Below are 60,138 nucleotides of genomic sequence, written 5' to 3' on the forward strand. Positions count from 1 at the left end.
GTTCAGGGCGCTCTTGGCTCTTAAGCCCTTGGCTTTATGCCCAATTAAAGATGAAAATGGGTTGGACACAGTGCTGGCTACATTAAGAGATAATGTACAGGAATATTCAGACATTTCCACGATATTGACTAGAGTAGCGGTGATTTTGCCCATAACAAAGATGGCGTGGAAACAAATTAACCGGATACCGTCACGTGCTCAAAGACCAGGATACAGGAACAGTATGGCTTCAGATGACAAGCGGATGTTATTATTATTCACTTCCGGGTGAACCCATTTGGACGCCATCTTGTCTTGTTCGTGAAGAAGTAGAAGCATCGAAAGGGTTGAGGTATTACAGGAACGGTGGCGACAACAGTGTTCCGGAACCGGAGTGGGTAAGTGGTCGAGAATAATTACGCGTGGGGAATTGCCGGGCCATTACAATCTTGTTTTTTGTGGCGAAGGTACCATAACTTAAACACGTAGACTACGTAAGCTGCTTGACTCGACCGCAGGAACCTCATCCCCTTAAAGCGGCGGCTTCCGCCTGACTTGGTAAATCAGATCGGTCCTCTCGGTGAAAAGGAAATGTTCCCATTAAAGAGAGTGCTCACGACCCCTTTTCTTCTAACTACGAGAGTTTCTTCTCGGATGAGAAGGGACTGATTGTTGGGCTCCTGACCGGCCGTTAAGCACTACGCGTGCGCAGTAGGAACCCCCTTATGGGGCGAGGGGTGCAGCGGGGCGTAGGAGGCGGAGGGCCGGGACCTGAACCTTAGGTGTTGTGCAGCTCCGACTACGCAGGCGCAGCCAAGGGCAAATGCGTCCTGTTAACTACAATTAGGATCCTTAGTTTGTATTTTTCTTGTGTTTATCCAGTGATGGAAATTGTGTTAAGCTTCGCGAGGGAAAAAGGTAGTATGCAATATTTCAGTTGTATTATCCTGTGGTGGATATTATTGTCATCTGAACATCATGGGCTCTCCACAAATTTTGATTGTCAGTGGTTAATTCATAGAAAAGCAGAATAAACTTGGAATTTCTGATCTGAGTGCACGGCAAAAGCAATAAAAAAAATTAAAAATAAAAAACCAGAGTACTATAAAGATTCACTTGGGGGGCTGTTTTGTAAAGTGTCCTGGGGCTACAGGGAAAGGAACAGTAAATCAATTCTTCTAAGATGTTCTTGAGACTATATTAAAATTTTTTTTTTTTTACTAATAGACTTTAGAACAGTTTTTTTCTTTTAAGATTTTGTTTTAATTGGGGAAGGGGAATAGGACTTTATTGGGGAACAGTGTGTACTTCCAGGACTTTTTTCCAAGTTGTTGTCCTTTCAATCTTAGTTGTGGAGGGTGCAGCTCAGCTCCAGGTCCCGTTGCAGGGGCGCAGCCCGCCATCCCTTTCGGGAGTTGAACCGGCAACCTTGTGGTTGAGAGGACACGCTCCAACCAACTGAGCCATCTGGGAGGCAGCTCAGCTCAAGGTGCCGTGTTCAATCTTAGTTGCAGGGGGAGGGGCCCACCATCCTTTGCAGGACTCAAGGAATTGAACTGGCAACCTTGTGGTTGAGAGCCCACTAGCCCATGTGGGAATCGAACCGGCAGCCTTCGGAGTTAGGAGCATGGAGCTTTAACCGCCTGAGCCATCAGGCCAGCCCCTAGAACAGTTTTTGATTTACTTAAAAATTGAGCAGATGGTGCATAATTTCCATATAAACACCCCAAACCCCCATTACACATGCACACAATTTCTCCTGTTATTAACATACATTAGTATGGTACATTTGTTACACAATTTGTGGACCAATATTGACACATTATTAACAAAAGTTCATGTGTATTTTTAACCCAATATACTTTTTATGTCCAAGGATTCCCATTTAGGATACCATATAACATTTAGTTGTCATGTGTCTTTAGTCTTCTCTTGGTTGTGACAGTTTCCCAGGTTTCCTTGTTTTCGTGACCCTCCAATATTCATATCTTGAAGTCCTAACCTCAGTATGTGACTGTATTTGGAGACAGGGTCTTTAAAGAAGTGAAATGAGGTCACTAGGTTGGGCCCTAATCCATTATGACTGGTGTCCTCATCAGAAACGAAGATTAGGACACTGGGAAGACCATGTAAAGACATAGGGAGGAGATAGCCATCTACCAACCAAGGAGAGAGGCTTCAAATGAAACTAACCCTACTGACATTTTGATCTTGAATTTCTAGCTTCTAGGACAGTGAGGAAATAAAGTTCTGTTATTTAAACTACCCAATCTGTGGCACTTTGTTACAGCAGACCTAGCAAACTAATACAGTGACCTTGACAAACTAATACAGTACTTTTCAGGTATATTGTAGGATGTGTTTTGGGGAGGAAGATCACAGGCATCATATCAAGGGTACATACTATAAAAGTGACTTACATTGATATTGACCTTGATCACCTGCTTGAGGTAGTGTTTGTCAGTTTTCTCCACTGTAAAGTTACTCTCCCATATCCACCCCTCCGTTCCATACTGTACTCACTGGGAGGAAGTCCCTTTGCATAGTTCATATTCAAGGAATGGAGAGTTACACTCTTCCAAATAAATAGTGTAGATATTCCAGCCTAAAGTAGGGATTCTTCTACTGGGAGATTTCTCTCTTCCCTCCCATTTATTTATATCAGTATGGACTCAGATTTTTATATCATGATTTGTGTTACAATCCGAGTATTACTTTGTCCTTCAAAATTTTTCAGTTTTGGACTTTAGGAGCTCTTTTCAATTGTGTACTGTGCCCCTTTGGCATGTCCTCTTTTTTTTTTTTTTTTTTTAACACTTTCTTCCTGGTATTACAAGATGCTCCAGGCCCCAATCCTAAGAATTTGCCGTTTCTCTAAGGATCCCTCATTCCTTTTATCACAGAATGGTATTAGAACCAAGATACATGTACTTGTTGCTCCTAGGGTGTTTTTTCCTTTAGGTTCTCTATCATTTATTTTTCAATCACTTTTTTGGTATTTATAACCAACTCTAATTTTCCAGTATTTTTTGAATACCTCTGTTGAGCTGCAAGCTGCAAAGTAGTTCAACATACTGTACTGAAATGCATGTCATATAAAGTAGCAAAAACATTTTTTTTTACCACATTTCAAATAATTACAAGATTAACCTTTACTGATGTCATTTCTATCTAACCTGAATTGAACAGATGATTTTTTTTTTTTTTTTTAACTTTGAGGTCAGTCATCTGGTGTGTGTGTAGGGCTGAAATGGCAGAAAAAGTTTATTGCATTTTGTGGTTTCTAAAGTTTGTGTTTGATGTGAGAAACATTTGACTATATGCATCAGGATAGGTGTGCTTCTGTATCTCTTTGATTTGCAATTAATGCTGAAAGGGCTTTAAAACACACTACATTTTCATTCTCACTCATCTTGTCACAGTCTAAGATGACTTTTGCAAATATTAGTGATTGTCATTTAAACAAGCATTTTTAAAAACCTCAAAGTAGTGTTCTAATAGAGTCATCTAAAGAATGGTAAGATGAATGATGGTCATTTCTGGCTGTATTAGTTTCTTAGGGATGCTGTAACATACTACCACAAATAGAGTGGCCTAAAACAACAGAAATTTATTATTTTACAGTTCTCCAGGCTAGAAGTCTGAAAGGTTTCAGCAGGGCCATGCTGGTTTGCACACACTTGCCACGCTCCCCTTCTTTTCTTTCACACTCATTCTCTCTGGTCTAGGGGAGAATCCTTCCTTGCTGGTGGTTTCCAGCAGTCCTTGATTTTCCTCGGCTATAGACACATCTGTTTAGTCTCTGCTTCTGTGGTGACATGGCATTCTTCCTGTGTTTATCTGTGTCTTTTTATAAGGACACCAATCATATTGGATTAGGACCCATCTTAATCTAGTATGACCTCATTTTGGCTTGCTTACATCTGCAAGGACCCTATTTCCAAATGAGGTCACTTTCATAATTTATGGGGGTAGAGGTAGGACTTCAGCATGTTTTCTAGGGGGACATAATACAATCCGTGACAGTGGCCATAATCATAACTTACATTTTTACGGCCATGTGTGATAACTTGATGATCTGATGCAAATCATGGTTATTGATCTTTCTGTTCTTCCCAAATGCCAGTTGTTTCCAAGAAAGTAGCAGTTAAACTGCATAAAGGGGAAATCTTGCAGCCTGGATCGTCACTAAATCCTTTCAAACTTGAGAAGTTGAGCCTAAAGATGTTTAAACTTAAGGCTAAAGGAAGAACAAATAAATTGGAATTGATTTTTGATGTTATAAAATCAGAGTAGCAGTATTAGAGTGTTTTCATCGTTGACTATTAATGTATTGATAACAAATTTCAATGAATGAGTAAAATATTTCATCACTTTATATAGGCAAAGCACAATAGAGAATTTAAATAATTATAAGACATTTCCTCTGACCTCAAGGAGATTCTTGTTTGAGGCACAAAAACTCATGAAAATTCAATATAAGTCCCTCTGTAACAAGTGTTCTTCATAATCTTTAACTTATCATTGTGGAAATTTTCAAGCAGTACAAAAGTACAGTGTAGTGAATCCTGATGTACTTGTCACCCATCTTTGACTGTTATCATTGTTTTCCAAATCATTATTAAAGCAATGTGTAAATGTCATTTTTAGTTGTACAAGACTATGTTATTTCATTAAACCATAATGAAATTAAAAGATACTTTTTATTATTGCCAGGTGTGCCTTCATATTCCTTTTGTTTCCAGATTTTGCATTTGTTATGTTTGTTAGTAAAGAAGATTTTATAATGAAGATGAAGGAAGAAAGAGTGGGGCTTCTAAATCCTTGCCATTAAATCACTTATGATTTTGTTCTTGAATTAAGAAATAATTTCCAAGAAACTCTTTATCAAGCATTGTGCTAGCTGCTGAAACATAAATGTTTATATTAAATATTTGAGTATACCAAATCTTTCCTTAAAATCTTTCCCTTTACAAAATTCAGCATAACTTTAAATTTTGTTCTCATGACAAGTTACCTGTTTTGTACTAGATAACAGAAATTTACTCCAAATCCTTTATTAAAAAAATGAGACAGAGGTCATGTAATTTGCCCAAAGTCTCACAATTATGATCTGTGTAATTTTTATTGCCTATACCAGTCATTATGGACTATGCTGGTCAGCTTCCTTTGATTCTTCATATCTTAAAAAAAAAAAAAAAATCTATAGATTTATTTCTAAAAATACTCATAATAACTCAAAGAATACAGGAAAAATAAAAAATAAGAATTTCCTGATCTCTGTTTTCACTCCCAAGAGCTTAGTAGTTTTAACAATTTTGGGTAATTTAGGAGTTTTCTCTATGAAATTGCATTCTTAAAAGAGAAAACATGAAGTGGCATCATTATTCATGTGCAACATAAATTTTTTTCCTTTAATAAAATTTGAGCGTCAGTATATGTCAGCATATAAAAGTCGACCTTATTCTTTTATATGGCTGAATAGGAGTCCATTGTATGGTTCAGTCATCTCACCGATTGCCCTTTAATTGAATATCACTAAAAGATGTTCACTGTTACAAACGTGATGCAGGTTTTTGAATTACATGGTGAGTATCCTCATCCATGGTTTAAGTCCTTGAAGTGGAATTGCTGGGGGACAATTTTGATAGAATACTGTAATGCTAAATTAAATTGTCTTCCCAAAGGACATTAACCATTTGGTGTTTTACCAACATACGTCATACGTATTCAGTACTCATCCTCTATAGCCATTTGTAAATCTTCAATTGCAGATTTACTTGAAACATTTTATTAAATAACTTCTAACTTACTTCCTTGACTTTTACTGTCATCTTTGCTGCGTTTTTATTCTGCTCTGCTTCTCAGTTTCACATCTCTTTTCATATTTTTCTCAGCCTAAGTATATCAAACACTTTATTTGAATAGTAGCTTCCATAAAAACTTAGGGGAAAAGCTTTGGAAAACATAGTAAAAGTAGAAGTGGTTGGTTTTAACAAACAAAAATGGCTACAAGTAATGCAAATCAAACTTGAAAATATGTAAATAAAACCTTTGTGCATAAGAAAACATTTAAGTTTTTTTCTTTTTTAAATAATAAAAGCTTCAACCTATGATACTGTGACGAGTAGGGACAGAAGGATTTTTTCCAAAGGTAAAATGAAATCTGGTTAAGTCTTCCTTAGCTCTTAGAGAAGGAAATGCAATTGAGTCGATAGGGTTTGGCTTGCTCAGCCTTTCCCCCACTCACTTGTAAACATAAGGAGTGCTATCAAAAATGATACTGCAAGTCTTGGTGGGGATATTAACCACTACTTATGGAAACTTTCTGTGCTGAGTTTTCGTGTTTCTCATTTAATCCTCACAATAACCCTATGAGATAGACACTTAGTCCTCCATTGTACAGATGAGAAAAACAGGGATTAGAGAATAGTTTTATTTGCCCACATTCACACAGCTAGTGAGTGGTGTAGGTAGGCATCATGAACCAGAGCTTGTGCTGATCAGAAAACTCAAAAGGAGACAAGTAATGATCAGAAAACTCAAAAGGAGAACTGAAAAAATTTTCCATAACAACCGTTAAACATGAGTAAGTGAAAGAAACTTTGTTCAGAGCAATTTCTAGAAAAGTAAATAAATCCATGTATTATAAATGATGGTAGGGAGTCAGTACACATCATTTTCATCATTAAAATCATTTTACTAAGTGCACATCTGCTTGCAACTCCAGTAGGTATTGCACAGTGCTAGTTATAATGCCTCCATTGTATGAGTTTACAACCTATGATAGAAAAATCGATACACTGAACTCTGATATGCCATTAGAGCTTTGGAAAACACACCAAGTTGTGCTTACGCCAACTTTTTGGTTCTCAAATATAGGCCAACAGCTTCCTTATCATTAACCTTTAAAAGTTAAAAGAAGGAGTGACACCATTTTTTTGTTTGGTGTTTAGTGACTGCTATGTGCAGGAAGCTGTCCTATACCTTATGAAGGATAAGGTTAATAGATTTCTCTTCTGGCAACTTTAGAAAGCTGTTGATCTAATAGAAAGAAAATAAAACCGTTTGAGGCACAGCCTGTTCTTACCTTGCTGATGTTACTGAATTAATGCATTTTATTATCTTATTTGTACCATTAAAATTAATACTAGGTTGATGAGATCTTTTCAAGTGTCTGTTCCTTTTTTCCCTCAGCATATATGACAATCCCTAAATTGTTTGACATTGTTTTGTGTTGTTAATTAATTTTTCAAGTAAATACATTTTGAAAGAAAAAAAGTTAAAAAGCTTTACTGTCTCTTTTCTGATATACCTGTTGCCCTTCACTTTATAATGGTAAATACTTCGTTATGAAAATGGAAGAAATTCCAAATTAATTTAGAGATGGTCACACTTTCATATTACATCTCTAGAATTTATTTTTATTCTAATAATTCTTCATAATCTAAGAGGAAATTTAAAACTCTTCCCCTCCCCCACCAGGGTTTAAGTAATCTTGCTGCTATGCTTCCAAGCTGTAGTCTAAATCAACCTAAATTTTAAACAGAAAGTGAACTTCTGAGGTCAGTGAAAATAACAGTTGTTATTTCTCCTGGGTATTTTTCTTTCTATCTGTCTTTATTATTTTTTAATTAAAGTTATAAGTGAAGTTACTTTTCAAGGGCTATAATGAGTCATTTCGCTTTTAAAGGGCTTTAAAGGTATTGTTGGAAAAGAGGAGAGAGAGAAAAAAGAGGGAGAGGAGAGAAAATCTGAAGAGAGATTAGAAAAAAGTATATTTAGTTTGGAATTGATACCCAGGGCAGTTGGCCTCAACTGTTACACTATTTAGGGTCTATTTTTCTATATTCTGATCCACAATAATAGACTATACTAGTGCAATTAGAAGATAAGTGCACTTGACTCATAAGTCAAGGTAACAAAGTAATGCGTCTTCCCTAATTCACAGTGTTCTTCAATTTGAGAGGTCAAGATCTGCCATTGATAGAATTATATAACCTTTTTAAACGCTGCAAAGAGTAGAGTTGCAAACTTTTAAGAGCCTGATTGTAATAGACAATTGTCCCATTTGAGTTGGTATCTTTTAACTTCCTTGTTATCTGGCTTTCCTTTTGCAGGATCACAAGCTTCGTGTGATCTTGCAATACTAAGGCTTTTGTCTTGTTTTTAGAGGGTCAGTCTAGAGGGATTCATTTAGTAAACATTTAATGCCTGCTCTATGCTAATCTCGGGGGTACAAAAATGAAGAAACATACACCATGTCCTTACCATGTGCATCATTAGTTCTTGAACACGGTTGGTATATCTGTTGGATAAAATACAAATTATTAGACATGAAGGAATTTTAAACTTTTTATTAAAGTTCTCAAACTAGTTTATAGAAAAGGAGACTAGTGTGATGACCACTCCGCATACCCATCAACTAGAGTTAATAGCTATTAACATATGTTATCAACCCCCTTCTTTTCCATGCTATTTGCATGTTAAAAATCTTGGTGTTGTAGACTGTCTCACCTTCTGATTTATCTGATTGTTTCTTTTGATACTGTTTACCTCATTCCTTTGTCCTCTATCATTTCTTCACAGTAGAAGTGAGATCCAAAAGCTCAGTTGCATTCAGTTAAACATTATTTGGTGAAAATATTCATAGTGATTCTGGGGACATAATAATTGTAACTCATGAGGAGAAACCTAATAATCTGTAGAGGTGATATTTCGATATTGTGACTTCCCATTAATTTTTCTTCAAATATCGTGTGAATCAATTGTTTTATTAGGTTTGGCAATAATGCAGTTTTCCAGATCTACCTTCTGCATTCATTAGCTGTAATTATTTATAAGGAAGAGTTTTCCTTCATTATCTAGAGCTATTTGACTACCCTCTTCAAGGAGTCTTGGTTGTGGGAGATTAAATCACTTTTTTCTTACAATTTTCAAAATGTATTTCCAGGGATTTATACTTGGAAAAACTAAATTTCCCCCTCTTTTTGAGCTAAACTGGTTTGAGCAATGCTGACCACCAAACTCTGACACCAGCCCGGACATGAAATTTTCTACACTTGCTTGCCAACCTAAAAATTCCAGTTGCCTCTGGCAACCTATTGAACAAGAATTTTAGATCTCTGATCACGTAAATGTATCATCATGTAATTTCTATGTGAGCTTTTAAAATTAAATAACTCTTCTCATTTTTAAACTATGTTTATTTTGTTGAAGATAGAAAATCAAATATATTTTTAAAGTCAGGATGTGGGATCAAGGAGGACAGCCTTGGCAACAATGGCCCTTGAACCAACAACAGTGGATGCAGTCATTCCAGCACCAGCAGGATCCAAGTAAGGAAACAAATTGAATTTGGAAGGTGGGGGGGGAAGATATCTAGAGATAAGTGGGAGATATTTGATGGGATTAAGGGAGATGGAATTGGGATTGGTTTATTGGATCATTTTATGGTTACAGTTTAATCTTTTCTCATAAATAATCTTGCTATAGCACACATAGTAGGAAATGGATTTTCCTTTGGAAGACTTCCTCGAATGGTGGAAAGCTTTGTGAAGATTTTACATTTTAAAACTGATTTAGTTCCTGTTTTTCTAAAAATGGAAAGTCTTTCTCAAATGTGTTATTTAAATAAAGCCTATATCTGTTACTAATTCTGAATCTTAACAGTTCTGTGTAGATCGTAGTAAACTGACTATATGCTATTAATGAATCATTTCTCTTTTATATGGAATATTTCAAGCATATGCAGACATAGAAGAATATAGGGAGCTCATTTATTACTTAGCTTTAACAATTATTAACTCATGACCAATTTCATTGATATGACCCCTTCCACTGCCCTGCCTTTATTGGATTAATCTCATCCTATTTCTTTTTTTTAATAGCTACATAGTATTCTGTTAGACTGTACTGTAATTTAATCGATCCACTTTGGGATGATTGATTGTAGCTTTTAGTTTTTAAAATAAATACCATAATTTTGTATACAAAATTATTCACATGTCCAATTATTTTCTTAGGAGAAAAATCAAGAAGAAGGTTTGTTAGATTACAGTTGCCCATTTGAAGTTTTAGATATACATTGTCAACTTTAACTCCATGCCAATTTATTACATTTCCACCAAAATGTATGAGAATACCTTTTTAATCTTTACTAAAATGAGATGTGAAAAACTGTATGTTATTTTACTTTGTTTCCTTTATTAATAATATTGATCTTAAAATGTTAAGTATAGATATTTGAGAAGGGAAGGAAGACCTTTAAGTTAGTGGGGACAGTGAATTTTGAGTAAAGAATGGCTAATCAGGTGTTAGATGTATTTTGACTAGAGAAGGGCACCTTAGCTAAAAAAGAGGGGGTTATGAGGAGGAACAGGGACAGATAGCGCTACTCATCTGACGGCGATAGGAGCCATTGTAGGCCTAGGTAGGACCTGTTTGAGGAAGAAATGAGAGTTTGATTATTTGTTAAAAAACAAAAAAGGAATAGACTTTTTAAAAATTCAAACTAAGATGCAGGGGATAAATTTCTTATGAGTTCCTTTTCTGAACCTCTTAAGTAGTTTAGTTTATTTTGTAGTCTGAATATGGGTTATTTCCAAGCGTCCTTTTTCAGCCATGACATTCTGTAATATTTAAAATCTTTAGTAAGGAATAACTGAGATGCTTGTTTTTCATAGAAACACTATTCTTTTAGCTCCTACATTCTGATGCTAAATTCTGCTGTGTTAAATTATGTTAGGCCAGATTGACTGGGCTGCATTGGCTCAAGCTTGGATTGCCCAAAGAGAAGCTTCGGGACAGCAGAGCATGGTAGAACAACCACCGGGAATGATGCCGAATGGACAAGATATGTCTACAATGGAATCTGGTCCAAATAATCATGGGAATTTTCAAGGGGATTCAAACTTTAACAGAATGTGGCAACCAGGTTTGTTTATGTTTTCCAAATTATAGGCCTGTTTTTAAAATAAAAAGATTAAAATTAAATTGCTTAATTTGCTTAGTCTTATGACTTCTTGAAATTAATGCTTAAAGAATAGGCAGTTCCAGTTAGATTTGACCTTGAAATTTTGTGGTTAAAATTATTCTTTGCTCAGTCTGCTAGCATTGTGGCACTCAGTTTGATTCTTTTCTTGGTTCTTCATTCCTAGGCTGACAGGGGCTGGGAACACTGGAAACCTCACTTGGCATCTAGGGAAGAGAGCATCCTATGGTCTCTCTGTTGCAACCTCTGGCCTTTTCAGAAGCACCACTGGCAGAGCAAAACATGTCTAGTCTCTAAAGAAAAATTGTGTCACTATGTGACAAATTAGTCTGTGAAATATACTCTGCCCCATATTTACTTCCCTTTTTTTCAGATAGTGAAGATCTTCCATCAGTTTTTTATCTTGTTTGTTTGTTTTTTTACTTCACAATATGATTTAGACTCCTTGATATTAGTGCAGTTTTCCATGGTTAATGCTATTATTTTAAATTAGTAGTCACTTCAATTTATTTATAGAGGAATTTGCATGTGCTGATGGTGAAGTTATATCTCCTTTTTCCTATTAATACTTAACTTTTGTTTCTCAATGTAAGAATGGAAAACTTAGAAAGTAATCCTCTAACATCACTTTTAAAAGGATAACGGATGTTCTAATATTTGATATTGTGAGGTAGTTCATTTCTAGTTTTCTTGAACCTATGCCAAATTTCCCTAAGTGAAAATATTTTGGTTCCCAAGTTCAAGTTTATAAATAACTCACCTTAGCATCCCCACTCCCCCAACTTTACTCTGCTGGTTTTCTTTGTGACTCGGGCAAGTGATTTTTCTCTCTCTGTGCTTCAGTATCCCTCCCTGAAATTGGCAAAAATAATACCTGATTTCCCCTACCTCACAGAGATAAATGTGTTCATGGAAGAAAGAAATTATATAAAATCCCGAGGTATTATTTTTATGGTATTATTGAACAGAAATAGAAAAATTCAGCAAAAAAATTGCTTTGGATTTTGTTACATTTATTAAAAATAATTTGGGCATTTGGTTTCCATTTATTTAGGATATGAAGTGAGTGGAGTTAGATCATTTGAATTGTTTATTAGACTAATTCATTGCTTATTTTTAAGATGTGCAAAAGGAATTTGCCCAAGAAGTCGTACATTTTTAAATTTATTTCTTTACTGAAAAATCTAGCTTTCTTGAAAGCTTTAAAATTTGTGTTGATTTTGTCATAACCCCCTGTTGAATGTTTTTATGCCTAAATCCTAAATAGAATGGGGAATGCATCAGCAACCCCCACACCCCCCTCCAGAGCAGCCATGGATGCCACCAACACCAGGCCCAATGGACATTGTTCCTCCTTCCGAAGACAGCAACAGTCAGGACAGTGGGGAATTTGCCCCTGACAACAGGCATATATTTAACCAGAACAATCACAACTTTGGTGGACCACCCGATAATTTTGCAGTGGGCCCGGTGAACCAGTTTGACTATCAGGTGAAAGATATTTTGTTGCTTTAATATTGTAGATGTGCACGTAATCCGTTCTTTGGAAGTTTGTTTCATCAAGAGTACCTGAGATATGTGTTTCACTTTTCAGTCTTGTACAGATAAGTGCATATTATGTCTCAGAAAAGTTATCAATTTTTTTGAGTATTAAAAATCATTAGATTTCCATTTTCTGGTTTTTGATTTGCTTAAAATGGTATAAAGGATCATTAGGGAAAAATTTGGATAAAATGAAAAATGTATAAGTGCAATAGTTATGTGATGTTTTGTTTTCTAATTTATAATTTCAAAATGGTATATTTAAATGTTAAATAAAGCTTAGAAAATGCACAGTAGTTGAATACATTATTTCTCAATAATAGATTATGGTTAAGACATGAAGAGCATACATAGATCTTCATAAATGTAATGCCTTCTGCTATGTAAAGTTACGGCTTTTTCTAGTGTTACCATTTTTTTTCCATTCTAACATGACATGTTTGTTAGTGGAATTGTATATTATTTCCTCTGTAGCATCTAATTCATTCCTAGGGACATAGAACTCTATGGGGAATAGTGTCATTATGTGGGGCTTTATTTTCTCTAACCAGTCTGCCAGGGTCCACCCTTAAATTATAGTGCTAGGTGTCATTTTGAAATAACTGATCTCAATTGTTATCAAATGAGCTATCATAATTTAAAATTTCGATAAAACCCATACATTATTTCACTAATTATATGCATAATGCACTGGACATAAATGTAAACAATATTCACCTTGAGACAGTAATCCTCTTATCCATACATATTCGGATACTTGTATACTCGTACTTGGTGTACAGATGTGAGTGTTTGTTTGGTTTTCAATTTGAAGAAATGTGGCAGGGAGCTTCTACTTAATACCACATTTTCTTGGTAGATCCCCTTGCTAACATGACAAAGACCTCTGTTGGCAACTGGCTTAGAAAGCCTCTGAAAATCGTGAAATTGCAAAAAATATTTAATGTAATGACTCAGTAACTTATCTTTGCTTAAAATAGATATTTCTTGCAAGATTATATGGAAACAAATGTACAAGAAGTAGGAAGGTGGAATTGATTAAAAATTTTCCTGTATTTCCTAGTTACAGAAAAATTGACATGTATTTGATTTTTTGGTAGTGGAAGGATAAATGGATTCACAATGAAAAAGTTCATATATATAATTTTCTGTACTTGAAAATAGTAAATCAGCTGGATTTTAGATGGCTCTTTGCATTTATATAGGCAGAAGAATCTTTTTCTTAATAAAAGTAAACTTAGGTTCTTGGGGCTACAGAAATATCGGTGGATATTAGAACCATGGAATTCTTGGATTTGCTGCACACATGGATTTCTACTGTCCCAGTTCATAACACACGTGTGTCCCAGAGTGTTTTTGTATTAATGTGAAGAAAAATAAACTGCAATACTCTTTCAGCATGGGGCTGCTTTTGGTCCACCGCAAGGTGGATTTCATCCTCCTTATTGGCAACCAGGACCTCCAGGGCCTCCGGCACCTCCCCAAAATCGAAGAGAAAGACCATCATCATTCAGGGATCGGCAGCGTTCACCTATTGCACTTCCTGTGAAGCAGGATCCTCCACAAATTGGTAGCTATTAAAGTTGGCATGATTTCTTGATCATGAAAAGGATGTCTTATTTAATTCTAGTTCTAATACTGCTGATATGTTAGGAATTGATACTTTAAAACCCTATTATTTTATAATCAAACAAAAATTCCAAGAAGTACTTGTCTAAACTATTAAAAGTTTTGTATAATTTTCTTTAAAATAAATCTTTACCTTAAACACAGATTTTATGATGAAATGTAAATTTATCATGGCCGTAGCACCTTGATATTTTCTTCAGTGTTGACAACTTGATACGTTATGCCAATATATGAGCATTTCCCCCCCTTGAAAACCTCCTAGTTGTTCTTTGTCTCTGGTCTCTTTACTCTCAGTTCATCCAGTGCACTGCTGCCAGATTAAGTTTCCTTTTATTATTTCACTTTCTATAAGTGTTTTGGCAGAAAATTTCTATTTTTAATTTACATATTAGTACTAACTTATTTCCAGTGACAGGTTACATGTTCATACTACTTTATATCTGGAAACCAAATCAGGCACTTAATGGGCTGGAACATATAAGTCTTTTCCTTTTTATCGCAAAGTAGACATTTTAGGAAGATCGTAACTTTTATAACTTGTGGAATGATACTTGTTCAAATGAATTCTCCGTGTGAAAATGGACTTGCTCTTTTGTTTTGGCTCTCTTCTGTCTTCACATTTTAGGAAGCAGTGTAGTATAGGTTTGGCTCTGAAGTAGCCCACATCACTAATTACTGGCTTTGTAACCTTGAGCACATTTTTAAATCTCTTTGAGCCTCAATTTCCTCACGTGCAAAAAAGATCAAGTAATATTAGTGATCTTTTAGGGCTTTTTTAGGATTGAGTGACATGGCGGTTTAATGTGTTTTTATAGTACCTTGACACATTGTAAGCATTAATACAATGTTTGCTGCTATTAAAAGTGATGATTTTAAAGAAAAGCATGATGTTTGATGGGTTGTTTTTATTACCTGTCTTGTTAGAGACTAATAGTATTTGTTACAAGCACTCAAATGGCACCAGCATTTTTTGTTTTAATTTACTTACAAAATTTGTAGAAACTCAGGGATAAGGAACTTGCGCATTTATGACTTTTGCTTAACTGACCTACAAATATTTTTTTCCCCCCATGTGAAACAGATGCAGTAAAACGCAGGACTCTTCCAGCTTGGATTCGGGAGGGTCTTGAAAAAATGGAACGTGAAAAGCAAAAGAAGTTGGAGAAAGAAAGAATGGAACAACAACGTTCACAATTGTCCAAAAAAGAAAAGAAGACAACAGAAGATGCCGAAGGAGGCGATGGTCCTCGTTTACCTCAGAGAAGTAAATTTGTAAGTAGAATTCCCCTGATGTGAAACTCCAGTTGATACCAGTGTGAAAAGGTTATTGAAATAAGTAGGTATTTTAGCCTGTAGGAAAGCATTAATGTTCCTGAGATTACTTTCAGTAAGTATATTTGGGATTATGTTTTTATGCATGTATTATTGAGGGTAGAATAAGGAGAAAGTGGGCAGTGAGTTTATGAAACATTTCATTCTGGAAAAAAATTATTTAGGGATGCTGAATAGGTTACCTTGACAAACATCTGTATTTTGTGTGGTACAGCTAGCTCCCTAGTGGTGGATTATAAAACAAAACTAAGTTAAAATGGCAATAGAGAAATAAATCAGCCCTTTTTGAACATTTAAATGTATACTTATGCCAGAGGATATAATAACCTTCATAGTTTTTGACTTGAGCACTGAAAGTAAAGTTTTAAATATTTAAATCTTCATCAGATAGATGGCATAAGCAGCTTAGGAACTTTTTTTACTTAGCAAAAATGTACTCAACTAATATAACAGACAAAGCACTGGCCAGTATGCAACTCAGGAAATGGGTCTTTCTCCCAAGGCCATTTTCTGCTTCATAAATAAGTCACAAGGATGGCAAGGTAACTAGATTTGAACAGACATTGGTTTTGCTTAAATTCGGTAAATGCCATAAATGACTTTTTATAAAAGAACCATGCTAAAGATGGGTTTTTGTTCTGGGTGTTATGAAGGTAAACTACAGACTACCACGATTAAAGTTTACTTTAAGAATATATTTTTAAATCTTTACATGAAATAGTGGTTTCTAAATCTGATAGTTTTTTTAAGTGTTCAAAAAAAAATGTTGGGGGGTTCTCCTCCTCCTCCCAAATACCTTTGGGCTTTTGTTACACAAATTCTTCTGGTTTAAGTGGTCTTTCCCTAGTAATAGTATTTAGGTAATCACCTTGTCTTTTACTTGCTAGGATTGCTAAGACTGTGGAACGTAGAATCCCCTTTTTAAGGTACACTATCTGCATACTGAAAGCGTAACACCCAGACAGAGACAGAGACAAACTGCTGGCATTTCCTCCATCTGCAATAGACCTCATTTCTTATCTGTCTGTTTACTATGTAGCTAAAAAGAAGCAAACTTCATTAAGTTTCAGGGCCAGCTGAGATCTAGGAACTACAGATTTTTCATTTTAAGTCACACAATTTTAGGTAAATAGCTTAAATTTATAGCTGTAAAAGCAGCACTGAATAATATGACTGGTCCTTTTATCCAAAGTTCTACAAGCCGCTCATTTCAACCATCATATATAATAGATATTATTATAATAAAATCAGTTTCTGGGCATCATACGTTTCTGGATATTTATAAAATAAAGTCAAGATTGACCAAGGGAAAAAAGGAAGTAGAAAAATGATTAAAATAATTGATTCTCATAAGCCATCTTGTAATCTTATATTTCCTGTCAGGTAATACGTTAAATTACCAAATGAAATCTGTAGTACAAAAATATAATTTAGGGAGAAATTTCATTTTTATACATCTGTTTCATAGACTTTAATTTGGGGATTTAAATAGAATATGTAAGATAATGAGGTTACATTATAAGCATGAATTTGGGCTATCCATACAATTACTTTTTTTAGGATAGTGATGAGGAAGATGAAGATACTGAAAATGCTGAGGCGGCAAGCAGTGGGAAAGTCACCAGAAGTCCATCTCCAGCTCCTCAAGAAGAGCAAAGTGAACCAGAGATGACTGAAGAAGAGAAAGATTATCAAATGGTAAAACGTTAAATTCCTTTTTTTTAATTGAAAAAAATTTTGAGGTATAATTGACAAACAGCATTATATTGCAGGATTTATTTTGTTTATAATTTTTTGAACTATCAGTTGGCTATCTTAAATATTTAAACTGAGATCTCATGAAACAGTTTTAAAATATATGTTAATATATAGTTTGCTGGGCAATAATGTCGACAAAATCCAGGTAACACTTGTAATGTGAAACCAGAGCTTATAAAGCAGTTATTAAGCAAATTTTCTAATACGAATATTGTAATTATTAAATAATGTTTTACTATTTGAGACCCCAGACAACATGTCTTGATCTGTTATTTTCTAAAGTGTGTTTTTTGAATACTGAGAAAGATTAAAAGACTTCATAGAAAATAAGTTTAGGAAGCATTGGATGGAGCACAGGTAAATATTTCTTCATTGTGAGACTTCAGAGCCTTTACTATCTGTAATGTGTATTGTTATTTTCTGAGATCGAGACTATGATATGCTACATTTCTCATCTTGAAAGATCAATGATCTTTGGAATGTGTTTAGAAGATGCTGATTCACTACACTCTCTTTTTAATAGATGAATACGGTAATCTGGAGCCCATAGAGGCTAAGGGACTAACTAATATTAATAGTCGACATTTGAAACAGTTGTTGGTAGCCAAACCAGTGCAAGAATCCAGTTCTATTTCAAGTCTCTTGTAGTCTATATTACAGCAATCAAGAAGAGAAAAAGGGCTCCATCTGACAGAATGGAATAACTGCCATTTCTTTATTGTCCTTGGTTTTTTCCCCTTCAAATTTTACCTTGAGCTGAGCACGTTCCCTAAGTGACTTAAATTAGTGTTGTGCTGCTTACTATTAATATTATTAAATAAAGGGATACTTTGTTCAACTTAAAACACCCATGGAAATTTTTAGTAATAGAGACTTTCTTTTCATGTTTTGTCTCTAGAGTTAGAGTTCAGTGTCTTTACAGGTAAACATTTTTTTCCTTTAATCCATATGATTTTGAAATTTTTTAAAGTTTCGATATTTTAGAATAATTTTCAAGATATTCTATTCCTTGGAATGGCTGATCTGGTTGCACCTCTAAAAATGTTTTATAAAATTGCTTTGCCTTTTAATTTTTTTGTAAATGTCAAACTGTTTGTAACAATAATAATTAGAAACAATATATATTCCTTAGATGTTGCTGACAAAAATGCTTCTGACTGAAATTCTGTTGGATGTCACAGATGAAGAAATTTATTATGTAGCTAAAGATGCACACCGGAAAGCAACGAAAGGTATATTGTGGGTGTTCTTGGTTTTATTTTTCTGGGGATATTTTGGTTTTGGTGGCTATTTTGGACTTTTTTTTGTTGACCTTGTTGAATTACTAGCAGATATTTTGAATATTCTCTTCTTGCATGTTTTAACTCTTTGGGAAAGATTAGATCTGGAGACGCCATGTTACAACTATACAAATATTTTTGTTTTATCCAACCAACCTGAGCACAAATTGGCAATTATGCTGCTGTTCTATAACATGTATTGTGGAAAATTCTTGATGTTCAATTTATTTCACCTGATTTTTTAAATAGATATTATGGTATTGGTTTATGACTTCTAATGCAATTTAGTTTGACTAATGAATTGAATTATGAAACCAGAGTTTTCAGTTTACCACTTATAATTCTTACAGAAACAAGTGATCCTCCCATCCCGCCCCATATTTTTAGTAACACTTAAAAAAATGTATTGAAAGCAAAATTTAAATTATGGGCCATACTTCAAAAATAAAAATACTGACATACTGTAAACATTTTTCCTCATTATAAACCAATTTCAACTCCCATCAGAATTATGCTTTCAAGGCCAGACAGGTTACTGGTTTAAAGTGAATGTTATGTTTTTAATGTTTCTTCTCTCCCCAAAAAGCAGCAATAGTAGTAGATTTAACAATACCATAGACTCTCATGACTATGAAATCGTGGCTATTTGTGTTAACATGTTGTTCCTGTTGTTGATGTGATACAAAGCTCCTGCAAAACAGCTGGCACAGTCCAGTGCACTGGCTTCCCTCACTGGACTCGGTAAGTGTTCTCCTTATTTGTGAGAGGGCCTTAAAGGGAAAATCACACTTGCCTTGTCTCTCTACATGTTCTGTTTTGAAACTGTACAATTCCTTCTCAGTTATAAATCCTAGGTCTTAGGGGTATATCAGTTTCTAAAAGGTTTGCCTATTTTTTTTATTAAAGCATTCACAGTGGCATTATTGTAAATGTGGTAACTAATTCATAGTTTATTGGGGCAAGTTATAATAGTTATAATTTAGTCATGATAGTATTTAAGCTCACTTTCAAAATTATTGCAGACATGCCTTAGAGCAGAACCTATCCACTAATGCTTTTAAGGGCTTTTATTTAGATTGTGTTGCGGCAAGTCAAGTTTACCATAGAGGAAAGGGTTTATTTTATCATATTATAGTCGTAGTGATGTGTTCATAATTTGCTATTTGCATGATATATTACCAAGTATATAAAAGCTTGAATTTGCCTTTTCCACATCTTCATTTCAAATTAATCTTTGTGAGGATCAATAGAAATGGGTAGAACCAAATGCCCATATGATTTTGTTATGATTACTGTTTAGATGACTTCAGGGTGGGGAGTAGTTTTAGCGTCATACTATTTCTATATCAGTCAGAATATAGTATTCTCATTATTTTAGGGAAAAATACTTAGCCTTCTATCTGGGATTTCTAAGCTTTGAACAACAAAAAAGTTAATTTTAGAAATATTTTCAGGATCATCATAAATTTTAAGGTAGAATTTATTATGCTTTAGTGAGGCTTTATTACTGCCCTGATCAATGGTTTTATTGGTTAACATGGACAGTAAAACAAAACCATTATCATGATTCCTTTATGGTGAGAAATATATCAAATACTCCAGAAAGAATAAGATACTAAGTATCAATTATCTGAGGGTTCTATGAACTCCTTAAACATTGGAATTTGTACTTCTCCCCACCCCGAATAAGCATATTCTTCCAAGAAAATGCAGTGGAAAAAGAAATGAGCTTTCTTCTCGGACCTTAAAAAGTTTTTAGTGCATATAATAATTTTTCCATATGATAGACTGGGCTTTATGCACACAGGTGGACTGGGTGGTTATGGATCAGGAGATAGTGAAGATGAGAGGAGCGACAGAGGCTCTGAGTCATCTGACACTGATGATGAGGAATTACGACACCGAATCCGGCAAAAACAGGAAGCTTTTTGGAGAAAAGAAAAAGAACAGCAGCTGTTACATGATAAACAGATGGAAGGTATATATTTTAGACTCACTTAAGTTTTGTCCAGTTTTGTTTGTGTTTCTTTTCATTTTTCAACCAACCTGAAATACCAAAGGGTGGAATCGAGGCTAGATTGTAAATAACATGTGGTATATCTGAAACTAAGGTTTTTGGCTCATTTGCAATTTTTATGAAATGTGAAATCAGAATTAACTGTTGTATTCAAAACACATAATTTATAAAAGGTAAACTTTTGTTTTGGGAGACATTAATTCCAGTGGCTATAAGTTAAGCTATTTCAATGTATTTATATTTCTTGTTAAAGTTCTTAAAATGAAAGGATTTTTGAAATGGGAGAAATGTATTTGTAAAATTATTGAAAAGTAATTTGTAGCTAGGATATTTAAGGATAATAGAGGAGTTTTTTGGAAGTTTTATTTATATATAAAATACTGTACATGAATGAGTATACTACTTCACAGTTTACACAATAATACTAGGAATAATAGAAATATTTATTTAGAATTTCTTTGAAAAATCTTATTTGGATAATATGAAAGGTAATTATTAAGAGTTAGCAGCCAAAAATTCCCTATAAATTACATATTTACTTTGAAATTGCCTTATTGGATAAAAGTGAAATTTTTCTTACTTGCCTTACATGTACCTCTACACTTCAATACTGTATGGCTGTACTGTCCAGGAGGGTAGTACTACATGTAGCTATTGAGCATTTGAAATATAGCTGGCCCAAATTGGGATGTGCTGTAGATACAAAATATACACTAGGTTTCAAAGACTTTATGTTGAAAAAAAAAAAAAAGAGAGACTATTTCAGTATTCTTTTAAATTGATTACATGTTAAAATAATATTTTTCATACATTGGGTTAATAAAATACTAAAATTAATTCTACCAGTTTCTTTTTACTTTTTTAATGTAGCCACTAGAAAATTTGGCATTGATTATGTGGCTTGCTCTATTGTTGTAGTCCAGTAGCTTGAAATTTGGTAGTATGGGGAGTTTTTCATTGTACATTTGACTTAACATTTTTGTCTTTTTTTATTTCAGAAGAAAAGCAACAAACTGAAAGGGTTACAAAAGAGATGAATGAATTTATCCATAAAGAGCAAAATAGTTTATCACTACTAGAAGCAAGAGAAGCAGACGGTGATGTGGTTAATGAAAAGAAAAGAACTCCAAATGAAACTACATCAGTTTTAGAACCAAAAAAAGACCATAAAGAAAAAGAGAAACAAGGAAGGAGTAGATCAGGAAGTTCTAGTAGTGGTAGTTCCAGTAGCAATAGCAGAACTAGTAGTACTAGTAGTACTGTCTCTAGCTCTTCATACAGTTCTAGCTCAGGTAGTAGTCGCACATCTTCGCGATCTTCTTCTCCTAAAAGGAAAAAGAGACACAGTAGGAGCAGATCTCTAACAATTAAAGCCAGACGTAGTAGAAGTAGAAGTTATTCTCGCAGAATTAAAATAGATAGCAGTAGGGCTAGAGTAAAGATTAGAGATAGGAGGAGATCTAATAGAAATAGCATTGAAAGAGAAAGACGAAGAAATCGGAGTCCTTCCCGAGAGAGACGTAGAAGTAGAAGTCGCTCAAGGGATAGGAGAACCAATCGGTCCAGTCGCAGTAGGAGTCGAGATAGGCGTAAAATTGATGATCAACGTGGAAATCTTAGTGGGAGCAGTCATAAACATAAAGGTGAGGCTAAAGAACAAGAAAGGAAAAAAGAGAGGAGTCGAAGTATAGATAAAGATAGGAAAAAGAAAGACAAAGAAAGGGAGCGTGAACAGGATAAAAGAAAGGAGAAACAAAAAAGGGAAGAAAAAGACTTTAAGTTCAGTGGTCAGGATGATAGGTTAAAAAGGAAACGAGAAAGTGAAAGAACATTCTCTAGGAGTGGTTCTATATCTGTTAAAATCATCAGACATGATTCTAGACAGGATAGTAAAAAAAGTACTACCAAAGATAGTAAAAAACATTCAGGCTCTGATTCTAGTGGAAGGAGCAGTTCTGAATCTCCAGGAAGTAGCAAAGAAAAGAAGGCTAAGAAGCCTAAACATAGTCGATCGCGATCCATGGAGAAATCTCAAAGGTCTGGTAAGAAGGCAAGCCGCAAACACAAGTCTAAGTCCCGATCAAGGTAGTATACTTTTTAAAGTATTTTGTCTGATTTTTAAAAAAAATTTGAATTTATTCAAAGTTGAAAGTGTCCTGTCTCTCTCTCTCTTTAATAAACTCAATTTGGTACTTGATAAATGATCATAGTCTTAAGTAATTTTAGATATCCTATCTAATATTATTTATTTAAAAATTGCAGATTCTGTAGTTTAAAATACATTTTTATTTTTAAATTTTGTCTTTTCCCTTTTTTTTTTTTTCAGATCAACAACCCCTCCCCGTCGTAAACGCTGAGGAATGATGTGGCAAGAATGCCATGATGTTTAAAAAATTCCATGAGTTTTAAGGGCTTGTCTCATTATAGAGGCACATTGTGGCTGTGTAGGTGAAACCAGAAACTTTTTTTTAAATCTGTAAATAGGTGTACTTTTTCCAAATGCTGCTCCGAGTTACTTAATAGGTTTTCTTTGTATTGCTTTTTTTTTTTTTTTCCAAGTAATAGTGCATAATAAGACTATAAACATGCCATTCTCTTTCAGCTGTAATGTTCTTAACATTATTCTTGAATGTACTGTGATGTCAATAAAGCTCTTTAGTTCATTTTTGTTAACCTCTTGCACCTTAATTTTATGATTTTAATTTAAGGAACGTACTTTTATAAAAAGGCAGCTGGAATTTTGTATAACAAGTTTTAAAGGTACTTCCTCTCATCTCCCCCAAAGAAAATGGTTTTATTTCAATAGTTTGTCAAAGTTTGTAAATTGTACCCATGGATTTTTGTCAAATTCCAATTTTAAGGGTGTGGAAGAGGGCCAGAAACAGACCTTTACTTTTCATTTGGAAGCATTTGACATCTTTCTAAACTTTTCCTAATTTGGGAATTTTCAAGTAATATATTTTCTGTGTGTATAAAGTATGGTTCACTCCTGTAAAATGGAATTGCTGGAATCAATCAAGCCACGCAACTAAATAGAGTTATTTATAAGGAATGATTGTGTTTGACTCTAATACTCAAGTCTGGAGCTATATTCTGCAGTTACCTACTTCTGTTTTAGGAGCATATTTTAAACACTTTGGGGTTATTATAGAAATAAAACACACAATTCAGTATATTTATTTATATTTTTAAATTATAATAGGACCTCAGCTCAGTGGAGGTATGCTGTATTATGCAGGTTTGTGTCAGTTTCATAACACTGAAATGGTCTGGTTTTGTCAGTTTCTGAAAATTATGCTCAGTGAATGGTCCAACAGTTTAAGAGTCATAACTTAATAGTAAAATGAGGCTCTATAGGCAGTTAAGTGCTCAATTGCTTTCAGGATCCATTTTTATGTGATTATTCACTTATGCCACAATAGATAAATCTCTGAAAACAAATGCTTTTAAATTTTAATTTAAAAATAAATGAGCAGGTGCAGATCGCAGAAACGTTTTAAAGTATGTCTTTTTATCAGCAATAGTTCATTTTAAAATAAGCCAGATCTGGGAGCATTTGAAATCTTGCTCTTGGCTTATGTCCTCAGTTTGGCTCAAATAAATCTTTAAAAAATTAAAAAAAAATAATAAGCCAGATCTTTGCCAAGGTCAGTGTTTCCTCAAAGTGAAGATAGAAATAGAATTGTATAGTGTGTTCTTGTATCTCTACATAGGTTCTTAAATAATTTCGAGCAGTTTTGCATTTATCTAGAGGAAATAAATCAACTGTGAATAAATGCATGTTTACCAAAACGGTTGTTTTACAGTGCATTTAGTTCTGATATTTATAAAGTTGATATTTCACAGAATAACTTTTAAATAGTTTGGAATTCTATATAGTTTAGACCTCAGTCACATCTGGAGACAATAAAGGAAAGTGCAATATTTTTTATGTAGGTGAGGTAACACGGTATACCTAATTGCAGAATTCATTATCCAATTAATTTGTAATAGATAAGTTGTATAACATTTTCATATCTTAAAATGTTTTTTAGATCAATCTTCAAGTGAAATAATATTTTCAAAATAAAAATCTACAGAAAAGTTCTGGCTATGATATGCACATTTTTGGGCAAGATATGAACTAGAGCCAAAAATAGTATTTGACAGTTTTATTTATGCTGCCATAATATGCAAGCTTCTTATCATTTAAATCTGTAGATATTTTTAAAAACACAGTCATGTATGTGATTATCAGTAGATACATTAGTGTTATAATTAGGTATTCGGGTTTTTCAGATTTATGATAATTTAGAGAATTCATCATTTCATTGACATGTTATGAAGTATATTTACCTTGAGTGGTAAGATTTTATAAAATAGGGCTTCCTTCCATGATTTGGGATGTGAATGCTGAAACACATAAATTAATTAAATGTATAATTTGGTTATAAAGTCTTTTCTAAAATGACACCGCCAGAAAATTAATAGATTCAGTTTTTGAGACAATCATTGGTCTGGATTGGTTAATAAAAACTGTCTTAAGAGGTTCTTTTAAAAAAATATTTCTAGTGTATTAATCATACTTGTTTTTGTGGAATGGGGGTAAACCACACCATTAAGAGAATAAAATGTAATTTGGAAGAGGTAATTATAAAATTTGTTTCAGGCCCCAAAATAAAAATAAAGATTGGTGTGGAATCTCAGTGTATATGTTTTCTGCCATTGTAAAATGTCTTTTTAGCATCTGTTTCTAATGGTATAAATACACAATAGGTGAATTTCCCAAACATAGTCTATTTTTTAGTGTCTGAGTTATTCTGTTTCTTCAAAGAAGTACATGATGTGTAATTAATCAGTAAGTGAGATTTTTTTTATATATATGAGAATTTTACATAGGAATTATATGATGTCCAAAGTCCCTGTAATGTGTTAGGAAACCTTTTCATTCAAACTGAGTTTTTCTTTCATACATTAAAACCTATTTTAATTAGTGAAATTTCTAAAATGGTACTTAATGGATATAGCATTGGATTTGTTGGATTGTCCTGGCTCTGCTTCTTGTATTTTGGGCAAATCACTTAATCATTATGGGCCTTACTTTCTTCAGCTGTATAAGAGTGGAATTAGATGATCTCCAGTTTTGAACACTTCAAGCCCTTAAGTTCTTCAATTTTATGTAGAACTTGGTTTTCCAGTCTTAACCTAAATGAGAAGATAGGCTTTTTATTAGCTCTAAAATAGGCATGATGAGTTACATTTGTACCATAAGGGTTTATCAGGTATAGAGGTTAAATCTGCCACATTCTGATATGGTAAGTTAACATTCTAATAATTCTGTTAACAATTTATGGGAAATTTTATAAATATGAAAATTTATCAGTTAAACTGAATGGATGTAGTACTGTATCATTTCAAAGGAATAAAGCTGTTAGCTGCAAAGGAGCACTTTAACTTGAATGAAAAAAGTTTATATATAAAAATTATAAAATTGAATTTCAAAATATTAAAGACTTAGTTTTTTATAGCAAAATGTAGGCTATAGTTTACAACACATTTATGGGTGAGACCATAGTGATGGTCTGGGAAATCAACAATGGTCACATACCACATTCCCATTGCTAGTCCTTCCAACACAACTCAGATTTAAGTGTCATTGGAAAAGCCTTTTGTATTTGTAGAGGAAAAATACTGTGATGCTTATCCAAACTAGTGGGTATTCAAGAGGCCTTTGTTTCCTGTTGGTATTAATATTAAAACAAATTACTGATTGCTTTTGTTAGATTGAAATGTAGTGGGAAGGCCCTAAAACCCAGGGAGGTGGTACATTCAAAGAAAGTACGTTTAAATAAAACTCTTAGAAATTCACTTAATCATACTTGCACTTTGCTTTTTCCTTGAGTCGCTCCAACAAATATTTATAACACATGTTAAATGTACTTTTGTGCAGAGGTTTCTGCCATCTTGACAGGAGCTCTGAAGAGATGACTGTAAAGTCTGCAACAGCTCTTAGGAGGGGGTCCATGTTTTACTAAGCTGTAAATGAAAGACCATTACTGAGCAGTAAATTCAAAGAACGGTTTACCAATTTGATCCTGCCTGCTGAAAATACACAGTGATTGTTGGACATTTATTCTTACCCAAGGAAAAGCTTTTTACACATTTAGAAGTAAAATGTTACTGATCACCTTTCTAGCGGTATTAATGAAATTTGCCTAGTCTGAGTAATTAACAGTGTTCTATGTAATGTATGCTCAGTCCAGAACATCAGGTTGCAGAAAATAAATTTTCAATTTAGACTTGAAATGGCCCTCTGACATTTGCGTCCCTTGAAATGGGATACAATTCTACCTTTAGAGAAGTGCTTCCATGCTTTTGAGATCTAAATTAGGATTAGTGTTACAGGAGTATAAATGCCCTTAGAAGACACCTGTCAAATATGAAATCGAGCTACAGGGAATAAAAGCTAGATTACATAGCATGAAGTAGAAGCATGATAGATGGCTACTTTGGTCATGAGGTTTGAGGTGGTGGTCATAGGGGTAGGCATAATAGAGGATCTTAAAAGTATGATAATGGAAGCATTCTATAGTTTAATTGCATACACAATTTGACAAGTGTGGAGCGTGAAGAATAACTATAGTCACAAATTTTAACACCGATTAATACAACCGTGCTTAGGTTGGCTCCTGACGGTGCGAGAGTAGATCTCGGAACCTTTCTGTTGGGGATCTTTTACGGGAGGGACCGGAAAAGAGGCGGGTCCTCTCTGTCGCGATGTGGGGAGCCCGCAAGCTCAGCTCCTCCGGGAGTGGTTTTTTAGGAGTACTTAGGTCTGGGTGCTGGGGCTCACAGGCTCGCTGTCCTCGCTTAACTTCGTCGGCGGGTGAGTGTGTGAGTGGTGATCCCTCGCTCGCAGCCCACCGTGCGGACCAGCTGTTGTGCGCACGCGCGGGAGAGGGTGTTGGGCTGTCGCTGGGCTCCCCGCGGGGTCAGGGCAAGACCCTTCTCTTCGTTCCCTGCCCTCACTGTCCGATAGACGGCCAGCCTGGGTCCTCGTCCTCCCCTTCCCAGAGGCTGGGAAAAATAGCTGGGGCTGTGGTCCTGGCCCAGGAGAGCGCTGCCCGTGCACTCCCGCCATGGATCCAGCAACCTTTGTCTCATTTTGATTGAGTTCCTTCCTCGAGCTGGCGACCACTCTGTGCCTGCCAGAATCTCAAGGTCGTGTGCCTTCCTTTGCTGCGGCATAAGGCACACTAGCTGTTGTTCATAGTTATTAATAGCATTGTATTTGTGTTTTGTTTGCACTTATCTTGCCTTTTATCAGAAAGAATTTAAGGCAGCTATACTGCTTTTTGATTAGTAGGTTAATTCAACAACAGCCTGTGTTAGCAAAGATCAAGAAAATAACACACTGAACCTGATGCTTGTAGAAGACAGTTTATCTAACTCACAATGTTAACCAGAAACTTAAGTTTATCCTTTACATGAAACTCTAATAAATCCTGTATGCCAGGCATTGGGAATTTTAAAATGAATGATACCTCAAATGTCTCTTTAAAAATGTTAGAATACAACTAAGATAAGGATAGAATGAGCAAAAAAATGGGAAACTTAAAGGCACACCAATAGAGTTAAGTTGGTACTCATGTGGTGGAAAATAGTGTAGCCAATAAAAAGGGTGGTTTAAATCAGTGTGTATCCACATGTAAAGATGATTAGGATATAGTGTTAAAGTAAGTTACAAATCAGTATTGTGAACATAGAGCTACAAATATAGATGGAGATATAGAGAGAATAGAGACAAATTTTAGCATTGATTATCAGCTGTGGAGTTGGTGATCTATTTTATCATTATATACTTTTTGGAACTTTTTTTTCTTTTTTTAGTAAATATGTCTTTTATAATCAGGAATTTAGAAAAACACACACAATATATTTCCAGATTTTAGGAGTGGACGTAGAAGGAGCATATGATCCATGTTAGGGAAGGGAAACTTTTTTTTATTTTTTATTGGGGAATGTTAGGAAGCAGTATGTTTCTCCAGGGCCCATCAGCTCCAAGTCGTCCTTCAATCTAGTTGTGGAGGGCACAGCTCACCTCCAAGTCCAGTCGCCATTTTCAATCTTTAGTTGCAGGGGCACAGCCCACCATCCCATGTGGGAATTGAACCGGCAACCTTGTTGTTGAGAGCTCGCTCTCTAACCAACTGAGCAGATGGCTGCCTCTCTGGAAGCTCAGTGGCAGCTCGTTGTCTTCACTCTAGTTGTGGAGGGTGCTGCACACTGGACCATGTGGGAATCAAACCGGTGACCCTCTTGTTCAGAACTTGCGCTCTAACCAACTGAGACATCTGGCCGCCACAGGAAACTTCTTTAACAAGTATTTGGGGAGCTGTCTTTAAAGAGTTGCCAGAAGCAGTTGGCGTAGCCAAAGCACCAGCTTGAATGTCTGTGAGGAGGTTTCTGGGAAACTGCAAAGTGTTCCTTGAAAAGTAGAGTGAATGGAGGGCTACAGATGAGGGCGGAGAGTGGGAAAGGATGAGAGCAGACCTTTTAGGCCAGGATAAATCCATGAAACGCCATGTATACCTCCTGTGATTGACTTTATTGTAAGGACAGTGGGAAATTACAGAAGGAGCAACATAATTAGACTTGTGTTTAAGAAATATTTGGCAGCTGTGTAGAAAGTGGGATGGAGGCAGGCAAAACTCGGCTCAGGAAGGCCTTAGAGTAATCGAGATAATAAATGATCCTGGAACTAAGATATTGGCAGGGTAGGGGTCTTGGTCACTATCAACGTGGTACCTAATAGGTGCTGGATAAAGGACTTTTCAACGAGATGAAATTTCCCCATTCCTTTAAAGTCTCAAATACTATAATTATCACAGATTCAAGGTACAGAAGGAATTGGTAGCATTGTATTTATTAATACAAACTGAATTAGTTTCTCTCAGTTATGGTCAAGTGGTTTGTAAAGCTCTTAAGAATTCTGGCAATACTGATGACTGAGGGACTAATTTGACAGAGATAGGGGAGGTGAGGGAGATAGGGGTCATCACTGAGTAGAGAGCAGGCACAGTGTTAAAATCTCCGAGTCTTTCTTATTAATACCTTATATATTCTTATCTATGTATCACAATTTATGTAATTCTCCAGTAATATCTCACTTACCTGCCTAGTTATAAAGGAGTAAGACCCAGTGTTTGAACTGGGTATTAAAAGGTAGTACAGATAGGTAGGTAGCAGAGATGGAAGTGGTAGAAGAGAGAATAACATAAGCAAAAGCCTAGAAGCACATTTTTTTTTCTTTTGAAAACACTGAAATGGATTTGGGCCAGAGTGTGAAGGGCCTATTAAAAAAACAACACAAAAAATTTAAAAACACATTAAAATATCAGGAGAAAAATATTTAGAGACTACGGAAAGACAGGACACAAAATATAAATATAAATACTCATTGTCTTTGTCCATTCGAACTACTGTAATGAAATACCACAGACTGGATGGCTTATAAATTACAGAAATTTATTTCTTCCAGTTCTTTAGGCTGGGAAGCCCAAGATTCTATGTCTGCTGAGAGCCAACTTCCTGGTCATAGATGGAGCCTTTTTGCTGTGTTCTCTGGGATCTTTTTTATAAGGGCACTAAACCAATCACCAGGACTTCCCCCTCATGACCCAATCACCTCCCAAAGGCCCCATCTCTTAATACCATCACCTTGGACATTTAACCTCACTCATGATAAATTATAACTGCACAGAGATAGCATTTTCCCCTATTAGATTAGCAAAGATAAAAACATTTGATAATACATTGCAAGGGTGACTATCAATGTATTATCAGTGTGGGGAAACCAGTACTAGAAATTATCATAGGGATTGCAAATAGGTTCAACATCTGTGACTGGCAATTACAAATTTATAAATACACATGCTATTTGACACAATTCTTAGGATTTTGTCTACAGTTACTCTCAAAAATATATGAAATTACCTATGTAATTGAGTCTTATGTTTTTGGAGTAGCAAGAAATTAGAAATAACCTAAGTAAATGTCCATTAATAGGGCACTGCTTAAATAAATGAGATAGCCATGCAATGGATACATGCAGCCCTAAACAAAAGTTCTTTATGCTCTGTTAAGAAAAAATCTCTGATACATTGACAAGTGAAAGAAAGCAAGTTGCAGAAGAATGTGTATATTGTGCTGCATTTTTATAAAACAAGAGAGATTGATAAAAGAAATTGATATACAAAAATGATATATATATATATAACATATCTCTGGAAGCTTACTTACAAATCTAGTAGTAACATTGGTTACCTCCAGAGAGGAAAACTGGATAACTATAGTCAAGGGTTAGGAGAGGTGCTTTGTGGAGTTCCCTTTTATACTTTGTAATTTTTAAATTTTTTATTTTGAAATAATTTAAGACAAGAAGTTGCAAAAATAGTACAGAGAATTTCCATATGACCTTCACCCAATTCCTCAGTGATAACATCTTACCTAACCACTGTACATCGTCAATGCCAGAAATAGCCATTAGTATGATACTGTTACCTAAATTACAGACCTTCTTTGGATTTCACCACCTTTACATACACTCATTGTGTGTGTGTTAGCACACATAGAGATTTGTGTAATAACTATCACAATCGGGATATGGAACTGTTTCATAGTCAGACCCTGGCCCCAACCTGAACCCTTGGCAATCACTGAGCTGTTCTCCATTATTATAATTTTGCCATTTGAAGAGTGTTATGTAAATGGAATTGTACAGTATGTACCTTTAGAAATTGTCTTTTGTTTCCCCACTCAATGTAAAATCCATCCAAGTTATTCTGTGTATCAAATAGTTCATTCCTTTTGATTTCTGAGTATTTCATGATACAGATATACCACAGGTTGTTTAACCATTCACCTATTGTAGGATATTTGGTGGTTTCCAGTTTCTGACTATGATGAAAAACTTGCTATGAATATTTGTGTACAGATTTTTGTGTGGATAGAAGTTTTCACTTTTCTGGGATAAATTTTGCCCAGAAATGCAAATCCTGTGTTGTATGATAAGTGTATATTTACCTTCATTAGAAATGGCTAAACTGCTCTCCATCGTTTCTGTACCATTTTACATTCCCACCACCAATACGTAAAAGATCTAGTTGTTTCATATCCTGGTCCACACTTGGTAATATCAGGATGGTTAAATTTTAGCCAATATGATAGACATGTAGTGGCTTTTATTTGTATTCCTCTAATGGCTATTGATATTTACATCTTCTTGTGCTTATTTGCATTTGTATTATATATCCTCTTTGATGAGATGTATGTTCCTGTCTGTTTATACCCATTTTATAATGTCCACATCCATTTTGTAATTGCGTTACTTGTTGTTGTTTTTTTTTTTTTTTTTTTTATGGGAGTTTTTTGTTTTTTACTGTTGAGTTTAAAGAACATCCTCATATATTCCAGAGATAAGTCCTTTGTGGGGTATATTTGCAAATATTTCCTCTCATTCTATGACTTGTCTTTTCTTCTTCTTAACAGGGTCTTTTGCAGAGCAAAAGTTTTCAATTTTGATTAAGTCCATTTTAATCACTTTTTTTTAAGGATTGTGTTTTTGTTGTCAGAACTCTATGCCTAATCCTAAATCATAAAGAGCTTCTCCTATATTTTCTTCTAAAAGTTTCATAGGTTTGTATTCAGGTCAATAATCCATTTTGAGTTCATTTTTGTATAAGATTTGAGATTAAAGTTGAAGTTTTCTTTTTTGTTTATAATGTCTGATTGTGTCAATACCATTTATTGAAAAGACTATTCTTCCATTGAACTGCTTTTGCACCATTGTCAAAAAACCAGCTGGGTAAACTTTTTTGGTCTATCTCTGGATTCTCTTCTGTTGCATTGATATTTGTGTTTGTCCCCTCTCCAATACCACAGTCTTGATTACTGTAGTTCTCTGGTAAGCCTTAAAATTGGTTATTGTGATTCCTGTAATTTTATTCTTCAGTATTGTTTTAACTATTCTATTTCTTTTGTCTTTTCATATCAATTTTACGATCAGCTTATCTGTATTTACAAAAGAATACGATTGGGATTTTGATAAGAATTGTGTTAAACAAATAGATAAATTTGGGGAGAATTGATGTTGAGTCTTCCAATCCATGTTGAGTCTCACCGATTATTAGGTTGCCTTTAATTTCTTTTTATCAGTATTTTATATAAATTTTCAGCATACAGACCCTTTTTACATTTATATTAGGTTGGTACAAAAGTAATTGCGGTTTTTGCAATTTCTAGCCTTTTAAACCGCAGTTACTTTTGCACCAACCTAACACAACAATGGAAGTAATTTATTCTGTTTTGGACTGATTTTAAATGATACAGCATTTGGATTTTCCTTTCCAATTGTTTATTGTTAGTATTAATATACAGAAACAGTTGACTTTTTGTGTGTTGACCTTGTAATCTGTGACCTTGCTGAACTCATATATTAGTTCCAAGAGCTTTTTTTTTTTTTCAACTAAGGACAATTTAATTTCTTCCTTTTCATTCTGTATGTCTTTATTTCCTTGGTTTATGTGTTGTTTTTGCCTAGTTCACTGGCTAAAATTTTTAGTACTGTTTTGAAAAGGAGTCCTGAGAATGGGCATTCTTGCCTTGCTCCTGATTTTAGGGGTAAAGCACTTAGTCTTTCACCATTAAGCACTGTGCATGCGAGGGTTTTTATGGATGCTCTATAGATTGAAGAATTTCCCTTCCATTCTTAGTTTGCTGAGAATTTTTAATCATAAGTGGGTGTGGTTTTGTCAAATGTTTTGTCCATATCAATTAATAAGAATATGTGGTTTTTCTTCTTTTGATTATTAATATGGTAGATTACATTGATTTTTTAAAAAAATATGAACTAGTGTTGCATAGCTGAAAAAATCCCACTTGGTTGTGCTTTAGTATTCTTTTTATATGTTGCTGAATTCCATTTACTAATTGTTGAGAATTTTTGTGTCTGTTCCTGAGCGAAATTGGTCTGTGGTTTCTTTGGTGTACCATCTTTGTCCGGTTTTTGTATTAGAGTAATTCTAATTTTATAAAATGGATTGAGAGATGTTCCTCACTCTTCTGTTTTTGGAAGAGATTGGGTAGAGCTGGTTGTTTTTTCTCTTTTAAGTATTTGGTAGAATTCACCAGTGAAGCTATCTGAGCCTGGAGATTTATTTTTCAGAAGGTTTTAACTATGAATTCAGTATCTTTAGTAGTTACAGGATTATTCAGGCCACCTGTTTCATTTTGCATGGGTTTTGGTGATTTTCATGGAATTAGTCCATTTCGTCTAAATTTGTAGAATTTCACTGTGTAGAGTTGTTCCTTACCATCATTTTTATGTCTGTTGGCTTCATAAGTGATATCCCCTCTTTCATTCCTGATGTTAGTAATTTAGGCCTTCTCTTTCTTTGTCAGCCTTGCTAGAAGTTTATCAGTTTTATTGATCTTTGCAAGGAATTAACGTTTTTGTTTGTTTGTTTTTTAACTTTATTTAAGTGTATTTTTCCAAGATCCATCAGCTCCAAGCCAAGTAGTTGTTTTCAATCTAGTTGTAGAGGGCAGGAGTTAGCTTTTTACTTGATTTATCTATTTCGTTTTGTTTTAAAATGCCATTGATTTCTACTTTTATCAGTATTATTTCCTTCTTTCTGCTTGCTTTGGGTTTATTTTACTCTCTTTTCTTATTTGTTGAAGAAACTTAGATTATTAATTTGAGATCTCTTGCCTTTTCTAAAATGAGTATTTAGTGCTATGAATTTCTCCCTAATTACTGCTTTAGCTATGCCCACGGATTTTTATATGTTATATATTTTAATTTATTTCAGTTTTATTTCCCTGAGACTTTGTCTTTGACTCATGGATTGTTTAGAATTGTGTTGTTTAATTTCTAAGTGTTTTGTTCTTTTCATGTTATCTTTCTGTTATTTATTTCTAGTTTGAGTCCATTATACTTAGAGAACATACTTCATATGATTTCACTTCTCTTAAAGTTGTGAGGGTTTGTTTTATATCCCAGGACATGGTCTATCATGAGTGCTCCATGCATGCTTGAAAGAATGTATATTCTGTTTTTGTTTGGGTGAAATGTTTTATAAATTTTAATTAGATCTTATTGGTTGATGGTCTTGTTCAGTTCTTTTGTATCCTTGCCCATTTTTTTGTCTAGTGGTTCTATTAATTACTGAAAAAGGTGTGTTGAAGTCTCCAACTATAGTTGTAGATATCCTTATTTCTCCTCTCAATTCTACTTTTGCTTCATGTGTTTTGGAAGTCTATTGTTTGGCACATACACATTTAGGATTGCACTGTCTTCTTGATGGGTCACCCTTTATATCATAATAATTTTCCATAGTGATTTTCTTTGCTCTAAGGTCTACTTTGTCTAAATGTTAAACATTCAGTTAAACAATTGAATGTTCTGCAGTAGAGTATTAGTTCATAATGTAAGTTTGAATATATAGACTGGATGAGTATTTATTAATGAGATATTTTTTGTTCTGTAAAGGATGTTGAGCATATGTATAAATCCATTTCATATAGCTAACATGAAAGTGACAGAATTTGAACTGGTTTTCACAAATAATCTCAGAATCAGTATTACCTTAATTTAAAAGGTAATGTAGGGCCGGCCAGGTGGCTCAGGCAGTTGGAGCTCCGTGCTCCTAACTCCGAAGGCTGCCGGTTCGATTCCCACATGGGCCAGTGGACTCTCAACCACAAGGTTGCTGGTTCGACTTCTGCAAGGGATGGTGGGCTGCACCCCTTGCAACTAGCAACAGCAACTGGACCTGGAGCTGAACTGCGCCCTCCACAACTAAGACTGAAAGGACAACAACTTGACTTGGAAAAACATCCTGGAAGTACACACTGTTCCCCAATAAAGTCCTGTTCCCCTAAAAAAAAAAAAAAAAAAAAGAGGTAATGTAGTTTTAATTTAAATATCATTTTTTATAATTTCGTGCAGCATAATGTGGATGTAAAAATTAATGGCATGGAAAACTTAAATATGCATTACTTAATTTTGCTAATTATAATTTCAGAAGTGTCTGATTAGAGTTAGATGGCAGAATGCAAGATCTTTATTGTATATTTTAGAATAAAATCCAAAATTAAGAAAATAATCCTTTAGTTTGTCAGTTGTAATATAAAATTGCCATATAAAATAGTTTCTTCAAGTACATGCATAGTAAGGATTCTTACTGTGCAATGCTTTCTCTAGACATTTAATTTTTTTTTCAGTTTATTCGGAGAATCAGCTCAGTTGGACTCTAAAAATTAAACCATGGGTTTTCCAAGAATACAGAATCATGTGGTCCAGATCCTATAGAATGACTTTTGCCTGCTTGAATACAATGAAAACTTACAGGTAAGTTTATTCATTACTGTGGCAAATATTTTCATAATTATGTGCAATAATAGTTTTGTATTGGTTGTGTTTAATAAACCCTGTCAGTACATAATAGCTCCTGTGGTTTGATTAAGTTGCTTTTATTTATTTAACTATTCTTATTTTTCCAGCAACTTTAAAATGTGGAATATTTCAAACCCACAGAAAAATTGTAGTATAGTATATGGTGTGTACCCTTCATCCATATTCAGAGATAACTTGTATTTTTAATATAAGATTATATTACTTGAAGACGTACTCTTTGCTTCCTCAATATTTTTATGACAGGACACAAATAATGCCGTGCTTAAAATTATAAATCATTTGGGTGTAGCATAAAATAGTATGATAAGGGGAATAAGTATGTTTTCGGTAGTAAGATTGAATCAACATAATGTCCTTCTGTATTCTTATTTTATAAACCAATTTCTAACCTTGTAAATGCATAGAGTTAAGGCATGAGTGCATGCTTCTACTTGTAAATGAGGTAGCTCTTAAGATTTGATGTCTGCAAAATCATTCTTCAGTCAACTGAGCACCCACTGACAGTTATCTGTTGTAAGTTCTTTATTTTTCAAGAAGCATTGAAAAGGAGGGTAATATTCATAATATAATATTAAAGAAAAGTGACATTTAACTCTTAAAATGTTAATAACTAATCAATATAGAATGTATTCTATGAAGCTAAGAAAAAATAGAGAAAATTTGAATGGCGTTACCTATTCTTACCTAACAGCCTTATTCTCTTTTACCCAAAAACCTTTGGACAATTTTCTTATCATGTACGTTGATCTGGAATTCGGTGTAGTTGTCTGTCTGATGCCTATTTAGTTGCCTGTTTGAGCCCATCTAATTAAAAACCTTTTTTTTAAGGTTAATTATACTTTTCTGGGCCTCCTCCCTCAGCCTATTCATTTGACAAGTGTTTCCTGAGCACCAACTGTGTTCCAGGAACTATGCTAGTCACTCACTAGGAATAAAATGGTAAGCTAGACAGTCCATGCCTTGCCCTCATAGAGCTTATGTTTTAATGGGAGACATGATCAAATAATCTCATAGCCCTATGAAGAAGTATAAAGTTTTATAGGACTTAAAATAGGTAATATAACCCAGTTTTGAGACTCAGGGAAGACTTCTTAGATGACATCCATTCAAAGCTGAAAGATGGGAAGGAATTAATTAGGTGTGTAGAGGAGGGAAGGGGGAATGTGAGAATAATGGTCTAGTTGGAGGGAACAATATATACAAAGTACTCGAGGAAGGAGCAGGCATGGTCAGTTCATAGCACTGAAACAAGACCCATTTGGCTGAAGTGGGGAGGATGAGGAGAGTAGTGACTGCGTTGTGGAGAACAGATTAGAGGGGGATGAGGTAGGGAGCAGGCTGTCAAACTCAAAGGCTAGGACAAAACGTAAGCTAGAGATGACGGGAGCTTGGTTTGGATGATGGCAGTAGAAATGGAGAAGATGGAGGCGTCTGCTGCAAATCCTGGCTGCACCACTTACTTAATCTCCCTGAGCCTCCCTTTTCTTATCTGCGTAATGGGGATAACAGTACCTTAGAAAGTTTCTGGGAGGATTACATGAGATGACATATGACGTGTGGAGTTCTTAAATAGTATTGGCGTTTAGTCAGTGCTCAGTAAATGGTTACTTCTACAGCTGCTATTATTATTATTATTATTGTTGTTGTTGTTGTTGTTGTTATCAGATGTGACCCAGAAGGCCAAGTTTTATAGTTTCATTTTCATTGTAACTTACTTTGAAAGCAAATTAATTTTGTTTCATCTGTGATATATATGTGTATACCATATTTATAAGTAATGTGATAAGAAAACTTCATTTTGAAACATCAAGAATGAGTATTTAGACTCTAATACATTGTAAATTAGAGTATCTTTATACATAATATATCCATGTTACATGTTTTAAAACAGCATTTTTTTCCTGGCTCTTCATTTTGACCTCTTAGGTACCCTTGGACAAGACGGTACAGTACTTCTCAAACCACTGTAGACAGCAGTGAGGTGAAAACCTTCCTGGCCCTGGCTCACAGGTGGTGGGATGAGCAAGGAGTATATGCACCTCTTCATTCTATGAACGACCTTAGGGTGCCATTTATTAGGTAACGTGCCAGAAAGTCTGTCTTTTAAAATGCAACTCTTTTTAATAATTCTTTTGAGTTCATTTTTCTCTTGATTTATACTTAGGTTCAAAATGCTGTGTTTTAAGTTTGCTTTAGAAATTAGGAATATTCTCTTCAATATCCATTGTTTGAAACCATTAATATTTTTAAATAACATCCAAGTTCTGGGCTGCTTTCATAAATTAATTTGAAGCATTTTTGGACATTATCAGGTTAATTAGAACTAAATCCTTATGAAAAGGAACTAGGGTCCTATGGTATCAAGGTCATTTTATAACAACTTTGACCTTCAGGCAGTCCTAATAAAGTGACTACTGAGACGGTTCAATTCAGCAAGTATTTATGGAGCACTTATGTTGTATAGAGCTTGGGGGCCAGATACCATAGAAGCTACAAAGATATTCATCATTTGAAATATAGTCCCTGTACTACAGGGACATATAGTTTGCCATGGGACGTAAAGGCAAAGGCTCATCAGACTCCCTTTATCAAGAAATTGTTCATTCATTCTTATGTCCATTTATTTATTTATTCATTAAACATTTTTGAGCAGATGGCATGGGCAAGGCTCTGTAATAGACACAGACTATCAGACTCAGACTGCCCTCAAGGAACTTCCCAATGGTTTTTTGGTGGTTCATCCAGAACCAGTACATCAAAAAGAGAAATACTGTTACCTTTTTATTACCACCGAGTTGATGATCACTGAAAAACTAAGGCAGAGAAAAGCGAAATGTCGTTCTGTTAGGCTAGATCAGTGAAAGGTGTAGGCCCTGCGCTAGCAACATCGGTTTTACCTGAGAAGTTGTTAGAATTGCAAAATGCTCAGGTCTTGCCCTGAACCTACTGCTTTGGGGGTCAGCAGACTATGTTTTAGCAACCCTTCCAGAGAGTTTTGATATATTCTCAGCTTGAGAATTACTCTATTCAAACTGCTGTGATACCATCACTTAGACATCACACTAAAACATATCACCCAGTACACGTTATGGTTAGAAGTTTAGATATTATTGTGAGCATAATTGGAAGCCATTGAAGGGAAGTGATGTGATCTAAATTATGACATAAAGGAGTCATTTTGGCCAATGTGTGAAGAATGGATTGGACTTCATTTGAAATGGGTCCTTTCTGTATATTACAACCTTCTGAAATGATCTACTGAACCACCATCTAGGTTATTCTTAGATGTCAATTAATTTTAGTAGCAATAAAAGATATCCTAAGATATCCTTATTATGTACAGAGGGTGCCAATAAAATGTATACACATTTTAAGGAAGGAAAAACTATTAAAATTGTAATACTCAATATATACCAACAGCAAAAGATGAATACAACTCATGTTTGACGTCTGCAATTACTAGAGGTGCTCAAAGTGGTTACCATCAGTGTCCAGACACTTCTGATTATGGCAAACTACTGCTTGAGCAACTGTAATGACGAGCAGGGAAAAGAAAAAGGGGGGGGGGGGGCGGGACACACGCTAGAGTGGAGCTAATTAATTTATTTATCAATATCGAATCAATTTATTTAGCAATATGCAATAGCAAAAGACAAAGGCAATGAATAGAATGTGCTAATGACAGAAAGTAAAGGTGGTTAAGACTAAACTATACACATTGAGACCAATATCATGTCAAAGGAGTACACGTACATATAAGTTTAAGAGATCCCAACATATGTTTACTATTGATCAAAAGTTGCATGGCTAAATACACAAATAACATCAGTAAGGAGTATTCAAAAGCAGTAATAAGCTTTATAGGATAGTAACTATTACAGTAGATGCCCAAAGCTCACCAAACGGGGAGAACAGCACTGGAAAAGTCAGGAATCAAAATCTTGCCAGGTCTGTAGCTGAGAGAACCTCAGGCGTCTCCCACACCGCTGTTTGCTAGTTCCCAAGAATGCTGCTGCTGTTAGCATTGTTGTTGTTGTTGTTGTTGTTGTTGTAAGTTATGAAGTCTTCTGATACTGCAAGCTGCAAGTTATATACAAGTTCCCAAAGATGCTAGAATGATAACAATTCACCAACAAAAAAGTCTCTACTGTCCATTGAGGCAAGTTCTGATCTCTTATTCTGAAACAATCCACTCAGCAAATCTTCTAAATAGCGATCTCTTGAAACAGCAATCAGTCAATATTAATTCACCTGAGGTCTCTTATATATCTCTTTAGATGTACCCCGGAGCCAAGTTTTATGTTCCTTCCTTCCCTCTGAAGGAATGGCCAGTTCTGGGAGGGTCCGGCAGTTACTGATATGAAATCCTGCCCATCCGGCTGAAGGGCCAATTCATCCAGACAAGCAATATCTACTGTTCTTGCTTGGGACCATCAGCCCAAGGTCTTCCAAAGCCTGGCAACGTGCCTGTCACGTCGTCCTGATATAACTTAGCTACCTTTTTACTTCATCTGCTGATGTGGGCGAACAGACAGAACAAAGAAGGAATTCTCAACCCCTGATCAAGAATTTCTTTCACCATAAGCTAACCATCACCTCACAGCACAGACAGAACAGCAAATATCTCATATCTCCCTTGCTAGGGAGAATGAGACCAAAGGGGGAATTTACTCAACCCCTGATCACAGCACAGAAATCGTCTCATGTACAGGAACAGACAGAAGCTAATAGACAAAAGCTTACATCAATCAATGAAGGCAAATTGTCCTCAACATCTTCCCTACAGCAACTTTACCAAAGTGACCATTTGTATACATTTTCTGGCACCCTGGTATAACATTATTTTAATGTAAACATAATTAAAATTCATATATAGTCCAACTTAAAAGTTTAGTTTACAATACTGTTAGACATATATCTCTGTGTGAGTGCCCATGCATGTGTGCTTATGTTTGCCCATGTGGCAAAGTATTACCATGATTATCTTAGAATTAAGTTTCCTTGATTTGGATGCCTGTTAACATGATTATGAAAATACCACTAATGTAGAATATTAAAAGAGACTCAATTTAGAAGGGAATAGAGGCAAATTCTGAAAATACAGATTTCAATTTGCTTCTTCTAAGCCATGTAAAATAACCTATTGGTTGCAGACGTGAAATGGGTGTAGCAAGTACTACAATGTAGCTAATAAGTGCTGTGATATCTCAAGCAAATAAAATTGGGTTAATCTAAAATGGATTATTTTTAAACTTTTTCTTAGATTATGACTAAGCTAATAATTAAAATGTAATTATTACTAGATTAATTCAAAAGCTTTGCTTTAAACCTCCTGCTTTTGATTATTAAAAATATCTTACAAATTAAACATAGTCATTTCCATCAATGCTGAAAATAAAAAATCTGTTTACCCAGAATATCAATAATCCATTTAAAATGAGAGTTTAATGTTTCCTTGAAGAAATGAGAGTTTAATGTTCACTTTTAAGACTTAATTGATAAAATTAATACATTTTATATGTTTTGAATTTTTTTAAAGAGACAATCTTTTAAAAACCGTTGCTAATCACCAGCCAGGAAAACCTTTGTCTGGGATGAAGATTCTTGATGTTGGCTGTGGTGGTGGATTGTTAGCTGAAGTAAGTGATTTTCAACTTTCCTGCCATTTTTAACTGGGGGATAAAAATGAGAAATGGCTTATGCCTCATTTATCCTTTTGACAAACAATATTGTTCATTTGAGAAATGCCTAATGTGTTTAATATTTTTATGATTATGAAAGGAATACATACTTTTTCTTAAAAATATAGAAAAATTTCAGAAAATTATAATGAAGGATTTTTTTTTAACACAAATATGAGTCACTGGTCATTTGAATAGCTTTGAAAATTTTGTTGTCTCTTCCATCCCAAGAGATTAGGTAATTTCCATTGATTTAGATGCAATGATAAGCTGTCCTTCTGCACTTGCTTTGGTATCAAAACCTGACAGAGTTTTGCCCGCTGTGTGTCTCTTCCCTTCTCAGGTGCCTTAGAGTACTTAGAAGAATACTCCCTCTCCCTGTGAAGGTTTGCTTTAGCTTATAGTACATGTATGTCCTGCAGCTCTATTTTGTATTCTTCTATAAGAATACAAATTTTTTTCAATACTGCATCGTAATCTGATCTTTGAAAGGTGTTTTAAGCAGCAGTATAGGATATGAATATTTAGGTAAAGAATGTTCAATGGAATGTTTCTGTCAAGGTCTGTAACAGCCAAATTGACCACCAAAAAGACGCCTTTGATACTTACCTAAGTTTCTACATGCACAGAAAACATGTTCTTCGTATGGCAGTGGGATGTTTTTTTCTGATATCAATTACAACATTTCAGGAAATGTAAAATATATGAAAATACATCCCCCAGAATCATGAATATGTGCTGTATCAAGCGGTAGATGAATAAGATTTTACTATACATGTTCTACAATTTTCTCAGTCTATTGTTGCAGATCTATGTCTCTACAGTTAAAATAATTTGATTTATACTTTTAACTTATTGACTAAAGAGTTATAAAATAAATGCTATGCAAGTTTTGATAAAAATTAAGGCTGTGTTTAGAAACTTGGGCATGTTATGGGAAGTGATTGAATATAAAAGTCGAAAGTAGAATTAGCTATGAAGAATCATTTCTGATCAGTCACAGAAAAGAACTATTGAGAAAAAAATTGTTCTTTAGACAATTTGAATGTCAGAAAATTTTGTGGCTTTTACAAAACATTTATTGCACTTTAAATGTGTCGATACTATATTATGTACATATAAATGTACCTAGAGAATGTAGACAAAACTTTTTTCACTATTCTCAAGTAGTTCTTGGTAAGTTTTTTTCTTATTATGTTATTCTCACTTTTTAATTTTATTTTATTGGGGAATATTGGGGAACAGTGTGTGTCTGCAGGGCCCATCAGCTCCAAGTCGTCCTTCAATCTAGTTGTGGAGGGTGCAGCTCAGCTCCAAGTCCATTTGCCGTTTTTCAATCTTTAGTTGCAGGGGGTGCAGCTCCCGGCAACCCTGTTGTTCAGAGCTCGCGCTCTAACCAACTGAGCCATCTGGCCGCCCCTGTTGTCACTTTTAAGCTGTTTATTTGGAAATTTTCAAACGTGTACAAACTAGAGAAAATGGTACAATGAACTTCCCTGTACCCATAAATTATCTCCAATGATTATCCCCTCGTGGTTAATCTTATTTCCTTTTTAATCAGCTTTTTATTGCTAACAGGTGTTCTATTTTCTTCCTGCGGGTAACGGTTTTTTATGCCATTAGCCTCTAGGGCGGCTTGGAGCTTCAGTTATTGGAATTGACCCTGTGGATGAAAACATTAAAACAGCACAGCGCCATAAATCATTTGATCCAGTCCTGGATAAGAGGATAGAGTACAGAGCATGTTCCCTGGAAGAGATTGTGGGAGAGACTACAGAAACATTTGATGGTGTTGTAGCTTCTGAAGTGGTAGAACATGTGATTGATCTAGAAACATTTATACAGTGCTGCTGTCAAGTGTTAAAAGTAAGACTTATGGAGTTTACTTGTTTGTTTTCTCTTTTCAATGTGTGTATGGACCCATAGCAATAAATGTTTCATAATACTTGAAACCAGGAAGCCAGGATTACGGGACAGCATCTCTGCTGAAGATTGCTTCTGCCTTTCAGCTTGCCCTCAGGACCGGGGTTTTCCAGATCCAGTATCTCAGTGTCTAGGGAGCTTTAAAAATGTTGGTGCTGAACATTATAATACAACCAATAGATTTAGAGTGGTAGTTTTACACTGGTAAAGTCTAAATTAAATACCTAATAGACATTGAATGACAAACTAATAAGAAGGTGGTTTTGATTAATACTTGAAAACCATCATTAGCATAAATTGACTTAGCATTTAAGTAACTCTGTGTTGTGTATAACAGTTTTCAGCTTATAAAAGAATACTTCATACATGTGATCTCACTTGATATTACCTATAACCAGGTTAGGAAGGCAAGGAGGGCATTGTTATCACTGCCTTTGACCAATGAATATCAGAATTTGGGAAATATCAGAGGTCACTAGGCACTTATGTGGAGCTTAAAATCTACACCTTTTGATTTCAAGCATGGTTCTTTCCATTATATTATTATGCTTATATAATTTGCCCCAGACATAGTCCTCTGAAAGTGGTTCCAAATTTTAATAAATATTATTATTACTATGTCAACTCTGTTGTTTATGTATTCAAGAGGTAACACCCTAAGGTCACGAGCTAAAAGAATGAAATGCTTAACCCTTACCTAAACAGCGCTTTTTAAAAATAGCTTTCATTTTTAAATAATTTTAGATTCATAAAAGAGTTGCAAAAATAATATAGCGAGTTTGCATATACCCTTCACCCAGTTTCCCTACTGTTAACAATTTACATAATAAGGAAAGGAACTAGGGTGAGGCAAGTGAGGCATCGATAGCACATAAGTGAAGGAGGCATGTGCTCTTCCGTGCCAGTCCCGCCTTTGCACACCCCGCAGAGAGAGCTTCCTTCAGTTTTGTGCCCTAGGCACCTCCCTCACCTCGCCGTAGCCCTAGTCCTGTATGTAACCCATGGTACAGTTCTCAAAACTAGAAATTAACACTGACATTATACTGTTAATTACACTACAGACCTTGTTAAAGTTCATTAGTTTTTCTACTGATGTCATTTTTCTGTTGCAGGGATCAATATATATCCTACATTGCATTTTGTTACCGTGTCTCCTTAGTCTCCTTCAATCTGTAATCATTTCTTGGTGTTTCCTCTTAAATGAGTTTTATTAGGCTTATCTCCTATTTTCCAAGCAAAACTCCTTAATTATTACTATTTGTGTTGTGTGTCAGTCAGTATATATGAGTGGAGGTTCTTTCACGTATGAGAAATGCTGATATTGTGGAATTTAAAACTAATGTTTGCTTTAATGGAAATTTGTTTTTTTTTAAATGGCCGAAAACATAAAATAAACAAAACAAATGGCTATTGCTCACCACTCTGTTTCCTTATAGTAGGACTTTGTAGAACACAGATTAGATATTCATAAGTGATTTTCCCCCTAGCTCTATTAAGATGTAATTGACACATAAATGATTCTTAATCAGATATTTTAGAGTACTGGAGTTTTACAGAGAAAAGTTACAATGTGTGATAAAATCGTGTCTCATATTTCATTTAAGTGCACATTCCAATATTTCAGGGCCTCCTCTTATTTTTCGTTTGGGGTGATATTTGAGATATAGTCTCTCTCTCTCTCTCTCTCTCTCTCTCTCTCTCTCTCTCTCTCTCTTTCTCTCTCTCTCTCTCTCTCTTTCTCTTTCTCTCTCTCTATATATGTATGTATGTATATATATATATATTTGATTATATATATGTGTGTGTATATGTATTATACAAACACATTATATGTATTATACACACACATGTATTATACACACACATATATAGTAATATGATTATTTTGGAGGGACTCTGGCATTTTATCCCCATCAGGCTAAAAAATGTAGACTAAACAATCCCAAAAATGGTTTGTGTTCATTTAAGTGCTTATCTTGATCCCTTCATATTCTTTATACTAGTGAAATCAAAATAAGACAAAAAAACTTTCAAACCTTAATCATTAACGTTTTTGTCAAAGAACACTTACTGGCGTTGCTTGCCTGCCCAAGATGTGAGCTGTAAGCTGTGCCAAACAAGTTAGACAGGCTCGGCACCCAAAGAGAAAACAGTGTTGATGCATGTTAAAGCATAAATATAAGTCATAGTAATGTATAATTTTAAGAGTTGTAAGCACTGTTGCATAAACTCAGTGAGTGCGTTTGTAATGGACTGCCTTCAGTAATGAATTTCCCAAGAGAAAAAAAATACTATTTTGATAAATTATATTTTATTCATACTTATGTATGTTAGCTGCACTTAGATTATTTGGAAAGAAGGAGGAGGGTGGGGGTAAAAGCCAAGCCTTTACCGAAATGATACTCCTGACATTTACATTTTTACTTCTATACATACATTTATTTTAGCCCGGTGGTTCTTTATTCATTACTACAATCAACAAAACACAGCTGTCCTATGCCTTGGGAATTGTTTTTGCAGAGCAAATTGCAGGTATTGTACCAAAAGGTACTCATACCTGGGAGAAATTTGTTTCACCTGAAAAGCTAGAGAGCATTCTGGAATCAAGTAAGTATTAAGCATTTTTCCAATTTTCAAGGCCTAGCTGAACTTTTAATGTACCTATAATTATTAATCACACAACCTCACACTTAATTCAATAGTCCACTATTGTTTGGATGTTGGTTTCATCTCCTCAACTAGGTCATAAACTCCTTGAAGTTAAAATTAACTACTAGATATCAGCTCCCTCTCACCTGTGGCACCTAACCCAGGGCCAAGCAAATCAGATGATCAGTGATTACTTTTTGGCTGTTTCATCTTCACTTGTTTAAGGACGAGGTACAAATGTCTGTTACTTACACGTGCTTAATTTGTCTGGTTGAGGCCCTCCTTGTATCAGCTTATCTTAGATATTATTTTTCCTTATACTCAGATATATTTTGAACTCCCTTGCCACTTTTTAGGTATTTTATGGTACTTATAACATACTTTATATTGTGGTTATTTTGGTGGTTGTAAGCCCCTTTCTAGCCTGCAAGCCCTTTGAAGTCAAGCTCTGTCTCCTTTCGGTACTCTCCACGTTGCCTAGCTCTGCTTTACACATCATGAGCACTCGATTTATGTGCTGCATTCGTCAAGTAATAACATTTGTCAGTTCATTTATTTGGCATTTGGTATTCCTCTTAAATACTTAGAGTCAATTCATATGTCTCATGGTTTTAGTTCACAGAACAGTATATCAATAAACTTAGTTTTACTGGAATATTATCAGCCCAATGCAAGGTAGTAAGTTCTAAAGATTTCTGCAACTAAGCTTGTTGAAAATAGAGTAGAAAAAATATTTTAAAGATGGTTTATAGGAGCAACCACTTGTTGGCAGGTATTTTCTAACAACTAATGTTTATTGAGTACTTACCAAATTCCAAGCACGGTGTTACTTTACACACATCTCTCATCTAATTCTGACAACTGTATATATTCTATCCATGTGAGAAAACTGAAATTCAGAAAGATTAAGTGACTTGCTCAGGGTCGTCATCTACTAGGTGCCAGAGCTGGGATTTCAACCCAAGCAGTTGGCTTTACAGTTTAGAGTTTACGGTCTATGCCACAGTAAAGAATGATCAGTACATGGTTATAAAGTATTCTTGCCCATTGAGTTAAGAATCTTTTTTTAACATGGAGAGTTGCATGAGACTCTTTGTACTTGGAAGGTAAACATTTATTGAATCTACTCTTTCTGATATTTTTTTTCCAGATGGTCTGTCAGTTCAAACTGTGGTAGGAATGCTCTACAACCCCTTCTCAGGTTACTGGCATTGGATTGAAAACACCAGCCTGAACTACGCAGCTCATGCTGTGAAGCAGGCGCACCCAGGCCCTGCCGAGCTTGTGTTTGAGGGGGAAGCAGATGTCCCAGCGAAAGCCTCCACCCACCCAGGTGTGCATGAAGAGAGGAAGGAATGAATTGTTTCTGAGGACTGTAGGAATACGGCCTGAAAGTATGATATTTACAAACACAAAAAATATACAGTTTATCTTTTGAGAGAGGATCATGCAGAAAAGAAAGTCAATAAAAGGGTTAAAACCTTGGACAAAAGTTTTTGTTGTTCCATCTAACAGCTACTTTCAATGGATTATTCTATGGGTAAAAAGTTTTGTTGAGGTATTGTGTGATCTAGGAATTCATGTACCTCAGCCTTGTTATATCAATAGGGTATGCATATTTCACTTCATCTTGCAGAGTATATTTTTTTCCAGCATGTGTACACGTATATACATGCTATAATATGTTTTAATTTAAAGGAATCTGTATCATCTATGTTCTTCTTTATTTGGTTTTTAGTTAAAGGCAGTTGTGCTTCTGACTGATGAAAACCAAATATAGTTTTATACCACTTGTATATGGGAAAATAAAATATGTTTTTCCTTTAATTTGTAGTTGGTTGGAAAGCAAATGGATTATTAAAATATATGCTAGATTTGGATTCAAACATTATAATCAAGAAGTTCAGATTATGTTGGACATATTTCTTTGTATAGTTCCATAAATGTTTTATGGTGCTTTTTTTTTAAGTAGAAAAGATTTTTTTTAAACTCAGTTTTAAAATTCAGTTATGGAAATTTGCTTTCTCAGCTAACATTTTTACACTTAAAAAGACTGACTTAAAATATATTTCCCTAACTCTTGAAGTTTGTGAGTCTCTGGCTTTTTCTGGAAGTCCAGTGCTGTATAAGGACATTCACAGGGGGTGTGGAACAAATGTGACAAACGTGGATTGAATGCATGTGACCCAACGAGAAGCTCAGCTTTTACTTTCTAGCCTTTATCACTGTGGGGACAGAACCAGGAGTGCAATTTCCAGGCTCTCAGCCTCACGTGGAAAGGTGCTGGCTCAGGTAGTAAATGGCCATCAGCTGTGATTAGATGGCCGTCAGCGGTAACCAGTGAGCCATTGGCCACTAATATAACTGCTGTGGCTACGCTAGCAGAAAATGGGGGCTAGCAAAAAGATGGTGGCTGGCAAGCGTGGATTGCAGTTAGCAAGGGGTTGGTTGGTTGGCAGAGAAGAGGACAGCAAGTTGCAGATCGTGTGGCTCCTGCTTCCTGTGTCTGCAACCTAGCCGCCAGCAAGACTATAGAGGTATGACTCCCCTACCTATGTCTCCGTGGGTGTTCCTTTTTGGCTTCACCATGTCCTGCGTTCTTCTGTGGGGAGCGGGACCAGAGACCCCACATGACACGCCGCATGACAATCACTTTTAAGCTCATACAAGTTTTCTCTATTCCTTTGTCCGTGTTTGTTGGATTGGGGCTCTCAAGCAAACACGTCTCAACCATTTTAGCTTATCATTTGCTTGTTCTCAGTGTTATTTCAGGGGAGGGAACTGAAATTTAAAGAATTAAGAGAGAAATTTTAAGTTTAGTTGCTAATGTCTAATTAGGGCACTAAAAATTAGGAGCTCCATTGACCTCCATTTAAAAGTTTGATGCTTAGTCCGAATTCTGGTAATTTTATTACCAAAATGAAGCTTCCTCATTCTAGCTGTTGGAAAGAAAAATATTGGTATTAAAAAATAATCTAAGAACCATGGAAGGGAATTGTAAGGGAATTGATCAAAAAGCAGTTCCCCAAACAAAGTGCATTTGTTTTAGAAAGAAAGCCCTAACATTCAGTTATTAAAGGTATACATTGTTAGGTGCTGAAAATTCAAGATGATTCAGGAATAGCTACTTTGTGTTTCACTTGACTTCCTACGGAATGAAGAGATAAAAATATTGTGCCTGTGTATATAATCTTAATTTAATCTTTCAGGCCAATTTCAAACAAATTCTAGGGGAAATAGTCTCAAAAAGACCTACATGTTTTTTAAAAGATGTTTGTGGAGTGAGGATTACCCAGCTGAAAAATTTTAATTTTGAGAACTACGTACTTTTGAAAAGCTTTAATCTAGCGAGTAGAGCAATGATGGGTAGTTTCATCTGCAAACCTTCCCTCAGGAACTCTGGGGTTCCTGAAAGTCCCTTGTAAGAAATAATGATGGAGATTCTACGGCTGACAGCGCAACAAAAGAGATTGTAGACCTGTTTTAGAATGAAAAAGAACAAGGCTGGAGAGAGCAAGAAGGTGAATTTGCAGGGATTAGTTTGGGTTGAGAAGAACAGCTGTGGGAAGCTGGACACTGACCTGACCACCTCCATCTTGTGAAGGGAGTCAGATTGCTCAGTGGGGCTACGGTTATAAAACTGCTAGACCATTTAAGGTTGACTCATAGGGCTATGAGCACTAGGAGAACAAAACTTGAAAGCACTTGGAGCAATCAGTGATGGTAGGAAGGGTCACACGGCAAAGCAGGTGATAACAAGCTTTTCCCAAAAGTTCTGTAAGGGATTATAGAACCCAGCACCCAGCATATATCTGCAAAACTCCATTAAACCTGGAGGAGTCTTTTAGAAGCAGGATTCTAGAAACTAGGCTGGTTAGGAGACTAGACCAGAAAGTAATTACAGTTGTTACTGAAGCTTTAATTTTTCTCAAAATTGCTGTTTTGGGGAAAATTAGTGTTATGCAGGTATATAAAATATTGCTATATTTGTGTGTTCTGTATTTTTCCTGAAGTCAAAACATTATAAAAACTTATCTTTAATTTTTTTATTTTACATCCAGGAGTTTGCATGAGGCACTAGAAATGTTGTCACATTGTGTATCCCCTAAATCATGCCTGAGTGCTCTGAAATGAAAATGTCAATATTGTTGCAACTGTGATCTTAGGAAACTTCCTATTTTTTGGTCATGTTTGGATTTGGAGAGCGGGTGCCATTTAGATACTAAGTTTGAACGTTTTGTTTGACTGATTTTGACTTGTTAATAGAATCATTTTGTAGATATGCTCAAGACTCCACAAAGTACCATTCTTTGTAATTACAGTGACTTGGAGAATTTGTTAAAGGTGTTCCCATTGTTCCAGTGGATTCCACAATGGATAGTTGGAAAGCTTACAGAACGAAGTGTGTCCTATCCTTCCCCTCTCTGATACAGCCAAATGTATCAAAAGACTTGTCCCCATTTTCTCATTGTCTCACTTAACTCACTCTGGTCCACCTTCCTCCATCATTTTGTTGACACAGTCGTTGCCAAAGTCACAGATTGACCAAGTGACTTTACCCAAAGACCGTTTTCAGCTCTCACCTTACACATTTGACCTCCCTAATTATCCCCCTCCTTCAAACGTTCTCCTCCATTTCCATGCCTCACCCCTTGGGCTCCCCATTCTTTGCCAGCCTAACGCCCCTTTTCTCGTTTTACCCCACCCACCCACCTGTTGGGTTTAGTTGAAGGGTCCCTGTACCCATACTTTTACAATCTCATGTAAGTAAATCTTCCTCAAATTATCTTATTCCAAGTGTGCCATCTGTTTCCTATTGGGACTCTCAGTGATGAACTGACGCACACCCAATCTCTTCTTAAAACCCTTTCGTGGTTTCTCATTGTTCCTGATAAAAGGCCTACATCCCTCAGCGTGGCTAAGTCCCAACACGGTCTGGCCAGCCGCCTTCTCAGGCCTCATTGTTTGGTTTTTGGCAAGTATGTTGGATTTTAATAACAGAACACTTCATTACAGGTCTTTTGCTCTGTTTTAAACTTTACATTTTAAAATAATTGTAAAATAATTTCAGACTTACAAACAAGTTCCAGAAGTACTCCAGAGGCTGCTCATATGCCCTTCACGCAGCTTCGCCAAACGTTAACATCTTTAACTGCAGTACAATCAAAACCAGGAAATTGACTTCGATACAACACTATTATCTAACCTACAAACCTTATTTAAATTTGTTAATTGTCCCACTACTGCTTTTTTTTTTTTTTTTTTGGAAATAAAATCTCACATTGCATTAAATTGTCATGTCTTCTTAGTCTCTTTTAATTCGGGACAGTTCCATTTTCTTTGTCATTTATAACTTTGACACTTGAAGAGCCCTGGACGTTTGTTTAGAATGTGTATCTCAACATGGGTTTTTTTCTGGCTTTTCTTCACAATTAAATTCAGGTCATGCATTTTTGGCAAGAATATCCCCGAAGTGATGCTGTGCCGTTCTCTGTGCATCTTGTCAGGAGACACAAGATGTCAGTATGTCTTGTAACTGGTGATGTTTGTTCACTTGGCTAAGGTGGTCTACCAGGTTTCCTCACTGTAAGTTACTATGTTTTCTCTTTGTAATGAGTAAATGTCTTGTAGGGAGATACTTTAAGAATGTGTAAATACCTGTTTTTTATTATATTTTGCTCACTAGTTTTATCATCCACTGATGATTCTTGCTTAAAATAATTATGACTATTGTGTTTGTCGAGTGGTGATTTCATCTTTCTTTCTACACTTATTAATGAAATTCTACTGAAAGGAAGAGCTGTCCCTTCTCCCCAATTTACTCTTTAATTATGTGTTTATATTGGTATGGACTCGTGGGCATTATCTTCTACTACCGTGTTTCCCCGAAAATAAGACCGGGTCTTATATTAATTTTTGCTCCAAAAGACGCATTAGGCTTATGTTCAGGGGATGTCATCCTGAAAAATCATGCTAGGGCTTATTTTCCGGTTAGGTCTTATTTTCGGGGACACACGGTAGTTATAATCCATTGGTATAATTTTCATTACCCAGATTGTCCCAGGTTTGGCCCCTGTGTCCTTTCATGTCCCTATAAGTTTTCAAGCACTTCCTTACTTCTGGCGTCACCTGGGACCCCAGGCTCAACTTGTATTGGTCTTGATCCAGCCCTAGAATTCAAAGAGCCCCAATTCTCTTTATTGGGGAATGGCATTTAAAACCAAGATCTGAGTACCAAGTTAGTATCCTCATAACTACTGGGTGGCATTCCTTCTAGGCCCTGTCAGCAAGCAGTTAGGAAACAGATGGATACACACATGTGCACACGTCTGTCCTTGTTTGTCTCACCCCTCTCTGTCCCTGTCGTCCGTGTGTGTGTGTAACCATACATTCATACTGATACCTCTTACTACAATCCAACATCACAGGATTTAGCCCAGCATTCCACCTTTATTTAACTTATTGCTCAATCCTAGAATGCTCATAAAGTAATTTCACAGTTGCTAACCCATACGCCTATGAAAAATTTAATTTAGCCTTAGCATTTATAGCAAATACTGTTTTCCAAAGTTATGTTAGGTAAGTTTTTTTCATCCCCATCTACTTCAGTCTGGTTATGTTATTCACTTGTAATGCAGTTAGGTTCATATGTTACTGTTTGTGTTCCTTTTTGGGTTCCCCCTGCCCCACATGACTTAAATTATTTACTTTTGGAGTGTATGCTATTAACATGGTTCTAAAGTCAGAACTGTATAAAAAGTTATACTCAGAGCCACGTCACTCCCCCATATCCCTTCTATTCTGTTCCGAAATTCTCCATTCCTCACTCCATTCCTACTTATCCGCTGTCGGTAACCAATCTCATTGTTTTTCTGGTTTATCATGTATGTGTGTGCATGTGTGTTTCGTACAAATAACAGATGCATGCATATTTTCTTATTTCCTCTCTTGCTTGCATGAAAGGTAGCAAACTATAGGTACTGTTTTGTACTTTGTCTCAGGTCTCATATTGTTATGTTCTGCTAAAGGAGCCCTTCTCAGTTCTCCCTCCAGTCAAGACCTTTCAAATCTTCTAACCATTAGCCAGCATCCTCCCCTCCTCCTACTTAGTTCTCTCTACTTTAGACCTCAGCCCATGCATCACCTCCTCTGGGAAGCTTCTTTGTTCCCTTGACTAGCGTAAACCCCCCTTTTAACATTATACCATGTTTCTTTTGTTGGTAGCACTTATCACAATTACAGGTTTAGATTTATTTGGGTAAATATTTGATTAGAATCTATCTCATGTAAGCACCACGTGGGCTGAGACCATTGTTCTGTTTCACTCGCTATTATATCCCCTCACCCAGTTCAGTGTCTGGCATATGTGTTTGTTAAATGAAAAAATGAATGAAATGAAGTGCTGGTAATACGATTACATGTCAACAAAATCCCAATGAAGTCAAGTAAGTTGGATATCCGACAGGTTATCACAGATTATTTTAAAATGATAAAATACATTGCTTACATTTACTTCATTGTGGGACTACCACCTTCATAAAAATAACAAATGAAAACAAATTTTTTTGAGGTTCTGAGAAGTATTTAATCTGCCTGTCTTTAACTATTCTCAATTTCCCCGTATCTTTTTCTAAGAATATGGTTTCTTTTCATTTTTCTGAACATTCACCCATGCCATTTGCAATGCCTGAAGAGCCTCCTTTTTCGTTTTCCACCAGTGACCTCTCAGTGACCGTCTTCATCACCTGCCTCTGTAAGTAGACATGCCAAGGCTGATGGCTGTCCTGTAAATCTCTTCTCTTTTCCCTTCTGTAGCAGCAGCACCCCTGATTTTAGCTGCATTTCTCAACCTTCCTTATGGGTACATGTGGCCATGTAACTGACTTGTGGCCAATGAGATGTGAGTAGAGATGGTAGGTGTAACTTCCAGGAAGTGCCCTTACAGAGAGCGTGTTCTCTTTTCTTGCCTTTTCTCCCCCCTGCTGGGTGCAAGGGGAACATGATGGCCTGAACTGGAGCAGCAGCTCAGCCTTTGAGTTGGAGCAACAATATAGAGGACCCTGATGTGTGGATTCCTATCTTAGCCTGAGGCTGTCTACCTTCAGACTTTGACAAAAGAGAGAGAGGGGGAGTATATCACCTTGTTTAAACTACTGCTATTTGGGTTTTCTATCGCTAAAGGCAAATCAAATCTCAATTTATTATACTTTGCCTTGCCATAACATCCAGGCCTAGAGTCAACATTACCACTTAGCGAGTAGGGATAAATAACCTAAACAAATACTTGCTGAATGGAGGATCCCACACAAAGGAAAGCAATGAGTTAGGGATCCTTAGGAGTGGCCCAGGTAAGGTCGAGTGAGTCAGCTACAGGTGGGTGGGGGGGACAAGCTGAAAGAAATTTTCCATAAGGGAAAATTCAGACAAATCCAAAATGTGAGACATTCTGTAAGTTAATTGACTTAAACTGGGATGTAGGTTAAAAGTGACCAGTGCAATGCAAGAACCTCGATTGGATTTTTGAATGGAACATCAAAAACAATGGCACAGCAAAACAGCTATAAATGTTTTTGAGACAATTGCATAAAGTTGAATATGCTTTGAAGATGAACTGGATATACGATAACATTATGGAATTACTATGAATTTCCTTACATGTGATAGCGTTATGTTTATGAAAGAAAATGTCCTTATTCTTAGGAATTGCGTACAGTTGGGAACTTAGGAACTGAAGAGCAAGATACCTGCAACTTACAGTCAGTGGGTTTAAAAAATGAAAACAGGCCACATTGTTAGAAAAAGATAAGGAGGAAATGAGAATAGTTGGATAAATGCTTTTCAGAACTTCAAGAAAGGTTACTTTTATTTAGGTTTCAGGGAATATGTGTGTTTGTGGATAAACAGAAAGTAAATGTAACATGTTAATAATTGGTGAATTTAGATGAAGGGTGCATAGGTATTCATTACACTACTTCAACTTTTCTGTAAGTTTATATTTTCAATATAAAATGTTAGGGAAATTGTGATATTGAATTGGCCTAGAATAGACACTGAACATCAATTAATGTAAAATATTGCTTTTTAAAAAGAATTCATAAGTGATATTGGCCACTTACTGGTAATCCTTCGGTTTACAGAGGAGCAGGCCCTGTTCTAAGTGCTCTGCATGGATTATCTCACTGACCCCTCCCAACAGCCCCGTGAAGTAGGGACCACTCACTTTCCACTCCATTTCACAGAGACGTTACATGAGCTTGGCATCTCACAACCATGAAGGGGCCGCCTGGATCTGCACCCAGGGAGTCTGATTCCCGAACCTGTGCCCATTGTACCGCGTGTCTGTGCCACCATATGGTCACAGCAGTAGCATGACCACACACAACTGGATTATTATCACACGTTTGAATTGCCTGTTTGCAGGTACCATCTCCAAAAGCAAATCAAACAGAGCTTCACGAAGTCCAGAGTCTGGGCTATTGGCCTCAGTTCTCTTAGCTTCATCGCTCTAAACAACTGCATGCTATTTACTGCAACTTCATACAATACTTTCAATCCCCTGAACAAAATTATACCCTTACTTTCTATATTATACGAACAGTTTTTACTATTGCTTTAATGATAAATTGAAGAAAAGTACTAAAATGAAAAATATCTCAGTTGAACAAAAAGGCAAAAATTTTTACCTGAGATGTCTTTTTGATGTATGTTTTAAACCTGGTCTGATGAGGTCCCTGCAGTTCTATAAAACCTTTGTGCATCATGATAGGCTTCCATTTGCATCCTTACAGAAGTAGTTCTGAAATATCTAAGAATCTAAGAAAATGTCCATGTAGAAATCAAGATGGAAACCAGATCAAATGAAAGACTGTGTTATACAGCCAACATAATTGCTTTTATTAACTTACAATGTGACTATTAGAAGGGAAATTCTTATTTGACGGTTACTGAGATGCAAATGATATGCAAGCCTTCTTCTCTGTGTCAAAAAAAAAAAAAAATTCCTGACACTGGTGGTTTGCATGAAAATCAAGCAAAACAGTTTATTGTGAAATCAATAAACCTCTTGTATCCCAGCACATAAAGGATGCAGTCCACATAGAGGAGCCACTGTCTAGAAGCTAAAAGGCACCAGTTGGACCCAAAGAAAAGAAGATGTTCTCCAGATGATGTGGCCAGAGCTGAGAATGGGGTGGAGGGTACAAGGTAAATATGGACACCAGGGGATTCTGCTTTGCCAGCTTTGAATCCTTGTTTCTTATTGACAGACAGGACCTAATGGACATAGTACTCACTGACATCTCATAAGCTCTCTACTGTTTTTTCTGACTCTACAGCAGACTCTGTATCTGGAGTACACAGACAGGCTTCCAAAACAGGGAGCAAAGTTGCATGTATTTTTCTGCTGACAATGTCCCACAGCTTTCACCAGTCTCAGAAGGATTCATGATCCCCCAACTCCCGCCCAAAAAAGGTTAAAAATGACTGCACTAAAATACTGCTGTGGGGAAATAGTCTTTACTTGACAGAGTGAGTATGTTAGGAAAAGAAAAATAGGGTCTCTCTTCTACTTATATTTTCTAAAAGTAAACACGGAGGCCGTCAAAATTCGTGGAAGGCAAAAACTGGAACATGATTTAAATTGTCTCTTTTTGGTCATTCTTTTGATATTCAATTGGAGACATTCTGGCATTCTGTTTTTAGACTTGGTTTTGTCAGGATGGGATGGTAGAAGGCCAGCCTGGATTAATTAACAATCAGATTTATGCAATGTTTAACGAATTTGAACTCATAAATAAAGATTGCTGTTTTAAAATAGCGATAATGGGTAGACGGCTGGGTGGATGGATGGAGGGATGAAAGATACTCAACCACAATGTTAGCAGAGAGCCTAAAAGTAACTGCCTTAGTGCAGTGGATATCCAAGGAGCTCCTCTTCCCCCCACGCCCCACACCCACCGCCAGGTGGCGCCCAGACCCACCACACAGTGACCAGACCTTTGCCCCCTCACGCCTCTGCTGTCTACATGAGCACCCACAGACCTGGCAGTTTTGCACACAGAACTTTCCCTGAGAACCAGTCAATAGGGGCTGAAACTAACTCTTCTAGAGGCAAATCTCTCTATGCTCCTGCGACATCTTCCATAGAGATCATTCAGTTCAGGCCCAGGTAACAGGCACTCCACAGGCTTGCTGGGCCAAATTTTTTTTGACATTTTTGTAGCCTGTAAGTATCCTTGCTACCCCCTAATCATTGCCCATGATTTAGTCTCATACCAATTCTTTCCTATAATCTCTCCCTGAGGCTTGTGGACAAAAAAAGGGGGGCGGGGGCAGAGGAGGTTCTATGGAAAGTAACCTCCCAGGGTGATCGGATCATAGATTCCTAACTGGGCAGGTCATGCCCCAGGCATGTAACGTTTTAGTGAGAGGTTTATCTTTGACTTAAGCCAGCCCTGTCCATTGTTCTTGTGCATCTAGGATAACACACCTTTGAAATAAATGTGAACTTGTTGCAACGATGTTGCTAATCTTTTTTGATATCAGAGGGATTATTCATTATGAATTTATACCAACTGGACAAACAGGTAACCAAGCTTACTGTTTGGAAGTGCTGAAAAGGCTGCGTGAAAAAGTTAGACATCCTGAACTTTTTGCCAACAATTCCTGGCTCTTGCATCATGACAATGCACCAGCTCACACGGCACTGTCTGTGAGGGAGGTTTTAGCCAGTGAACAAATAACTGTATTGGAACACACTCCCTACTCACCTGATCTGGCCCCCAATGACTTCTTTCTTTACCCAAAGATAAAGGATAAATTGAAAGGAAGACATTTTGATGAGATTTAGGACATCAAGGGTAATATGACGACAGCTCTGATGGTCATTCCAGAAAAAGAGTTCCGAAATTGCTTTGAAGGGTGGACTAGGCACTGGCATCAGTGCATAGCTTCCCAAGGGGAGTACTTGGAAGGTGACCATAGTGACATTCATCAGTGAGGTATGTAGCACTTTCTCTAGGATGAGTTCGTGAACTGAATTATCTGAATATGTGTGTGTGTGTGTGTGTGTGTATATATATATATATATATATATATATATATATATATATATATATGTTTATGTAGGAAATGCTTTTTATAACGCATAGAAAATTTCAGAATAAGCACAGAAGCTGATGACTGTATTTGTCTCTGGGGAGAAGAACTGGGGGACAGAGTTAGGAGGGAAACTTTGCCCCTTAGAGTCCCAGCAGGAAACCAAAAGCACACTCAAACTGGTTATTTTGAGGAGCATTTATTTAATAAAAGGGATGTTTACAAGAGGATAGAGCCCCAGGGCCAGCAACAGCAGGAAGCCCTTATCACCCCTCTGGCAAAGGAGAAATGTGTGGAATTAGTTCCTGAAACCCACAGAGGGTAGCAATGCAGAGGAAAGGCTGCCTGATAGGAGCCATGGCCTAGGGAGCCTGCAGGAAAAGATACCATGGGTTAGTCATCCCTTCCTTACACTCCTCCTGCCCTCCAATCTCCATGTTAAAAGGTAAACTCCATGAAGGAAGGTTCAGCCGGTACAACAGGAAGCCATAGTGCAAGGAAGTCATTGATGTCCTTCCTGCAGGTGAGCCGCCAGGGCAAGGAGCAGGGGGGAGAAGAGCCGGATCACATCTGGAGGTAAGGGGAGAAGACCAGCATGGAGATTTACTTTTCAGTGCGTTCTTTTTCATAGCTTTTGAGTTTTGTACTATGTTCATGTATTTATAATAAAAATAGAAATCATAACCTCTTTTTTGAAAGTATGGAAAACATATTTATTTCCGCCTCTAATTGTCACCTTTGCTTTCCTCTTTCACAGCCAAATTGTTGTGGGTGTTATCTGCACTTACCATCTGGCCCTTCATTTTTTAATCTTAGCTTCTGCTCCCTTGACACTTGAAGGGGCTCCCCCACCAAGATCAGCAATGTCCGTTCTGCTGGCTAAATTTATTTTGCTTGATTTTGGAGGAACATGAGACACTACTGATCCCACCTCACACGTTCTTGAACCACCACCCCCTTCCTCTGGCTGCTGCCATCCTAACACCTGTCAGGCTTCCCTCCTGGCCTCCCTTCTCTCAGTTCCCTGGACAAGCCTCCCATCCTCCAAATGTGGTATTCTCAGGGTTCTGTCCTTGGCCCTTCTCTCCTCTCACACAGCATAACCCTCACATTCTCATGTCTACTCCCTTACCTTTAATGACCTCCAGCCATCTCTACCCCAGGCCCAAATTTCTTCTCTAAACTCACACATTCAGTTGCCACTGGCCATCCCCAACTTGGGATTCTACAGGTTGTCTGTTATGGGCTGAATGTGTCCCCTTAAAAATCCGTATGTTGAAGTCCTAACCCTCAGTACCTCAAAATCTGACATATTTGCAGATGAGGCCTTTAAAGAGGTAGTTAAGGAAAATGGGGTCATTCGGGTGGCCCTACATCAGTATGATTAATGTCCTTAGTAAGAAGACGAGATTAGGACACAGACATACGGAGGAAAGACCATGTAAAGACACAGGGTAAAGATGGTCATGAACAAGCCATGGAGAGAAGCCTGCCAACACTTTGAATCACAGATGTATAACCTCCAGAACTATGAGGAAATTTCTGTTGTTTAAGCCACCCAGTTTGTGGTACCCAGTTTGTTATGGCAGGCCTAGCAAACTAATACACTGTCCAAGCTCAAAATGTCCCAAATCCTTCTCCTCACCCACCTTCTCAATTGCCCCTCACTCATTTGAGCCTGGTTATTATTTGCATGTCCTGTCTCAGCATCAAGTCAGTCTTGCAGAAAATGTTTTCTGAGAGTGATGTAACGACTCATAAAATGCCCAAGTCCAGTGGATCAGAAAGTAAACAGGCAAAGT

The 60,138-nt window shown here is 36.0% G+C and overlaps 2 protein-coding genes across 4 annotated transcripts; both read left to right on the plus strand.

The window, feature by feature from the left end:
* Window positions 1-283: 283 nt before the first annotated feature.
* On the plus strand, window positions 284-23,021 carry PNISR (PNN interacting serine and arginine rich protein). 3 transcript variants are annotated; one of them, XM_019743391.3, is made up of 12 exons: window positions 284-377; window positions 9,199-9,317; window positions 10,727-10,915; window positions 12,240-12,463; window positions 13,913-14,084; window positions 15,225-15,415; window positions 17,036-17,173; window positions 18,366-18,465; window positions 19,201-19,254; window positions 20,321-20,491; window positions 21,529-22,615; window positions 22,857-23,021. In XM_019743391.3, exons 2-12 carry the CDS (start codon window positions 9,230-9,232, stop codon window positions 22,885-22,887), a joined length of 2,445 nt encoding a protein of 814 aa, XP_019598950.1. In that variant the 5' UTR covers window positions 284-377; window positions 9,199-9,229; the 3' UTR covers window positions 22,888-23,021. The 3 variants fall into 3 exon arrangements, with proteins under 3 accessions (XP_019598950.1, XP_019598951.1, XP_074189429.1); XM_019743392.3 differs by having other exon boundaries at window positions 9,203-9,317; XM_074333328.2 differs by having other exon boundaries at window positions 9,225-9,317.
* A 4,217-nt stretch (window positions 23,022-27,238) lies between these two features.
* Window positions 27,239-51,532, plus strand: COQ3 (coenzyme Q3, methyltransferase). Its single transcript, XM_019743394.3, has 7 exons — window positions 27,239-27,395; window positions 35,795-35,921; window positions 37,914-38,066; window positions 41,527-41,626; window positions 43,292-43,534; window positions 46,039-46,198; window positions 47,391-51,532. Exons 1-7 carry the CDS (start codon window positions 27,287-27,289, stop codon window positions 47,597-47,599), a joined length of 1,101 nt encoding a protein of 366 aa, XP_019598953.3. The 5' UTR covers window positions 27,239-27,286; the 3' UTR covers window positions 47,600-51,532.
* The last annotated feature ends 8,606 nt before the right edge of the window (window positions 51,533-60,138 follow it).

Source organism: Rhinolophus sinicus, chromosome 2, assembly GCF_057876585.1.
Source record: "Rhinolophus sinicus isolate RSI-liver-muscle chromosome 2, RSI-T2T, whole genome shotgun sequence".
Classification (NCBI taxonomy): Eukaryota; Metazoa; Chordata; class Mammalia; order Chiroptera; family Rhinolophidae; genus Rhinolophus; species Rhinolophus sinicus.

What these genes read in the sequence shown, in the direction of transcription:
- PNISR (XM_019743391.3), top strand. Translation starts at nt 9,230, where the DNA reads ATGTGGGATCAAGGAGGACAGCCTTGGCAACAATGGCCCTTGAACCAA. An exon ending in GCAGGATCCTCCACAAATTG is followed by an intron (nt 14,085 to 15,224) that starts GTAGCTATTAAA and finishes CATGTGAAACAG; the next exon opens with ATGCAGTAAAACGCAGGACT. An exon ending in ACATGATAAACAGATGGAAG is followed by an intron (nt 20,492 to 21,528) that starts GTATATATTTTA and finishes TTTTTATTTCAG; the next exon opens with AAGAAAAGCAACAAACTGAA.
- COQ3 (XM_019743394.3), top strand. Translation starts at nt 27,287, where the DNA reads ATGTGGGGAGCCCGCAAGCTCAGCTCCTCCGGGAGTGGTTTTTTAGGA. An exon ending in AATACAATGAAAACTTACAG is followed by an intron (nt 35,922 to 37,913) that starts GTAAGTTTATTC and finishes TTGACCTCTTAG; the next exon opens with GTACCCTTGGACAAGACGGT. An exon ending in AGAGAGCATTCTGGAATCAA is followed by an intron (nt 46,199 to 47,390) that starts GTAAGTATTAAG and finishes TTTTTTTTCCAG; the next exon opens with ATGGTCTGTCAGTTCAAACT.